Below are 72089 nucleotides of genomic sequence, written 5' to 3'. Positions count from 1 at the left end.
GTCCTTCCTTATCTTTTTTGATGAGTTTTGGTTGAATATCGATTTTATTCGATATTAGAATGGCTACTCCAGCTTGCTTCTTCTGACCATTTGAGTGGAAAATTCTTTTTCAGCTTTTTACTCTGAGGTAGTGTCTGTCTTTGTCTCTGAGGTATGTATCCTGTAGGCAGCAATATGCTGGGTCCTCATTAAGTATCCAGTTTGTTATTCTGTGTCTTTTTATTGGGGTATTTTGTCCATTAATGTTGAGAGATATTAAGGAATAGTGATTGTTGCTTCCTGTTATATTCATATGTGGATGTGAGACGATGTTTGTGTGCTTGTCTTCTCTGTGTTTTGTTGCAAAACGATTAGTTTCGTGCTTTTTCTAGGGTGTAGCTTGCCTCCTTGTATTGGGCTTTACCATTTATTATCATTTGTAGGGCTGGTTTGTAGAAAGGTATTGTGTAAATTTGGTTTTGTCGTGGAATATCTTGGTTTCTCAATCTATGTTAATTGAGAATTTTGCTGGATACCTTATCCTGGGCTGGCATTTGTGTTCTCTTAGGGTCTATATGACATCTGTCCACGATATTCTGGCTTTCATAGTCTCTGGTGTGATTCTGATAGGTCTGCCTTTATATGTTACTTGACCTTTTTCCCTTACTGCTTTTAATATTCTTTCTTTATTTTGTGCATTTGGCGTTTTGACTATTATATGATGGGAGGAGTTTCTTTTCTGGTCCAATCTATTTGGAGTTCTGTAGGCATCTTGTTTGCTTATGGGCATCTCTTTCTTTAGGTTAGGGAAGTTTTCTTCTATGATTTTGTGGTAGATATTTACTGGTCCTTTGAGCTGGGAGTCTTCACTCTATTCTATACCTATTATCCTTAGGTTTGATCTTCTCATTGAGTCCTGGATTTCCTGTATGTTATGGGCCAGTAGCTTTTTCCATTTTCCATTATCTTTGACAGGTGTGTCGATGATTTCTATGGAATCTTCTGCTCCTGAGTTTCTCTCTTCTATCTCTTGTATTCTGTTGGTGATGCTTTTATCTACGCTCCTTGTCTCGTCCTTTCATTTTCTATATCCAGGGTTGTTTCCCTGTGTTCGTTACCACCAGTGTCTCCTCTGTGAGGCCTCCTATCTAGCTATAAAATACAACCATGGTGAATATGGAACTTCAAGTGCCCCTTACTGATTACAAATCTCCAAAGGATTCCCCAAGTGTGATACACTTCCCCCCTGCCTCGGTGTCCCAAGAGTCCCTCAAATGCTCACTTTTCTGGGACTTCCTATCCCTTGGGAGCACTGCGGGACTGACTTAGGTGTATAAATTGCCAGGGACTACCGGATATTCTTACTTAACCTCACACTTGGCATGTGGAGGTTTACCTCACATGATGCTTCCAACATTCCTCCCTATTGTTAACAGGGATCCCATTAGGTTCCATTGTGATCATATTATGTACAATCGAGATTCATGTGGCCCCTCTAATTGTCTGGATTTACAACCTCTTACTCTCCTAAAAGGCAACCATCTCTTTAATAGGACATATTTCCTTATAAACAGGTCAGGAAAAATGTGCACTGCAGCTACCCACCAATGTGCCCATATTGAGTCAGACTGAATGGAAAGCCATCTCATTCTATGTTTCATTTCCCTTCTTCTTTATGGTCATTAATACCTCAATTGTCAGAGATAGCTTTAATTGCTTTAATGAGAAATGTCTCCTGACCACCTACAACAATGGCTATCCTGATGAGGAAACCAACTGTCATTTGAATGATTGTTCTAAATACGCCCCACTTTCATCCTGGCACTCTGATGACCCAGACTCACTTACAATGCTTACACTGGGGAAAGAGGGATTTTAGTATTACAGCTACCATCATTTCAGGTATGCGAACTCATGTTTCACTTAATCTGCCTAATCCCTTGCCAGGTACATAATGCTACCTAAGCCCAACAACAGTTGACTCAATATCGTGAAGGTACTTTGTCAGACAAATTCCTTAACTATTCTATGCTCTTAAGGGAGAATATAGTCAAGCTCAATGCACCCAGGTTTTCTGGGCATTCCTTAGGTGGGGGATTCTTGGGGAAAGTGTGGGACAATATTAAGAGGCTGTTTGAGACCTCATAACCTATTAAGCTATGATGAGAGGAATTGGCATTTTAATAAAATTTTTGTTTAAATGTCTCACATAGCATATCTCTAGGGAGGGCTCCATTAATTAGTCAACCCTCAAGGGGCAGATAGCTCTCAAAAATCCTGATTTCAGCCTGAGTAAGTGATCAAAGCATGGATGGCAGTGGTCCATGAGAGCATCATGTAGGCTTTCCACATCGCCCCTTGTGTGACATGTCTCTAGAATGATACCTAGTTGAGGGCTGGTAGTCAGTGACAGGTAAGATGCTGGAAGGCAGGAGAACCAAAGACAGACACAGTCCAGTATACTGGGAATCCTCAAAGGTAGGGTCACCAATTTTGAAGCAATGGCACCATGGCTCCCATTAGATTGTCAAAAATCTTAAAAAAAAAGGGTGGGTTTTCAATGTGGCATGATTTAAATAGGGTCACCTCTATTTACAGGCTGGAAGCAGTGCAGCTGTAAAAAGCATCCCCTGCAGGTGTACCTAACTGAGGACTGCCTGAGGGACCAAGGATTGCTCTCCCAGAAAAAGTCTGCAAATTTCAAATTCCTGGTTAGAAGAAACACATTCTAGGGACCAATAGGGCACTGTGGGAGTTTAATAAAGAAGCTTGCAGCAGCCTTCAGAAGAGCTTGCTTCAGAATTTCTCAGTGTCTGTGTTGTTGATTCTGGGCCACCTCACCTTCAACCCCCTAGGGGAGGTAAGGTTCAGCAAGCAGTCCAGGACACAGGCAGCACAAAAAGACATGAAAAACACCACTAGTTTTGCTGGCTTCAAGACCCTCCAGATCAGTACTTCTGTGTGTAATGGGGAACTTCCTGTCCAGTGAAGTAAAATGTACTGCCAGGAAAGTGTTAATGATCCATAAAAACAAAAACAACAAACAAAACAAAACAAAAGTCACACAGAAAACAATCTGCTTTAATTCACAACTCACAGCAGGGTCTTTATTCTGTTCAAGATAACTCCCCACCCCCTTCTAATCATACTGCTGTCATGAAGGACAGTTTTAGTGGTGGAGAGCCTGGAATATCTATTAAACCAAGGCTTTCTAGTAAGCAGTAAGGAGAGGGTAAGTGTGTAAGCATCTAATTGGAAACTACTGTGTCTGGTGCTGGGAGTCTTATCAGAAACTTATTTTCTGCTCCCCTCTGCATTGGTGGTTGTTAGGCAGGGGGTGATCTTGTAACCTGGGGGTGAAGGTTTGTTGGGGAATAAACTGGAGATTCTGGTCTTGTTGAGCATGTAACATGAAAATGCTGGCCGTGTTGCTGATTAACCTAGACAGTGGACCTAGGCTCGGGTTTTGGTGGTGGTAGTGGTGGGGCTGCAATTTGGAAATTATGTTAGGTAATAGCCTGTTAGTTTTCCTGAGTTCAAACTTAGGTTACATTCTCTAAAATGGAGTCTCTGTATTTGGCATCTCAAGCAACAATGGATGAGGTTAAACTCCTGGATCTTGTCATTGTCACGATGTCCAAGAGAACCATGTTTTCAAACAATAGAGACAGCAAATCCTCTACTACATGATGCACATATAAAACTGAGATCCAGTAAACAAGTATCACAGCTGACATGGTTTCCATAACTGTCACATGAATGTCACTGCAGAACTAATTCCATGGAAGCTGTGCCTGCATACAAAAACACTATATAAGATTAACTCAGTTCAAAACCCAGCATGAAGAAAGGGATCATCACACAACTACATGGGGTATTATAAGCAGCTGTTGGCCTTGGAACAAGGAGAGGAAGTTCTCTTCAGAGATGTGCTCATGTACATACAGCTAGCATGAAATGGATTCAGTACTTTAAAAATTTTGAATATGGAAATATGAAGAAACATTATGGGAGTGGTTATTTGGAGCTGAGGAAAATGCAGTGAATTTGATCAAAGACAGGATATATACATAAATGATTCCATAGACCATAAAAAGCAATACTTATCAAAGACTTGACATTTATTTCTTTAGTTAGGCCATTTGAAATCACTTATCCAGACTTCACACTTACCCTCACACTAGCAGAGATATCTTCAAATTCTTCCTTGTTCTTTTACCTTGAATCATTACGTATCCCTCCAATTCTGCCTTAGTCTGCTCTCAATCCTCTCTGTACAGTCTCCCTATGGAGTGTTTGCCAGTGTAGACCAGAAAGACATTGAGAGGGTGCTGTAACCTGGTGTATGACCCCCACCCTGGGTGCTAAACCCTTCAAATAAATGTTATCCAGCTTGTACTTTCACATTGGTATACCAGTGCCCCTCCTCCCTTGCCTGCTTGCACTCTCCCCTTCCCTGGGCTAAAAACACACAGAAAAGAACAAATAGCTTAAAATCTGATGCTCAGAACTCATCTGTAGAAACAAACGAAACAAAAAAACCTCTAAAACTAACATAAAATTATTTATCTTACAGAACAAACTTCACTCGAATCTCCTAAGGAGAGCAATTTAAGTAATTCTCAATATACAGAATTGAAAAACCAGAGACATACTAATGAAGGGCAAAGTGTGTATAGCATGTGAATTGATTCAAGAAAGATAGAAATGAGATAAATTGTGGACAAAAAATTACCAAATACCTGACAGAAATGGGACAATGTAAGATATGGAAGTTAAATTATGTGAACAGAAACAGATAAAACAATGAAATGAATAGAAAAAAGACAATAAAAACACAATAAGCCTAATAATAGTATCTCTCAGAGTTTAGATAGTAAACAGAATATCAGGGTGGAAGACACAGTAGAGGAGTTAGATAGCTCAGTCAAAGAAAATGATGAGTGAGTATAAATTCATTATATTCACATTTTTCATATTACAAATTCTAACTAGAATAAATTACTCCATGCAAGTAGCTCTTAATGTAAAAGTGAAATTTGAACTGTGCTTTCTATACTTAAATACAATATTTTGCATTTCAACACTGTAACTAATCCTGGAGAACATTTTTTGAAAGCCTGATAACCATATCTGTCACTGTGCAAATGGAATAACAATAAAAGTTCATATATACCCTTCCCTAGGAGATATTCACTACTGCCCAGGAAATACTCTGACATTACAATATCAGAAATATTGACTTGGGGAAGACATTTCAGCAACTCAGAATTTTGAAAGGAAATTAATTTTTCAGAAAGTCAGTGGTTAGTGGACTCATAGGCTACAGCTACTATCATTCCTAACTCTTCAAATATTACTATGAAGTGCCAGTAATCCAGTCACACAGCCAGGCTCTACATTTACTCTCACAGTAGCAAGGAGACCTCTATATTCATTCCAGCACTGCCTCTGTATTTTTCCTTTACTATTATCCTGAATCCTTATGCAATACCTCCAGATCATTTACAGTGGTGTTTTAAAAGAATTTTTCTGATTTTAATTTTATTTGGAGGGGTATCTTCGCCTATATATAGGCTTGTGCATTTCATCCATGCATATCTGATATGCATGGAAATCGTTTAACAGATTCAATAAAGGGCAAAAGATTCTCTGAACCCCGAGTTCTGGGAGGATGTAAAGTCCCAAGGCATGTACAGGAAACTGAGCCTGTAAACTGCAAGAACAGTGAGTCCCCCTAACAGCTAAGCAAAATGTGCTACCCTTTAATTGTTCCTTAACAAATTACTGTGGACACTTAAATCAATAATCAGTGAGACAGAATTCATGGAGCACCAAGGACACTTTCTTACAGTGTCCGGGTGAGTGCCAGATCAGGAAAGACAGTAAAACAGAAGTGGAGTAACAACATTTGGAAGCAGGAGACACTGGACTTGAAAGACAGTTGCTAGCTGACTGCTTACTGCAGTGCCTTAAATGGTAAATCAATATCACCACATCTGTTATTCTCAGGGAAATCTTTCAGAATCATCATTGAAAGAGAGCCTGGCAAAACCAATTCCTTGTCCTCTTTCTACTGTCACTTCAGTGCCTCCTCGTTCCTCGTTCAATCCCTCAAACAACAAGTCTGAATCCTTTGTTATAATCACCTGTCTTTGCGGTGTAGGACTCTTGAAAGGAGTGAATTGGCTTGAGAAAGGCTGACTCCATGACTGGCTGCAAATCAGCAGTTCAAGATACCAGGCCTGATGTTCTACTTTCCAGAAGTGGGCAAGCCATTCCAAACTGCAGGATTATGTAAGAGAGACCCCTCCTCAGCTTGTTAGACAAATTTCTCAACAGCTTGCAAAAGAACAGATAGCCAAACTTGCCATCAAGATGTCAAGAGCTACCACTCCTTGGCAGGAAGGCAGAATGGTTAGTCTGAATTATACTACCTTACCCATTTTCCCTCAAGGTGTAGCTCACCTACAACTCCCTAATGTTCCTCTGTGTGGCTTTAAAACAGAATCAGTGAATTCAGTTGGGGTCTTTTCAACATTTTGGAATTGGACCTCTGCGTGCAGGAATTCGTTCAATAAACACTCTTTGCTTTTGTGTATTGTTTGAGTCTGGGGTATCATTCTTCAGCGATTCATGGACCCTAAGACCCTTAGTTCTGATTCACAGGTGAGCAGATCTGGTGATCAGTAGCAGACTTACATGTGGGAAAAAGATTCTTCATAAGGGGACAAAAATGAATGATGCTCACACTTGCCAAAAGGATAAACATGAAGGAAAGAGAAAATATCATGACAAATACCTCTTTTTCTCCGAGGATTTCACTTTACTCTAGGAGACTTGAAATACATTCACATGCAGTTCACACACACATGCATAGTTGTTTTCCCAGGATCCCTAAGAAGGAGCAAGGAAGACTGCAAGGAAACTATTCTGACCCAACGAATCCATGCTACTCCAGCAGGGTGTTTTTATAAAATAAAATCACTGTCTGCAGGGTATAGGTATTCTGACCCCTGCAAGAAGTCTACAGTCACAGAAACTACTAACAACAAACTACCGAACAAAAACCGACAGACACAGTGCTTTTCTGGAACAACGGAGACATTTTCTGATGTAAGTCTGCAATTATTCCAAAGGTGAGTTCCTATTTTGTTAAAATATATACTGAGATTTCTATCTATGAAAGGGTCTGGTCTGCTATCTTCCTGTCACAGCATGCATACTGTGTTGGTCTACAAATTGTTAAGACTCAGAGAAACTCAAGAGGAAGGACTGAGGTGCCTATTAACATAACAAACTTGACATCTTTGGTTAGGTGCTTTCCTGGCTCCTGCTTTCTATCTTGGCCCTTCTCCTCTCCTCCCTATTCTTCCTTTCTCATCACCCATGCTTCCTCAAATGTCTCAGTTCAACCCTGCCCTCTACAGGTGCTTCTGGTTGTTTTCTCCCTCATACCCTAAAGCCCCAACTTACCCTATAAGCAATCACCACCAGCCCAAGAGCCAGGTGCATTCCTGGAATGCTGAGAGTTCTAGGGCTTGAGAAAATATCAATGCCTCATGAGAAAATATAGTGATCTATAGGTTTGTCTTTATAAACTCCTGTAGCATGTGACCAAAGTCCATCTCTTGGTCAGTATTTAACATTTAATAGCCCTTGCTCAAATGGTGGAATTGGCTTTTATCCAGCAAACCTGAACAGTACCAAGACCTACAATAAGCCTTCTCCTCAGCCACACCTTTTCATTTTTACGCAGCCCTAAAGTAATCTTAATAACTAAGCATTTGAAGACACTTGTGTGAATGCTGAATTTGCATCAAAGAGAGCATGAGTCTAAGATGGAAATCTAATTGAGAGTAAAACTTTGTTCAGTAAAAGTTAATGTTCACAGCCACAACTGTGGTGCTTTATGATGTATATATTGTGATTCAGTCAAATGTGCACTGGTTCCTCATGACTAATATCTACAAAGCTCTCTGGAGATGCCTATGCCTCAGGCCATTGGCCACTGTCGAATAGGCAAATGGTGAGACAGCGGAGTTAAGAGAGCATGGATGCATTAAGTTTCAGGAGCTTTGTGACTGCTGTAGCAAGTAGAACCTCGTGTGCAAATTACACATACTGCAGATGTTCTACATCTTTATTTTAGGAAAATATGTTGGTAACCATTAGTCAAAAAAGTACATTAAATAATAGAATCTTCCTACAATAATACATATCCACAACAGAACTGTGAGAGCAGCATCCTTAAAGCTATCTGAGTCTAACCCATCTCCCAGCCCTGTGACTCCTCTGACCTGGGAGATTCTAGAGTCACTAGACTGGGGTTCTGACCACCGAGAACATATCACTGACTCTCCCAAGCTGCAGGCAGAAACTACCTCTTAAAATTGTTTTCAGATACCTAGAGAACCAGGCATGGGTTTGGTGAGAAAGGTAAGGTTGACCCCTACCCTAACAATGGGGAAACACAAAAGTGGAGTAGGTCCCCAAAACTCCATTAAGACTGAGTAAATGGCCCCAGAGTCCAAGAGAAAGTAGATGAATCGGCTGCCCATGATCTTACCCAAGGCTCCCTGCTGGTGATGGTAGTGTTCAAGGCCAGGAAACTCAGGCCCCTTCAGTCATCCACAGCCAAACCTAGGAGATCAGCTGGAGGGTTATCTGGACATAATGTCCTTCTTTCACACTGTGCACAACATGAGACCAATTTACAGCCCAGTGTCCCTCTTAATGGCTCCGAGGACATGAGCCCCTGGATTGTGGAAGTTAGGGCAACAAACCCTAACCCAATGACCTTATTGACCACATTTGTAGCAAGAGCCTGGTGGACCCTTAATCTTAGAAGACCAAGAGTCTGGAGCAGTGGTTTAGACTGTTCTGACATCCTTTGCCAGCTTTTGGTATTTTTATGTGAGAGCCTTCTCATCTCTTCCATGGTACACTTTAAGGCCAACACCAAAACTTCTGCCTGTGGATTTAGTGGCCCCCTCTCTAGCTTTTTAAGTTTGTCCTTTATGTCGGGGTAGCTCGGGGAAAAGAAATAGGTCAGCAGGAGGTGTTTACCTTCTGGATTTTCAGAGTCCAGATGAGTATATTATAATAAAGCCTTTGCAAGGCGTTCTAAAAATTGGGATGGGTTTTGCTGTTTTCTATGGATGACTTCTGGTAGTTTTTTTCAAAATTCACTGGTTTTAAGGCTGCCCTGTGGAGACTGTCCAGAAGATGGGCTATGAATCTTTCTCTGGGTAAAATACCACCTGTGGAATTATAATTCCATCGGGGATCTTTGTCACACACTGCCTCGGATCCAAAAGGGTATGTTCTATCTGTTTGATGGATCTTGTCTGCATGTATTTTGGCCTTCTCCCCTATCCACCAGGCCAAAGGCTCCCTTCCTGGAACTGGATGGCAACTTGACTTCACCCACAAGCTCACTGTCGAATGTGCCAAGTACCTCCTGGTCTTGGTAGACACATTCTCAGAGTGGGTAGAAGCATTTCCCACAAATAACAAAAGGGATCAGACAGTCTCTGATATCCTCCTCCAAGACTTCATCCCCCAATTTGATGTCCCAGACTCCATCCAGTCAAACAATGTTCCTGAGTTTACCTCCCAAATATTTCCTATTCTAAGGCCCAGATATCCTGTGGCATTTTCATATTCCCTACCACCCTCAATCATCAGGAAATGTAGAAAGAACTAGCTGTTCTTTAAAAATTACTCTTGGCACACTGTCACAGGAACTTTGTCTAGAACTTCCTTCTTTTTATGATAAGTAAAAGGGAGGTATGTCGCTATCAGGAGTTGCTATTTCCTCCAGCAGCAAGACCTGATGACTTTTGCCCTCATATTGGCCCTACATTCCCAGCATACCTTAGGCTTAGTTCCCACCTTCACCTGAGAGCGGTTATGTCATATTCCAAATAAAAGGCAGACATTTTCTGTCCTCTTTCTCTTTCTCTTCTTCTCTCATCCTTTCCCATTGTCTCATTCTCCCATTAAAACCTCTCCACTTGGAACCATTTTGGCATGGTGTGCTTTGTCCAAATGAGAGCTGAGATTTAAACCCCAACAAGGGTAACTTGCCTGCAGTTGAGGACCACTTGGCTCCTCAGGTACAGAAGTAATGGTGGATTTTCCTGTCACTCTAGTCTGTACCTTTGGAGCAGCTCCTAGTCTCACCCACTATACCGCTGTTCCTGAACCATATTAGTTGTAAACTTTTTCAACCCAGGCACTTTCTCCTCCTTAATTACTTTGGAGAGTCTACCCATGTACTTTCTTTTCCACTTCTCTCTCCTGGTCCTGTGAGAATCCTTCCTAAGCAGAGACCAGTCTCTCCACTCACCCTCAGGTGAGAAAAAACCCAGGGATAGAACATGTTAGTTTAGAATTCTACCAAACTTTCAAAGACAAGTTAATATGAATATTCTCAAAATAGTTTTAAAAATTCTATGAGGCCACAATCACCTTGATAACTAAACCACACAAAGACTCAAAAACAAAGAGATTTTCAGACCAATTTACCTTATGAATATTGATACAAAAATACTCAGTATAATACTTGCAAACAAAATCCAAGAACATATCAAATGTATCATCCATATGACAAAGTAAACTTCATCTCAGGGATGCAGAGATGATTCAACATGAGAAAATCCATCAATGTATTCTACCATGTAAACAAAGTGAAAGAAAAAGAGCACAAGATCATCAATAGATACTGAAAGGCTTTGAAAATCTTATACCTCCCTCATGATAAAGGTCTCAGAAAGGTCAGTGATTCAAGGTCCACACCAAAAAACAATAGGGGCAATATACTGGAAACTAATAGGCAACATCAAATTCACTGGAGAGAGACTTAAAACAATTCTACTAAAATCATGATGAGACAAAGATGCCCATTCTATCCTTATCTATTCAAGAAAGTAATAGAAGTTTTAACTAGTGCACTATGACAAGTAAAGTAGATCAAGAGAATACAAATTGTGGAGAAGTCAAAGTATCACTATTAGCAGAGGATATAGTACTATACATAAGCAACCTCAGAACTCCTTCCGAAATGTGGTAGTATACAAAATCAACTCCAGAAAAAATCAGTAGCATTTCTTTATACAAATTTTAATCCGGTTGAGTAAGAAATGAGGGAAAAAGCTGTCGGGCGCCCAACGTCTCGCCAGCAAGAACAGGATTCTTCTGCGAACAAGCCTTTATTGTACAACTCTCTTGAACAGGGACCCCGAGGGAGGAAAGGCACTGCTTATATATGCTTAGGAGACTCGTGTCACTACCCGATTGGTGCAAGCGCCAATGCCCAATTTGCATGCCCCGAGAGCGGGCTGTGACGTGCTTGGCTCATGGGCACTGCGTCCTTGGGGGTGGACAACAGCTGTGCCCTGTTGACTCACTCACAGGAAATTGGCCCCACGTTGGGCGAGGTACGGTCGGCTACCAACAAAAAGCAATATTCACAATAGCTGCAGATAACCTTCAGGATAAAATGCTGAGAGCTCAGGTACTAAGAGGAAAAATTAATAAATGGGACCTCCTGAATCTTAAAAAGCTTCTGTAAGGCAAAGGATGCTGTGAATAAAACAGAATCGCCGGCAAAAAAAAAAAAAAAAAAAAAAAAAGGAAAAATCAACACCTACCCTCCATCTGACAGATGGCTAATATTCAAACTATATAAAGAACTCAAGAAATTAAACACCAAGAAAACCAATAACCAAATTTAAAAAATGAGTATAGAGCTAAACAGAGAAATTCTCAGTAAAGGAATGTAATGGCCTAGAACCACTTAAAGAATTGATTGTTGTCAGAGAAATGCAAATCAGAATGACCTGAGGCTCCATCTTACACGAATCGAAACAGCTAAGATCAAAAACTCAAGTGACAGCCTATGCTGGCGAGGATGTGGAGCAAAGCTAACTCTCCGCCATTGAAGGTAGAAGGGCAGAGTTGTACAACCACTTTGGAAATCAATTTGGTGGTTTCTCAGATAACTTGGAATAGTTCTTAGTAAGACATAGTTGCTCTGGGTATATATCCAAAGGATGCTGTGCTGTATCATAAGGATATTTGCACAACTACACTCACAATAGCTGTAGTTGTAATAGATACTGAAAACAAGTCAGATTGGATAAAGAAAATGTATTTCATTTACACAGTGATATATGTTTGAGCTGCTAAAAACAAGAATATCATGAAATTTGCAGGCAAATGGATGGAACTAGAAAATATCACCCTGAATGAGGTTTCCAAGACCCAGAAAGACAAACAGGTATGTATTCACTTATAAGTGGATATTAGCCATAAAGTATAGAATAACCAAGCTACCATCCACAGAACCAAGACGCTAAGTTAAAGGAGGACCCAAGGGAGGATGCTTGCATCTCACTAAACAGAGGAAAGAAAATAGGTCTGGGAAATGGATTGGAAGAGGGAACTGGTGGTAGAGGTGGTGGGGAGGAAACTGGTAATAGAGGAGGAAGGATACTTAGACTGGAATGTAAAGTGAATAAAGAAAGAAGTTAGTGAAGAAAAATAATATGTCCCATGCCAGTAGTACTAGTTAAAGGAAAATGCTATTAATTCCTTTTGCATGGTATATACTTATATGTAATATTTCAAATTTCTGACAGGGTAAGTCTTTCTGGAGAGATTTAGTGGAAAGTTGAATTAAGCCATTTTCTACACTATGAAAATTAAATGACATCTTTATCCTTTCCTTATAGACGTCTACTATTACAAGTCAAATATGTAGAATTACTCTCTTAGAAATATTGACTTAATGAAATTAATTCAGAAACTTATGATTTTGAAAAGATTTAGCTGCCTCATGATGCCAGTTTTCGGTCAGTCCATTTCTGCCATCCTAGTGCAGTGCACATCCTGCCCTGTTTTGCTTTCACTGCTAGAATGAGATATTGTGGTTTTCCTAATTCAGAAACAAGTTCGTCTTCTGGGAAGAATGCCAAAGGAGCTCAAATATGAAGAAAGAAGATTCCTGTTGAAAACCCATTGGTTTAAGGAGAAGCTCGTGGCAATCAAGCAGTGTGTTTTGGGCAGCATTAAAGAATTCATTCACATCATGCTCACAAATACATGGAATGTGAACACCTCTATATTGAAATAAAACTGGGTCAAAGTAAAACTGAGGAGATGACACACTAGTAACTGATTAGGACTACTGAAAACTACCACTCAGGTAAAGTGTAATCACACCCCAAAGAAGGCTCATAATAACAGACAGTGAGAAAAGCCAGAGACACAAAATAATTACTTTAAAAACCTCTACTCCAACAAATTGGAAAAATAAAAAGGAAGAGGATGATTTTATAGGGTGACAACCCATTCCAAAACGAAATCAACATTGGATAAACAAATAGACCTCTTTAACCAATAGTGAAATAAAAACAGTCATCAAATTGAAGCTAGCACTGCTGTCCAGGGCTCTGGCTGTGCCTGGCCTGGCTGGCACCATGTGTGAATCCCGCGATGATTGGTGCTGTGCGCGCTCCATGCACGAATTCGGAGCCAAGGACATCGACGGGCACATGGTTTGCCTGGACAAGTACAGGGGTTTCGTGTGCATCGTCACCAACGTGGCCTCGCAATGAAGCAAAACCGAGGTAAACTACACTCAGCTAGTCGATCTGCATGCCCGATAAGCCGAGTGTGGTTTACAAATCCTGGCCTTCCCCTGCAACCAGTTCGGGAGCCAGGAGCCAGGAGCCAGGAGCCAGGAGCCAGGAGCCAGGAGCCAGGAGCCAGGAGCCAGGAGCCAGGAGCCAGGAGCCAGGAGCCAGGAGCCAGGAGCCAGGAGCCAGGAGCCAGGAGCCAGGAGCCAGGAGCCAGGAGCCAGGAGCCAGGAGCCAGGAAGTAAACAAGAAATCAAGGAGTTTGCCCGCTGCAATGTCAAGTTTGACATGTAGAGCAAGATCTGTGTAAATGGGGACGATGTCCACCCACTGTGGAAATGGATGAAAGTCCAGCCCAAGGGCAGGGGCATGCTGGGAAATGCCATCAAATGAAACTTTACCAAGTTTCTCATTGATAAGAACGGTTGCCTGATGAAGCGATATGGTCCCATGGAGGAGCTCCAGGTGATAGATGCTATCTCTAGCCCTACAAGTGTGTGCCACTGCACCGAGCCCTCCCTGCCCTGTGACCCCTGGAGCCTTCCACCACTGCACTCATGGCGGTCTGCCTGAAAACCACCCCGTTGGTGGGGCAGTCCCAACCTGGCGTGCATCCCCTCCGGAGGAAGGTCCAGAGACCGGTGGCCCCGGGTTCGAGCTTCACCTTGGCTGCCTTGTGGAAATAAATGTGGGAAAAAAAAGTCATCAAAAGTCTTCCAACCAGAAAATCCTTTGACCACATAGATTTAGTAGAGAATTCTACAACTTTCAAAAAACACATAAAATTAATATTCCTGAAATTGTTCCACAAAACAGGAACAGAAATAACATTACCCACTTCATTTTATGAGAATCCAGTTACCAACAATCCAAACCACACAAAGCTGCTATAGGAATTACAGAACCTTATGAATATACATGCAAAAATACTCATAAAATACTTCCAAGAACACATCAAACAACTAGAAGTCAGACTGTACAAGAATGCAAGTTGAAATGCCAAGCAACCAGAGCTTCCAGGAACTAAGCCATTATCCAAAGACTATACCCTGGGCTCCAAACTCATGGGTAGCAATGAATAGCCTAGTAAGAGCACCAGTGGAAGGGGAAGCCCTTGGTCCTGCCAAGACTGAATCCCCAGTGAACGTGATTGTTGGGGGGAGGGTGGCAATGGGGGGAGAATGGGGAGGGGAATACCTATAGAGAAGGGGAGGGGGGGTAGAGGGATGTTGGCCTGGAAACCGGGAAAGGGAATAACAATTGAAATGTAAATAAGAAATACTCAAGTTAATAAAGAAAAAAAATAGAGCAAGGCCTGAGCACTACAGGCAGTGGCTGCCAGCGTTTTCATGAGCTTCATAGAAACTAACTTTAGGAGGCACTGGATTTTATCCGTGTCAGCCAGTAATGTAGAAAAAGCTCAACTTGCCTGTGATGCTTCTGGAATACAAGAAATGTGTCGGTTGGGGATTTAGTTCAGTGGTAGAGCTCTTGCCTAGCAAGCACAAGGCCCTGGGTTCGGTCCTCAGCTCCGGAAATGTGTCTGCTTTCAAGTATGCGTGCAGCATAGGAAAAGATACGTGAACAAATCAACTTCATGAAGGGAAAACAAAATTGTTCACAGTCACCTTGGATAGAATGGATAGGTCTGTTGGCAAACTGGAGAACATAGTATATAAATAGAAAGATGAGATAGAGATCAGCCCAATTTCAGTGCAAGATTTAAAGTGTGCTAAGTACCAGTTTAACATTACAGGAATGACAATTTCACCCTGTTAGTATATGTCTTAAAACTTGTAAAAAACTATTTTTGGATGATTTGGAAAAAATCTTAATACTTTTTGCTTCATCTATATTTGACACACAGAAATCTTACTCTACATCTGAATAATTATCCTTGGCATATATAGATTGGATTGCCTTAAGTGTGAAGACAGTCTCCTCCTTTTTAGGATCTGGGAATCGTCCTACAAGTAGACATGGGACCACCACACACAATCTCATCTGCTAAGGTTTGTTGCGCTGAAGGAATGTTCTTGCAATCAAAGAAGTTTCCTAAGTGGGGCCTGTGGTAGCAAACCCATGATTTTATCTTCACAGGCATACTTAGGAAGACCATCGCCTGTTTTTGCAACATTATTTATGATTCTGTGTGATGTTCACACTTCTTTTCCACAGTAAATAGGGAAGTATAACATTAGAGACCTGTTTGTTAGAAGATAGGTTCCTGTTAACTTCATCCATGGCAAAAGCAATGGTCTGAGCAAACTGACTGAATTGAATTGGAATGCTGTAAAGAGTGTATAGTATTTATAACAGATAATGATCTATGGGTGATCGTTTTGTAATAACTGTGTGAAATCTGGAACTGTGCTAATGCTGGAAGTAATTGACTTATCTTTGTGGTCCCTGGCCTCAATACCATTCCTCATGAGGATCCTGGCCCTGTCTCACTGCCATATAGTCTATATTCTATGGCTGAGGTCAGATATGTACCTGGTTAAAGACTATAAATTTACTCACTTTCTTCCTTTTAGTAGATGTGTTTCTAAGTGTAGTTATAAGGCACTTGCTTGGAATTGTTCAATTTAATCTTATTTTAGTTAATTTAATATCAATTTATTAACTCTAGATTTATTTTATTGGTTAGGAATTAATGTATCTCTGATCCTTTTACAAAGCCTTTGGATTTTACTTTTCTTAAAGATATCTCTGAGAGGAAGCATCCCCCACCCCAAACCAGGTGTCTCCTGTTCCTAGAGCTTCAAGTCTTTTGAGGATTAGGCACATCTTTCTCTCTGAGGCCAGACCAAGCAGTCTTCTGCTATATGTACGTCTAGGGCCTCAGACCAGGCAGTGTATGCTGTCTGGTTGTTAGCTCAGTTTCTGAGAGATCTTAGGTGTCTGGATTAGTTGAGACTGCTGTTCTTCCTATTGGGTTGCCCCCTTCCTCAGCTTCTTTCAACCTTTCCCTAACTCAACCACAGCCACCCCTGACTTCAGTCCATTCGTTGGGTATAGTATTTGCATCTGTTTCAGTCAGCTGATGTTTAGGCCATTCAGAGGACAGCAAGCTAGACTCCTGTCTGCAAGCACAACATAGCATTTTTAATAGTGTCAGGCCTTCATGAGATGTATCCCAAGATGGGATGGTCACTGGACCAACTTTCCTCAGTCTCTTCCTCATTTTTGTTCATGCAGTTCTTTTAGACAGCAATAATTCTGAGTCAGAAATTTGATTGTGGATTGGAAACACCTCGAGGCCCTGTCTCTCTACTGGAGGTGAACTCTTCAACTTCCCTCTCTTCACTGTTGGGCATTTCATCTAGGATCACTTCCACTGAGTCTTGAGAATCTCTCACCTCTCAGGTCTCCGGTACTTTCTAGAGTATCCCCCCACCTCCCACCCACCTGAGGCTACATATTTACATTTATTCTGCTAGCTGTGTGGGCTTCACTCATGCCCCCACATTATACCCAATCCTTCTCTATTCCCCTCTCCCTCCAAGATCCGTCCCTCCCTCTGCCTACCATAATTATTTTCTTCCCCTTCTAAGTGGGATTGAATCATCCTTGCTTGGTCTTTCTGCTTGTTAAACTTCTGAAGTTCTGTAGGTTGTACACTACAGATTATTTTTTAGCTAAGATCCACTTATTAGCAAATATGTATTGTGCATGTCTACTGGGTCTGGGTTACCTTACTCAGGATGTTATACTCTAGTTTCATCCATTTGCCTGCAAAACTAATGAGATCCTCGTTCTTAATAGCTGAATATTATTCTATTGTATAATTAAACCACATTTTCTGAATCCATTCTTCATTTGAGGGACATCTGGGTTGTTTCCAGCTTCTTGTTACTGATAAGGGTTTTGTAAACAAAGTTAAACCCGTGTTTGGGGAACCCATGTATGGTGGGGAACCTTTTTGTATATGCCCAAGAGTGATACAGTTGGGTCTTCAGGTAGATCTATTTCAAGTTTTCTGAGAAACACCCAGATTTATTTCTAGAGTGATTGTACCAGTTTGCAATCCAGAGGTCAGTGGAGGAGTGTTCCTTTTTCTCCACATCCTCACCAGAATGTGCTATCACCTGAGTGTTTGATCTTTACCATTCGAATTGATGTGAGGTGGAATCTTAGAGTTGTTTTCATTTGCATTTCCCTGATGACTAATGAGTTTTAACATTTCATTAAGTACTGCTCACACATTCAAGATTCCTCTGTTGTGAATTCTCTGTTTAGATCTGTACCCCATTTTTAATTGTGTTATTTGATTTTAGGGAGGTAGGCTAATTTCTTGAGTTCTTTATATGTTTTAGATATTAGCCCTGTATCTGATGTGGGGTGTGAAGATTTTTCTCCCGATCTGTAGGTTCCCATTTGTCCTATTGACTGTATCTTCTACCTTACAGAACCTTTTCAGTTTTATAAGGTCCCATTTATCAATTGTTAATCTTATAATTTGAGCCATTGGAATTCCATTTAGGAAGTTTCCCCCTATGCCAATGAGTTTGAGGCTATTTTTCACTTTCTCTTCTATTAGATTCATTGTATCTGGTTTTATGTCAAGGTCCTCAATCCACTTGAGTGTGAGCTTTGTACAGGCCAATAAGAATTGATCAATTTGCATTCTTTTACACACAGATCACCAGTTGAACCAGCACCATTATTTGAAAATGCTGCCTGTTTTCCACTGTATCATTTTAGCTCCTTTGTCAAACATCGAGTGACCACAGGTATGGGGTCATTTCTGGGTCTTTAATTCTATTCAACTGAAATACCTGCCTGTCTCTACACTAATACTATGAGGTTTTGTGTTTTTTTTTGTTGTTGTTTTTTTTAATTCAATATTACTCTATAGTGCAGTTTGAGGTCAGTGATGGTAATTCTTCCATAATTTCTTTCTTCTTAAGAATTATTTTGGCTATCCTGGATTTTGTTTGTGTTGTTGTTGTTGTTGTTGTTGTTGTTGTTGCTGTAGTTGTTGTTTTTCCATGTGAAATTTAGAGTTGCTCTTTCCATGTTGCAAAGAGCTGTGTTGGAATCTTGATAGGGATTGTATTCAATCTGTTGATAGTTTTTGGTAGGTTGGCCAATTTTACTATGTTAACCCTACCAATCCATGAGGATGGAAGTTCTTTCCATCTTCTAAGTTCTTCAATTTCTTTCTTGAAGACTTGAAGTTATTGCTTACAGATCTTTTACTTGTTTGGCTAAATTTACACCAAGATACTTCATACTATTTGTGACTATTGTGAATAGTGTTATATATGTATATTTCCTCTCAGCCTATTTATCATTTGTAAAATGGAAGGCTGCGAATTTGTTTGTGTTATGGTTATATCTATCTACATTGCTGAAGTTGTTTATCAGCTGTAGAAGTTCTGTGGTAGAATATTTTGGGGTCACTTACGTATACTGTCATGTTATGCACCAATAGTGATACCTTGATTTCTTTTCCAATTTGTATCACTTTGATCTCTTTTTATTGCCTTATTTCTGTAGGAAGAACTTTGAGTACGGTACTGAATAGTTATGGAAAGAATTGACATCCTTCTCTTGTCCCTGATTTTAGTGGGATTGCTTCAAGTATCTCTCCACTTACTTTGATATTTTCTGATTGTTTTCTGTATATTGCCTTTATTATGTTTAGGTATGTGCCTTGAATTCTTCATCTCTCAAATACTTTTAACATGGAGGAGTGTTTTATGTTGTCAATTGCTTTTTCAGCACCTAGACATCTGACAGCTTTTTGCCCAATGAAAAGGCTCTTTTGTCTCAGATATAAATTGAGCACAACCATTACAATTATGCAAATTATAAAATATAAGGTACACTTAACATTCAGTCCATCATATTCATTAATTTAAATAAAACACTCTACCATCTATCCTAACTTTAAAAGCTTATAATTTTATACCTAAATAATGTTCTGATTTTAGCTTGTATTCTCATCTGAAAGCCATCCTCTGAAATCTATGTCATCTCTCTCAATGCTAAAAAAGGTGAGTTTGACTATGAAACTACAACTAGTTTTAAACCTTGTCAGAAATTGGTTCCCAGAGCTAAGCCTGTCCCACAGCCCTCCAGACCCAAAACCTGCCCAGAAAAAATTGGTCTCCCAGAAGTGTTCTCACTTTTAAGCCCACAGTGCAGACACCAATTTCACTGCACTGTTTAAAGAGGAACCTACCAGGACCACACAGGGCACAGAAATTATGGAGCAGCCTGGGACAGGATACTTCTGCTTTGCATCTGTGCCCAGAGCTGAGGCTATCCCACAGCCCTCTGGACCAAAATCCTGCCCAAACAGAGCTGGTTTTCCAGGAGTGCTCTGAATCCTAAGATCACAGGCTCAGAAGCCCACAGGAGCTACAAGATCCAGTCATAGACTGCAAACCAACTAACATGAGAGATTACCAAATGGGGAGAGGCAAGCATAAAAACCTAAATAATGGAAACCAAGACTACTTGGCATTATGAAAATCCAGTTCTGCCACCCCAGCAAGTGCTAGATACCTCAACAGACTGAAAAAGAAGATTTGAATTTAAAATCACATCTCATGATGATGATAGAGGACTTTAAGGAGGATAAATAACATTCTCAAAGAAATACAGGAAAACAAGTAGAAGTCCTTAAAGAGGAAACACAAAAATCCCTTAAATAGTTACAGGAAAGCACAACCAAACAGGTAAAGGAATGGAACAAACCATACAGGACCTAAAAATGAAAATAGAAACAATAGGGAAATTACAAATAGAGACAATCCTGGAGATAGAAAACCTAGGAAAGAGATTAGGAGTCCTAGATACAAACAACACCAACAGAATAGAAGAGATTGAAGAGAGACTCTCAGGTACATAAGATACCATAGAAAAAACATTGACACAACAGGCAGAGAAAATGCAAAATGCAAAAGCTCCTAATGCAAAATTATCCAGAACTTTCAAAGTGGCTGGATATAAAATTAACTCAAACAAATCAGTAGCCTTTCTCTACTCAAAGGATAAACAGGCTGAGGAAGAAAATAGGGAAATGACACCCTTCACAATAGTCCCAGATAACATAAAATGCCTTGGTGTTACTCTAACCAAAAAAGTGGAAGATCTGCATGACAAGAACTTCAAGTATCTGTAGAAATAATTTGAAGATCAGTGGAATAGGATTGAAGACCCAGAAATGAACCTGCACACCTATGGTCACTTAATCTATGACAAAGGAGCTAAAACCATCCAGTGGCAGAACATAGCATATTCAAGAAATGGTGCTGGTTTAACTGAAGGTCAGCATACAGAAGAATGCAAATTGACCCATTCTTATTACCTTGTGCAAAGTCCAAGTGGATCAAGGACCTCCACATAAAACCAGATGCACTCAAACTAATAGAAGAAAATTTGAGGAAGATCCTCAAACATATGGGCACTGGGGAAAATTTCCTGAACAGAACATACATGCTCCATATGTTCATAACAGCATTATCTAGTATACCCAGAAGCTGTAAAGGAACCCGAGGAATGTATACAGAAAAAGTGGTACATCTACAAAATGGAGTACTACTCATCTATCATAATAAATGACTTCATGAAATTCATAGGCAAATGGATGAAAGTAGAAAATATCATCCTGAGTGAGGTAATGAAATCACACACACACACACACAAAAACCCCACATGGTATGCACTTACTGATAGGTGGATATTAGCCCCAAAGCTCCAATTACCCAAGATACAATCTGCAGACCATATGAAGCTCAAGAAGAAGGACAACCAAAGTGCAGTGTCTTTCTAAAAAACGGAAATAAAAGTAACCCTAGGAGGATATATGGACACAAAATTTGGAGAAGAGACTTAAGGATTGGCTATTCAGAGCCTGCTCCAACTGAGGATCCCGCCCATATATATGTACAGTCACCAAACCTAGACAATATTGATGAAACCAAGAGTGCAGGCTGACAGGAGCCTGATATATCTGACTCCTGAGAGGCTCAGGCAGAGTGTGACGAATACAGAGGCAAATGCTAGCAGCAAGCCATTGAATTGAGAACAGGGTCCCCATTAGAGGAGTTAGAGAAAGGATTGAAGAAGCTGAAGGGGCTTGCACCTCCATAAGAACAACACTACCGACCAACTGGAACCCCCAGAGATTAAACCACTCCCCATGGACAAAACCATGGCTACAGCTGCATATGTAGCAGATGATGGCCTTGTTTGGGCACCAATGGGAGAAGTCATTTGTCCTGACAGTGCTGGTGCCCAATGTAGAGGAATATCAGGTTGTGACTGGACAGGTGATTGGGGAGGAGGAACACCCACTTAGAAGATGGGGAGAAGGGATGGAATAGAGGGCTTATGGATGGGAAAAGGAATAACATTTGAAATGTAAAGAAAAAATATTCAATAGCAAGAGATATTAAGGAATAGTGATTGAAAGACCCCCGGAGTGGGGAGACCCTCACTCAAGTCTCGGGATGATGCAACCCCTCAAGAACTCACACAAGACCGTCCTTGTTGTAATCACATAAGGTTTATCGATAGCAACCAGTGCACTGGGGTCGAGACTCGTATCCCACACAGGGGCAGTGGAGTTTGACCCCAAGAGGCTGGGAGAAGAGGTATTTAAAGGGAGAAACCACAACTCGAGGGGGCAGGGATGGCATACTCTCTGTCCCCCAAGATTGTTTCCTAGGAGAAGCTGTCTCCTACTTCTCAGATTGTTTAACTTCATGGTCCGCTAGTTCCTAGGAGAAGTTGTTTCCTGCTTCTCAAGATTGTTCTCTAAGATTTATGGTCAACTAGTTTCTGGGAGAAAGCTGTTGAGCTGGTCAATGTAATTATCCATTCTATAGCCCTAGGAGAGGCTTTTTGGAACATACAATTCTGGGGCCTAACCTGTTTTTTTTTTTTTTTTTTCTGCTCTAAACTTTGTGTCTAGGGGGAGCAACTTTAAAACTTTTATCTTTCAGTGATTTTGTTTCCTGCTAATTTTTTCTTAGAGGTGGAATTATCTCTGTGGCTAGCTTCCTTTGCGTTTGTTGCAGGAAGATTCCTTTCTACCTTTTTCTAGAGTGTAGTTTCCCTTCTTGTGTTGGAGATTTCCATCTATTATCCTTTGAAAGTCTTGATTTGTGAAAAGGTATTGTGTTAATTTGGTTTTGTCATGGAATATCTTAACTTCTCCATCTATGTTAATTGAGAGTTTTGTTGATTATGGTAGCCTGGGCTGGGACTTTTGTTTCTTAAGGTCTATATGATATCTGTCCAGAATCTTCTAGCTTTCATAATCTCTGTTGTGATTCTGGTGTAATTTTGATAGGTCTTCAGTTTTATGTTACTTGACATTTGCCCTTATTGCTTTTAATATTATTTTCTTTTTTTCTGTATTTAGTGTTTTGACTATTATGTAATGGGATGAATTTCTTTTCTGATCCAATCCATTTGCAGCTCTGTAGGCCTCTTGTAAGTTTGTGGGCAACTCTTTCATTAGTTTAGGGAATTTTTTTTACTGGCCCTTTAATTTGGGAATATTTGCTCTATTCTACACCTATTATCCTTAGGTTTGATCTTCTCGTTGTGTCCTGGATTTCCTGGATGTTTTGGGTTAGGACCTTTATGCTTTTGCATTTTCTTTGACTAATGAGTCGATGTTTTCTAAACTCTGCCCCTGAGATTCTCTCATCTATCTCTTGTATTCTATTGGTGATGCTTCAGTCTATGACTCCTGATTTCTGTCGTAGGTTTTCTATCTCCAGGGTTGTCACTTTGTGATTTCCCTATTATTTCTATGTCCAGTTTTGGATGGTTTTTTCTATTTCTTCACTTGTTTGGATGTGTTTTCCTGTAAGTCTTTAAAGGATTTTTGTGTTTGCTCTTTAAGGTCTTCTACCTGTGCAGTTCTGTATTTCTTTAAAGGAGTAATTTATACCCTTTTAAAGTTCTCTAACATCACCATGAGTTGTGATTTTAAGTCAAAATCTTGCTTTTCTGAGGTGTTAAGTTATCCAGGGCTTGCTATAGTGGAGGAACTGGGTTCTGCTGATGCCAAGTCATTTTGGTTTCTGTTGCTTAAGTTATTGCCACTGCCTTTCACCATCTGTATATCTCTGGTGTTAGCTGGTCTTGCTGTCTCTGATTTGAGTCCACTGGCTCCCAAGTCCTGAGTTGTCCTGGTGTTCTCCCTTTTGACAGTCAGTGTAGTGAATGTGGGTATCCACTTGTGGACCTAGGAGAGAGACCACTCTTGGAAGATCATCTCTCTGTGGGCAGGTTTTGCATCTGAAGTGCTGGGGGTCAGCCTCAGCTCTGGGCTCAGATGGAGACAGGGTGGGTCTTATCCCAGTCTGCTTTGTGGTTCCTGTTGTCTGTGAGCTCCTGGTGTGTCTCTCCTTGGATAGTCAGTAGAGAGAAAGTGTGGTCCCAACTGTGGGCTGTGTGCTTAGTAGTGAGAGTGCTTATGGCAGACCAGCTCTCTGTGGGTAGGTTTTGAGTCTGAGAGCTGAGGGACAGCCCCAGCTCTGAGCTTAGATGAAGGCTAGTTTCCTCTATTTCTTTAAGGTATTCATGTTCTTTCTTTGGAGATATCATTTGTCCTCATAAAATTAGTTTTTATGTCTTCTTTGTGCTTTAAATGGGATACAATACGAAGAGCTTGTGGTATATATCTGGCTTTAGGCTATGACATTTGGCATATCTATTGTATGTCAAGGCATTTGGGTTTGCAGGTATTATAGGTATAGGTACCAATTTCTGAGTTTATTTTTTATGGGTGTTTTGTTCTTTCCATTCTGTTTTCTTTCTGGACATCTGAATGGTGTGACCTCTTGTTGTTTAGGGGATCTCCAATCTAGTTGGAGGCCAGATTTCTTGGGGCTGGCATGGCCTCTTGTATAGCATAGGGTCTTCACCCAAGTTCAAAACTGGTAAATGCTGACACAGAGATGGAGGTGTTTGGTTGTAGATGTGACAGTGGGGCCACTGAGAAAGAGGAGTAAGAACGTGGGCAGGATTCTTGCCTGGACTTCTGGTGTGCTCCATATTCTCTCTGATAGCCTGGAATCTCCTGCATGTAGACCAGAGAATCTCCCAGAGAGATTTGTAGGTCTGGCAGAATGTGATGGGAAGGGACAGGAGATAGCACTTGTGGGTAGACACAGAGACAGTTTGGTAGGTCCATGGGTTGATAGTCTACTAGAAATTCTGGAGGCCAGTGTGTTCTCTGTTAGTACAGCCAGTCTATGCCACTATTGGAGACTTGCATACTGTGAAGAGAATGTGGATAATTAGGGATAAGTTGGATGAGCACCTAGAAAGTGAAAGAGTAGGGGAGTTAGGATTGTAATGGCATTGCTAGACTTCTGGTTGCTTGCAGGGTCTCTGGTAGAGCCTTGATTCAACAGTGTAGATATAGATAGATTTAATCATTTGTGTTTGTTAGTCACTGGTGCTCTATGTTTTAAATAGTCATTTCTTCACCTCCCAAGGAAATGTTTTCCCAATGCTCAAAACAAATGTATCAACAGTAAACAGTTCTGACTGATAATCACCAAAAAAGTCATTTAAAATAGAACACTTAAAACCTCTATGTTTCTGGAACAGTTTCCAGGTTGCAATGTGTGGCCTTGGTTATGTACATTCATCAAATGTACTTTGCCCAATGTGTCTCAAATTGGCATGTTTGTGGTGAGAGTTACTGTAGATCATTATTTTTCAAAACCTGCAACCAAGCCAACCACACAGTCTCCTCCCAAACTCACCAAGAAATGTCCGGGTATGGCCTCCATTATCTTCCCCTGACCCTGTTGACAGTAGACCATTTAAGTCTGTGCTTGTTATGTTCTCTCCTTACTCATTGTTTTATCAAAGCCTTTAACTCCGCTAGAATTACACTGAGACAAGACAATTCATTCATGCTAAAAAGCATAAATCTTCACTGCAGATGTTCACTTCTCCTTCATTTCCTCCAAAACCAATCCTTTGCTCCTATACCCAGCTCTGTATCAGATCACCAGGATCAGCCACGCATTTCAAATTCTTCAGTTGATGGCACCCGTCTTCCTCTCCAAAATTTCTTCTCCACATTCTTTTCTTCATTCCAAGCAATTAAAAAGTTTAGACACTGCTAGGGAATACTCAGAAATATAACCAGAAAAGCAGGTCCTCATATGACCTCAAAATGATCGACTTTCCTTCCATTTCTCTCAGTCCAACTGCTCATTATCATACTTAGCTTTGCAGCAATCCTTCTGATGTGGACTTTTCATTCTTTGTATGCCCATGCCCAGAAGACTAATACATTCTGCATTCCTCCCTTATTTGAACCATTCAAAATCCCACTTAATGACACAACTTCATTCCTAAATGTCAGCTACTAATAACTACAAAGAAAATTTTTCTTGGATATGTCTGTAGATACTCTTGTTGGTGGTGAGTTTTGAAAAACCCTCAGTCTAAGAAAGAGAATCACTACCTGGTGAATTTAGACTTCTCAGGATCTGGAATGATCAGGATCTGAAGAATAGAACCCTGGACTGCCTCAGTGAACCTCTTTTTATTTTTACACAAAAGTTACCAAGTTAATTCCTGAACACACAAACTTCTATATAAACTAGGGGCTAACTTTTAAGACCCATTACCTAAGCAATTCTCAGCCACAGGATACCTCATATATTGCCAAGTACCCCTCTTGGACTGAGATATGCAATAGCTCTGAGAAATCTCCAAAAGAATAGCCCCATAACATCTCAAATAAGAATCACTGTAAAAAGGCTACTTCAAGCCCAGAACCAGATGAGTTTACTGGGGAATTCTGTCAGACCTTCATATAAGACTTCATACAAATAATGTCCAAATTATCCCACAAAATAGCAACAGAAGGAACAGTATGCAATTCCTTCTATGAAACCACAACTATGCTTATACCTAAACCACAGAAGGACCCAACAAAGAAAAAGAAAATCAGACCAATATCCCTTATGAATACCAACATAAAAATACTCAAAATTTTCACAAACAGAATCCAAGAACACATCAAAATGATCATCCATCAAGATCAAGTAGGCTTCATTCCAGGGATGCAGGGATGGTTCAATATATGGAAATCCATCAACATAATACATTAATTAAACAAATTCAAAGAGAAAAACAACATGATCATTTCATTAAATGCAGAAAAAGCATTTGACAAAATTCAACACCCCTTCATAACAGAAGTCCTGGAAAGATCAGTAATTCAAGACCCATACATAGTAAAAGGAAGATATAGCAAACCAGTGTCTAACTTGAAGCAATACCACTAAAATCAGACACTAGACAAGACTCCCACTCTCTCCCTACTTATTTAGTATACTACTGGAAATCCTAGCCAGAGCAATCCGATAACAAAAGAAGGGCAAAGGGATTCAAATTGGCAAGGAAGAGGTCAAAATATCGCCATTTGCAAATGATATGATAGCGTTTTTAAGTGACCCCAAAAGTTCCACCAGGGAACTACTTAGCAAGGTGGCTGGGTATATACTTAACTCAAACATATCAGTAGCCTTTCTCTACTCAAAGGATAAACAGGCTGAGAAAGAAATTAAGGAAATGACACCCTACACAATAGTCCCAAATAATAAAAAATACCACTATACTTGGGGTTGGGGATTTAGCTCAGTGGTAGAGCACTTGCCTAGCAAGCGCAAGGCCCTGGGTTCGGTCCCCAGCTCCGGAAAAAAGAAAAAGAAAAAAAAAGAAAAAAAAAGAAAAAAAATACCTAGGTGTGACTCTTACCAAGCAAGTGAAAGATCTGGATGACAAGTACTTAATGTCTCTGAAAAAAGAAATTGAAAGTCTCAGAACATGGAAAGAACTCCCATGCTCATGGATTGGCAGGATTAATAAACTAAAATGGCCATTTTGTCAAAAGCAATCTACATATTCAATGTTACCCCCTTTGAAATTCCAACTCAATTCTTCAGAGAGTTAGAAAGAACAATTTGCAAAAAACCCAGGATAGCAAAAACTATGCTCAACAACAAAAGAACTAAGGGAATCACCATCCCTTACCTCAAGCAGTATTACAGAGCAATATTGATTAAAAATCTGTATGATTGGTACAGAGATAGGCAAGGAGATCAGTGGAATAGAACAGAAGACTTAGAAATGAACCCATGCATCTATGGTCACTTGATCTTTGACAAAGAGCTAAAACAATGCAATGGTAAAACGATAGCATTTTCAACAAATGGTTCTGATTCAATATCAACATGGAGAATAATACAAATAGACCCATTCTTACTACCCTGTACAAAGCTTAGGTCCAAGTGGATCACAGACCTCCACATCAAACAAAATACACTCAAACTAATAGAAGAAGTGGAGAAGAGTCTCAAACACTTGGACACTGGGGAAAATTTCCTGAACAAAACACCAACCAATGCCTTATGCTCTAAGATCAAGAATCAACAAATGGGACCTCATAAAACTGCAAAGATTCTGTAAGGCAAAGGACACTATCATTAGGACAAAATGGTAACCAACAGACTGGGAAAAGATCTTTACCAATCCTACATCTGATACAGGGCTAATATTTAAAAAAACACAAAGAACTCAACTGTGAAACTCCAGAGTGACAAATAACCCCATTAAAATAAACAATTCTCAGCTGAGAAATATGGAATGACTGAGAAGTACCTACAGAAATGGTCCACATCCTTGGTCACCAGGTAAATGCAAATCAAAACAACCCTGAGATGTCACCTCACACTAGTCAGAATGGCTAAGATCAAGAACTCAGGTGACAGCAGATGCTGGCAAGGATGTGGAGCAAGAGGAACACTCCTCCATTGTTGGTTGGATTGCAAACTAATACAACCACTCTGCAAATCAGTCTGGAGATATATAAAATTTCACTTGTGTGTGTGTGTGTGTGTGTGTGTGTGTGTGTGTTTGTGTGTGTGTGTTTGTGTGTGTGTGTGTGTGTGTCTGTGTGTGTTTCTTTCATTTGAGATTCTAGATTGCTCTTGGGCAGATGTGCAAGTGCAATTCATCAGGAGCACAGAGCAGATTAATTATCACTACACTCGGCTTTCACTAATAGTCAGGTTATCTAGATCAAAAGTAAACAAAGAAATACTTGAGTTACCAATCTTTGTAAACCAAATGGCCTAACACGTATTTATAGTATACTTTCCCCCGAACATGTATAGTAAACATTGTTCTATACTTCTCATAAAAAATTCTCAAAAATTGACCAAATACTCAAACATAAAGCAAGTTACAACACTTACAAGGAAAATGAAATGCAAATCGAAACCAAAACTCACTGCATCCTGTTAGTAATAATGGATTACATCTGTATATAAACAAAATTAACAACAGAAAGTATACAAACACATGGAAAATGAATAATTCTCTACCAAATAAAATTGGTTCAAGACAGAAATAAATACATGAAAAATATATTTAGAATTCAATGAAAATGATTACACAGCATAACAAACTCAGTGGGCACAATGGTAGCCATTGAGAGATTCAAGTTCAACTTGGTGGTACTGCCACGTGCCTTTAAATTCAGTATGTGGAAGGCAGATCCAGGAGAGGTTAAACTAGTCCATAGAACTTGTTCCAGGATAGACAAGGCTACAGAAAGAAACAACTCTTCATTAAAAAAAGGAAAAAGAAGGAATTATTTCATAGTATTTATTTAACAGCACACCAAAAATCTGAAATTGGAAAGATATGCATATTTTCATCAACACATAACACTTACTAGAATAAAAAAGTCAGCATAACAATTTACACAGAACTATAACCAACAGTGAAATAGAGAACTCACTAAAATTCTCCCAACTGCTGCACCTCCCCAAATTTCTGAAACAAAGAAATTTATGACAGAATCCTTTGAGACTTTCAAATATATAATACATTATTCCCATATTATCCCAAACAGTGGAAACTGAAGAAACCTTGCCCAGTTCAGATTATGAGGCTACAATCACCATGGTATCCTGGCTACATGAAGAACTAACCAAGAAGGAGATTTATAGATTGATTTCTCTTATCAGCCTTGATACAAATATACTCAATAAAATATTTGCAAAGTGAATCCAAGAACAAATAAAAGTATCAGCTACCACGATCATGTAGGCTTTATCCCAGAGAGGCAAGGAAGATTACATATATAAAGGTCAATAAATGTATATATGTTTGTACGTGAGTGTATATGCACACATTTTTACATGAGAAAGTGGGTAACACATTTGGGATGGGGCGCCATGTGAAGCCAGTTTGGAAAAATACACAAGAAAATGTGACATTTGTCTCATAAAATTAACACAAAAGTCATAAAATAAGAGGAAGGCTGTTTGAACTAAGGAATGGTATGAGTAGTAAGATGAGCAAGAGATGTGGGTTTCAATTGGGAAGAAACTGGCAAAGTACATTAAACATACATGTGAATGTGTCATAATAATAAAATATATTAATTTAAAATGAAATAACCATTTCATACAGATGAAACTGAATACAATGCTAAATCTATATGCTTGGCAATTTTATTTGTACACATCAAAGATGAATGTGCTTTTTCCTCTTATGAAAAACTCTCCATCTCACATCTCTCTGTGCCCGTACATTTGCTACCTAGGACAAGGTTTCTGGTTCATGCACATAGAGGACGTTGTTATTTAAATGTACAACAAAGGGGCTGGAGAGATGGCTCAGCGGTTGAGAGCACTGACTGTTCTTCCCGAGGTCCTGAGTTCAAATCCCAGCAACCACATGGTGGCTCACAACCATCTGTGATGAGATCTGATGCCCTCTTCTGGTGTGTCTGAAGACAGTTATAGTATACTTACACATAAAATAAATAAATAAATATTTTAAAAATGTACAACAAAACCTAGAAAGGAAACAAACTCTGTTTGCCTCATCATAAATGCTGAATACTACATATCACAACACACGAGAAAGAATTTCCTATATTTGTGCTGCTTTCTCTGCAATCCATATCCACAGACACACATCAGACCACAATTATCAGTAAACTCTCCCACTTGGCTATGAAAATTGTATAAGAAGATTTTACTTATTAAACAAAAGTTCACTTGACCCTTACTATTTGCTCCTACAATACTAATTGTAAGAATTCTTTATGGTGACTACTGGAATGTAAAATTAGCAAAGTCAAGGTAGAAAAAGTGATAAAGTAGAAGAAACTGGTCAAAACGAGGTATTGTTCTGTGAGAACTGAGGGTAAAATTTGGAAATCATGTTTTAGAACTCAAACATTTAGCTTAGTTTCTCATTAAAAATAATGGGGAATAAGAGTGCTAGGTCTTATGTAGTATTTGAAATGAGGCAAAAATGTTTAACATTTTCTCTGGATTTTCTTAAATATTTTAAAAGCAACACTTAATATTATTCAGGACATTTCTGGATTTGCCATGATGTTTTAATTCTCAAGACAATGTAAGCACAGGTTTTGTTTAGATATTCTGTATGTTTCACTGCTGTATGTTGCCCATAATATATTCTCAATTGATAACAAATGCTCTAAACATGAGGCTGCCTTTCCCTGACATGGGATTTGTGACACAATGGTCAGTGTGTAACCATGATTTCAGACTCTGAGTCCTTCCTGAAGGTGGATCAACTACAAAAATCCACTGATATTATTTCAAGTGTTCACATAAACAGAATTTGAGGCAGTCCTGAGACGAAATTTCACAAAGTAGAATCTTTCCAGGGACCTTAATTTCCACAAACATGTGTGATGCCATTCATGTAGCCACACAACCTTCATCTATATTTATCAACTAAGTTTATCACATGAACAGTGAACATCGGATGAACATCCCCAGGAGATAGTATCAAAGATTCCTCCAGGGTTGAGGAAACAGTTGTAAAAAAAGGAAACAGAAATGCAGATGTAACATCTCCCTTGGCCACAGTGATAATAGGACATGGGGATATATGGGTATCTTTGATTTGCTGATCTGTGTGGCGCTTCAAACCATTCTGCCCAGGCTCAGAGAAGAAAAACTATGTTCACTTTGATTTTATCCTTCTTGCTCCTGAACATTCCACTTCATGTGGCTGGCTTTATTTATCCTACCTGCTCTTGGAGAATAAAGCAAAATAAAGACAAGAATGGATACCGGAGAATAGGCTGTAACTTCTTGATTCGAGCAGTACAATGGCCTGTGGAGAAAGAGTATTTCAGTCATATTTTGAATACACAGTAAGTGCTTTTACATTTTCCATGTAGATGTGATCATGAATATTTCCTGAGTCTATTGAGGTTGTAGAGCAAAGCAATTTAAGGCTCTTTTTTACTGTGTTATTAATCTGCAAAACAAGAAAGAACTACAAGTTCTATTAGAGATTTGATGCTATATTACCACTTTAAATTGACAGTGAGTTTTTTTTCAGTCTGTTTACCACCTACCTGGATGGAAACTGAGTAATAAAACAACTTCCAGCCATTATCAATCATTTATATCCCTCTCCTAGAGGAGATAGCACAGTAGCACAATGATTTCTGATTGAAAGACACAATTGTTATGACTTTATTCTGTGTGTGTTTATGCAAATGACCAGAGTCAGCTGATGATCTTTCCATTAGTGGGCAACTTCTAGTACTTATGCTGGGGCCACCAATGTTGGAGACACACCTAGCTGTGCAGAGCTTACATATAAATGCTTGGTTACTTTCTTAAATTTGCTCCATGTGGTCCCCATTTATGTACTGAAGCTGCATCAAGAATTGATGTAAAAGAACTCTCCTCTGTGATCTTCATATTTTGATCTATATAAGTTCAGTGGCTTTTAGGTCTTACAAAGTCCAATTCTTCACACTCTTTTTAGAATAAGGAAAGAATGTACTGCATATAAAGAATATGTTTGCGTTCTTTGAAAAGTGCTATTATTACTAGTAGTGGTGATTAGTTACTTCCCTTGTTACTATCTGTGGCATATGATAGTTGGCAGTATTAGAGAATAAGGATTGAGGAGTTACCTACTAGCTCATCTTTGCCATTATTTAAGGTGCATATGTCTTTCCTATTCGCCTCTCAGTTACTTAACCTGACCATTTAATATTTAGTACTTTATTTCTCTTTTTCAGTAATCTTAGAAAATATAGTTGTATATTTTACGGTTGTGGGACCTATGAACATTTTGATTTTGTGGACTCCTGAAAATCTTTTTCAGACACAGTACTTTAGATGACAAAGCCACTATGATCACTCGAGTACGTTATGTTCCTTAAGGTTTACCTTGCAGGAGTTAGTGTTTGATATGTACAAATACTACTCTCAAATTCCTGTCACGTGTTAGTGAAATTTTTAAAGACATCTTTTTTGTGTATTCATAAAGAATATTCTAAAAGGGATTGTTTTTATAAAAAACACATGAGAGATGTACTATTTCTAATTGGAATGCAGATATTTAACTCTTAGTAAAAACTAATAATGAAGTAATATATTTGATGTTTATCAGTCAGATGTTTTGAAATAATTCTCTTTTTTTCCATCTTTATTAACTTGAGTATTTCTTATTTACATTTCGATTGTTATTCCCCTTCCATGTTTCCGGGCCAACATCCCCCTAACCCCTCTCCCTCCCCTTCTCTATGTGTGTGCCCCTCCCCACCCTCCCCTCATTACCGCCCTCCCACCAACAATCACATTCACTGGGGATTCAGTCTTGGCAGGACCAAGGGCTTCCTCTTCCACTGGTGCTCTTACTAGGCTATTTATTCCTACCTATGCAGTTGGAGTCCAGGGTCAGTCCATGTATAGTCTTTGGGTAGTGGCTTAGTCCCTGGAAGCTCTGGTTGGTTGGCATTGTTGTTAATATGGGGTCTCAAGCCCCTTCAAGCTCTTTTAGCCCTTTCTAAGATTCCTTCATCAGGGGTCCCGTTCTCAGTTCTGTGGTTTAATGACGGCATTTGCAGGAGAGATCGACATCCGGTTCCTGTCGGCCTGCACTTCTTTGCTTCATCCATCTTATCTAGTTTGGTGGCTATATATGTATGGGCCACATGTGGGACAGGCTCTGTATGGGTCTTCCTTCTGCCTCTGTTCTAAATTTTGCCCCCCTATTCCCTCCCAAGGGTATTCTTGTTCCCCTTTCAAAGGAGTGAAGCATTCGCATTTTGGTCATCCTTCTTGAGTTTCATGTGTTCTGTGCATCTAGGGTAATTCAAGCATTTGTGTTAATAACCACTTATCAATGAGTGCATACCATGTGTGTTTTCTGTGATTGGGTTACCTCACTCAGGACGATATTTTCCAGTTCCATCCATTTGACTATGAATTTCATAAAGTCATTGTTTTTGATAACTGAGTAATATTCCATTGTGTAGATGTTCCACATTTTCTGTATCCATTTCTCTGTTGAAGGGCATCTGGCTATTATAAATAAGGCTGCTATGAACACAGTGGATTATATGTCTTTGGTATATGTTGGGACATCTTTTGGATATATGCCCAAGGGATGTATACTTGGGTCCTCAGGCAGTTCAGTGTCCAATTTTCTGAGGAACCTCCAGACTGATTTCCAGAATGGTTGTCCCAGTCTGCAATCCCACCAACAATGGAGGAGTGTTCCTCTCTCTCCACATCCTGGCCAGCATTTGCTGTCACGTGAGTTTTTGATCTTAACCATTCTCACTGGTGTGAGGTGAAATCTCAGGGTTGTTTTGATTTGCATGAAATAATTCTGAAGGGATATGTGACATTATTCTTCTACGAAACATAAACACAAAGCAGAATTATTCCACTGCAACTGAATTTTAGAAAGAACCTTTAAGGTAAGGATGATTATGTGGGGATGTGATAAATATATTGCCCCCTAATGAAAATGAATTTTAATTACATGAACCAAGTATTGTCACAGAAGACTTTTCTGCCTTAGCCAATACAGACATTTTTATACAAACATACCAAACTCAATGGCACAAACACATCCAATGTTTTTCACATATTTCTCACTAATTTCAAATGAATATGTGACCATTTTCACTGTTTCATCAAAGCATTTGGCTATTTATTTACATTCTTAGCAAACAATCAAAGACAAGACATGAAAAACGCTCAGTGAGAACATGATCATAGTACATCTCATTTACAGGACATGACCTCTCATGAACATGTCAAGATTTTATGAGCTTCCGGCTTTTTTTGTCATCTCAACCTCATTACACAGGTCATTTCAACCTTCAGGGGATGAGAACAATAGAATCCAGTACAGCATTGCCCTTTTACAGACTGAAAATGTTATTTGTAAATTGATGTCTTTATTAACACTGTAACCTTTTACAGAACACACACTGCAATCCACAAGTATGACCTTGTCTTGGCTTTCTCCATGAATGAAATCAACAGGAGCCCTAATCTTTCGCCAAATATGTCTCTAGTATTTACATTTACAGAACAAATTTGTGGTTGGGAATCCAAATTACAAAGTTTCATTCATTTGAGTTTACATAATTCTGAAATTCTCCCTAATTATACCAGGAGTAAATAGGGAAACAACTCTGATACTTTATACATTCCTAAGCAACTTCATATCCAAGCAGGAGAGAGAGAGAGAGAGAGAGAGAGAGAGAGAGAGAGAGAGAGAGAGAGAGAGAGAGACAGAGAGAGACAGAGAGAGACAGAGACAGAGAGACAGAGACAGAGTCAGAGAGACAGAGAGAGACAGAGAGAACTTCTGTATTAGGGGCAGGTTAGGAATTCATGAAATCAGTTATCACTCGGACCCCTTATAATCTTACTAGGCCTGAGCCAATCTATGTAGTTCAAGGGTCCTATTCAGAGTCTTGATGGAGCTTTCAAATGTCCTTGTATGATGCATAGATGAGGGAAGAAATAATAGCTATCTGAGATTTCTAGAAATATCCAAAAAATGTGTTTATAAGTTCTTAGAAATACATTGTATCTCATGCTGCTTCCTGTGTTCTAGTTCCTTCATCTTACTTATGGACCCTATCATCCTGTCCTGAATGATCATGAAAACTTTCCCTATCTATATCAGATGTCCTCTGATGATACATCTCTAGCCCTTGCCCTGGTCTCCTTCATAATACATTTCAGTTGGAACTGGGTAGGGTTGGCCGTCTCAGACAATGATCAAGGTACCCTATTTCTCTCATATTTGAAAAGAGAGATGGAAAGAAATACAGTCTGCTTTGTTTTTGTCAGCATGATCCCAGTCGATATGGATTTATACATGTCAAGAGTTGAAGTGTATTACAACCAAATCATGACATCATCTACAAATGTTTTCATTTATGGCAACACAGACAGTAATTAACTGTGAGCTTTAGATTATGGGAATCCCTATGTATACAGAGATTATGGATCACCACTGCCCAGTGGGATGTCACTCCTAGTAAGAAAGACACCTTATATGGGTTATTTGCTTTTGGACAGCACCATGGAGAAATTTCTGGTTTTATAATTTTTGTGCAGACATTGAACCCTTTCAAATACTCAGATGATGTTCTAAGGCACTGAAGAACTCATTGGAATGGCTAATGGTGCATACTTTTGAAATGACCTTTACTGAAGGAAATTACGATATATACAATGCTGTGTATGCTGTTGCCCATGTACTCCATGAGATGGATTTTCAAAAGTTTCATAATCTGCCCACTGACAGTGGGAAAGAGCAAAATTACTTCTGCACTAAGGTAGTGCTTCTACATTATTTAACATTTCCTGTTATTGATATCTTTAAGAGTCTCTAGATGCCCACACCAAGTGTACTAGGAAATATTTTCCAACATAGAGTGATTTATGAATACTTTTCCTACTGATCATATAAATCTAGATGTTGGTATATGACTATAATGTAAAGAGAATGGAGTAGAAGGCATAATTTGTCAATGTGGCATTGTGGTTTGTTACAGATTACCTGATTATCATCACATGTTCTAATATTGAAAACATATCCAGTCCTTTCTAATGAACCCACTCAGTGATGAATCCTTGTTCATTAATTGTTAAATATGTAGTAATCACTGTAGGGTATTGTTTTAACTAGATATCCCAAATATAGCTGTTTCCACTGTAAGTGAGGGACATCACTTGGTACTCTGGGAGTATTTACAGAGAGAGTAATGCTAGTATTCAATTTACTACATTCATGTGTGCTTATGTGTATGGATGTATATTTCTCACTGTATGTGTGTATGCTTCTGTGTTTCGGAATATCTGTGTGTATATCTATGTCTATGAATTTCTCTATATTCTGTATATGTGTGTGTGTGTGTGTGTGTGTGTGCCTGTATGTATGTCCATCTGAATGTCTGTCCATCTACCCATCAATCTATCCATCCATCCATCATCCATCTATCCATCTATCTATCTATGCTCTTTGTGTATGTACCTATACATGTGGGTTTATGGCATTTAACATAAATCTGTCTGTTTTTCAATTGCTTTCTATACTGTTGATTTTGTATAAGTGTATATCCCTGTATATATTTTTCAGTGCATGTTTCTGCATGTGTCTATGTTTTGTGTGGTTTTATGAATGTTCTTTCATTTACATATAAGTTTTTTGCTTTCCCTGTGTGTCTTTGTATGAGAGCATAAATTTGTCTGTTTGACAATGTCACTCTGTGTGGATGTCAGTATATATGTATGTCTGTGTATATTCTTCTGAACATGTGTTTACATGTGGTTTTATGTGTGCACATGGGTAATTGTTTTTTTGTGTTTCTGCATCTGTTTGGCTACTTTGATGTATATTCTGTTTCAGTGTGTATCTGTATATTCATGTGTATTAGGACATGTATGTGTATGTTGGTGTAAATAACTGTGTCCTCCAGCTATGTGTGCATCTGTGGACATGTGCAAGTCTCTCTCTGTTCTATGTATCTGTATTTTCATATTGCAAACATGTTTAGTGCGACATGCATGTTGTGCTTGTGGGGTAATTTCCTCTTAAAGGACTAAAATAACAGAAACATTATAATTTTATTTATCTCTTTGCTTTCACTGAGATTTTTCACCTGCATACTGTCAATAAAGTTGCCTTTAATATGGAATAAGAATGCATTTTCTTACCTTAAGCAGGAAAGTATAATCTATGGTATGCTGCCTGTCTTTCCGCTGGGTCCCTCTCTGAGTAAGATCCACTTCACTAATCCTGTTGGGGACAGAGTAAATATGAATCAAAGAGACAAACTGCAGGAAGAGTATGACATTTTCTACATTTGGAATTTTCCACAGGGACTTGAATTTAAAGTGAAAATAGGACTATTTAGTCCCTATTTTATAAATGGTCAACTGTTACATTTATCTGGAGATATGATAGAGTGGGCAAGAGGAAGTAAACAGATACTAACTGTACTCATTTAAATTACACTGTCAGGTGCATGTATTCAACGTTCCTTGAATGTGGTGAAATGAGGTTGGCTGTCATGTGGCAGACTACTAAACTATGCTTCTTATTTTCATTTTTTAGATGAGTTTTTAGTAGTTCACTGAGGATTTCTAACATGCATGAAATGTATTTGTATCAGATCAGAACTCATTTCTTTCTTTAACATTAAAGTAAACTGTTTTAGAAAACAGTTTAATGTTATTTCCAGTAAAGTTAGCAATGTACTATTGGTCCTATTCTTACTACTATACAGTGATTTCCACTCTTATGATAAAACTCTTCAAAAGATGTTTAAACACCCTTGTTTATTGTAAGGATAGTGAAAATTCAACATAATCAAGTCATTGTTTTTTATTATGTAATTTTAAGCCTGTTGACCAACTAGTCCTAAATTTCCGACATCTCTAGCTAACCATACAGTAAGATTTTTATGAAAATTTTAGATACTTTATGAACTACATCTTGTTTTTTCAGTTTTAAAAATATGGGTATTATTTTTTCTGCATGTATATCTATGTAACGCCTGCATGCATGGTATATATGTTTGAGTGAAGAGTTATTTCATTCTCAGAGTACATGAAAGAGCTCCAGCCACTCAGTGGATAGTGGAAATCTATATGGGTCCTCATTTCTGGTAGCAATTATCTTGAGAGCTGACCCATGTATGCAGCCCTGACTCAACATGGAATAGTTAATGTTGATTAACAGAAACATTTTGGCCCACTAATTCTTTTTTTTTTCTTTTTTTTTCTTTTTTTGGAGCTGGGGACTGAACCCAGGGCCTTGGACTTGCTAGGCAAGTGCTCTACTACACAACCCGGCCCCACTAATTCTTGCATAAATCATTCAACCAAACAAGGATATGCATAGTTTTCTTATCAATATACGGAGAAATTGGTAGTAATAAAAATTTTCCTTTTGAGGACATTTGAAAATGAAATATTTCATATGCATAATAGGCTTTTTATAGGTATGAATTCTGACATGTTTAGTTTTTTTCTCCACCTTTGTTAACTTGGGTATTTATTTTTTTCTCCATCTTTATTAAATTGGGTATATCTTATTTACATTTCAATTGTTATTCCATTTCCTGATTTCCAAGCCAAAATCCCCCTAACCCTTCCAACTCCTGTTCTACATAGGGTAATTCCAGCATTTGGGCTAATAGTCACTTATCAATGAGTGCATACCATGTGTGTTTTTCTGTGATTGGGTTACCTCACTCAGGATGATATTTTCCAATTCCATCCATTTACCTATTAATTTCATAAAGTCATTGTTTTTGATAGCTGAGTAGTATTCCATTGTGCAGATATACCACATTTTCTGTATCCATTCCTCTGTTGAAGGGCATCTGGATTCTTCCCAGCTTCTGGCTATTATAAATAAGGCTGCTATGAACATAGTGGAGCATGTGTCTTTGGTATATGTTCGGGCATCTTTTGGGTATATGCCCAAGAGAGGTATAGCTGGGTCCTCATGTACTTCAATGTCGAATTTTCTCAGGAACCTCCAGACTGATTTCCAGAATGGTTTTACCAGTCTGCAATCCCACCAACAATGGAGGAGTGTTCCTCTTTCTCCACATCCTGGCCAGCATTTGCTGTCACCTGAGTTTTTGATCTTAGCCATTCTTACTGGTGTGAGGTGAAATCTCAGGGTTGTTCTGATTCTCATTTCCCCTATGATTAAAGATGTTGAACATTTCTTTAGGTGTTTCTCAGCCATTTGGCATTTCTCAGCTGTGAATTCTTTGTTTAGCTCTGAACCCCATTTTTAATAGGGTTCTTTGTCTCCCTCTGGTCTAACTTCGTGAGTTCTTTGTATATTTTGAATATAAGCCCTCGATCTGTTGTAGGATTGATAAAGATCCTATCCTAATCTGTTGGTTGCCGTTTTGTCCTAACAAGGGAGGCAAAATTTAGAACTGAGGCTGAAGGAAAACCCATTCAGAGCCTGCCCCACATGTGGCCCATACATATATAGCCACCAAACTACATAAGATGGATGAAGCAAAGAAATGCAGGTTGACAGGAACTGGATGTAGATCTCCCCTGAGAGACACAGCCAGAATACAGCAAATACATAGGCGAATGCCATCATTAAACCACAGAACTGAGAACGGGACCCCCGTTGAAGGAATCTTAGAAAGAACTGAAAGAGCTTGAAGGGGCTTGAGACCCCATATGAACAGCAGTGCCAACCAACCAGAGCTTCCATAGACTAAGCCATGACCCAAATTCTGTACATGGACTGACCCTGGGCTCTAAATAGATAAGTAGCAATGAATAGCCTAGTAAGGGAACCAGTGGAAGAGGAAGCCCTTGGTCCTGCCAAGACTGAAACCCCAGTGACCGGGATCGTTGTGGGAGGGTGGTAATGGGAGGAGGATGGGGAGGGGAACAGTCATATAGAAGGGGGGGTTATAAATATGATCTACAGATTCGATGCAATCTCATCAAAATACCAATCCAATTCTTCAGAGTTAGACAGAACAATTTGCAAATTCATCTGGAATAACAAAAAACCCAGGATAGCTAAAACTATCCTCAACAATAAAAGCACTTCAGGGGGAATCACTATCCCTGAACTCAAGCAGTATTACAGAGCAATAGTGATAAAAACTGCATGGTATTCGTACAGAGACAGACAGATAGACCAATGGAATAGAATTGAAGACCCAGAAATGAACCCACACACCTATGGGCACCTGATTTTTGACATAGGAGCCAAAACCAGTCAATGGAAAAAAAGATAGCATTTTGAGCAAATGGTGCTGGTTCAACTGGAGGTCAACATGTAGAAGAATGCAGATCAATCCATGCTTATCACCCTGTACAAAGCTTAAGTCCAAGTGGATAAAGGACCTCCACATCTAACCAGATACACTCAAACTAATAGAAGAAAAACTAGGGCAGCATCTTGAACACATGTGCACTGGAAAAAATTTCCTGAAAAAAACACCAGTGACTTATGCTCTAAGTTCAAGAACCGACAAATGGGATCTCATAAAACTGCAAAGTTTCTGTAAGGCAAAGGACACTGTAGTTAGGACAAAACAGCAACCAACAGATTGGGAAAAGATCTTTACCAATCCTACAACAGATAGAGGCCTTATATACAAAATATACAAAGAACTCAAGAAGTTAGACCGCAGGGAGACAAATAACCCTATTAAAAAATGGGGTTCAGAGCTAAACAAAGAATTCACAGCTGAGGAATGCCGAATGGCTGAGAAACACCTAAAGAAATGTTCAACATCTTTAGTCATAAGGGAAATGCAAATCAAAGCAACCCTGAGATTTCACCTCACACCAGTGAGAATGGCCAAGATCAAAAACTCAGGTGACAGCAAATGCTGGCCACGATGTGGAGAAAGAGGAACACTCCTCCATTTTTGGTGGGATTGCAGACTGGTAAAACCATTCTGGAAATCCGACTTGAGGTTCCTCAGAAAATTGGACATTGAACTACCTGAGGATCCAGCTATACCTCTCTTGGGCATATACCCAAAAGATGCCCCAATATATAAAAAAAGACACATGCTCCACTATATTCATAGCAGCCTTATTTATAATAGCCAGAAGCTGGGAAGAATCCAGATGCCCTTCAACAGAGGAATGGATACAGAAAATGTGGTACATCTACACAATGGAATACTACTCAGCTATCAAAAAAATGCCTTTATGAAATTCATAGGCGAATGGTTGGAACTGGAGAATATCACCCTGAATGAGGTAACCCAATCACAGAAAAACACACATGGTATGCACTCATTGATAAGTGGCTATTAGCCCAAATGCTTGAATTACCCTAGATGCATAGAACACATGAAACTCAGGACGGATGATCAAAATGTAAATGCTTCACTCCTTCTTTAAAAGGGGAACAAGAATGTCCTTGGCAGGGAATAGAGAGGCAAAGATCAAAACAGGGACAGATGGAACACCCATTCAGAGCCTGCCCCACATGTGGCACATACATATGCAGCCACCCAATTAGACAAGATGGATGAAGTGAAGAAGTGCAGGCCGACAGGAGCCAGATGTAGATCTCTCCTGAGAGACACACCCAGAATACAGCAAATTCAGAGGGGAATGCCAACAGCAAACAACTGAACTGAGAACGGGACTCCCATTGAAGGAATCAGAGAAAGAACTGGAAGAGCTTGAAGGAGCTCAAGACCCCTTATGAACAACAATGACAAGCAACCAGAGCTTCCAGGGACTAAGCCACTACCTAAAGACTATATACATAGACTGACCCTGGACTCTGACCTCATAGGTAGCAATGAATATTCTAGTAAGATCACCAGTGGAAGGCGAAGCCCTTGGTCCTGCTAAGACTGAACACCCAGTGAACGTGATTGTTGGGGGGAGGGCGGCAATGGGAGGAGGATAGGGAGGGGAACACCCATATAGAAGGGGAGGGACAGGGGTTAGGGGGATGTTGGCCTGTAAACTGGGAAAGGGAATAACACTCGAAATGTAAATAAGAAATACTCAAGTTAATAAAAAAAAAGAAAGAGAGAGGAAGAGGGCTTAATTTTTGGGTGTGAGGGAATAAAAAGGAGAAGAAAGAAGAAAAGAAAGAAAGAAAATCCTAAATTTATATTTTTATCAAATGTTATCACTTTGGTTTATCATGCTTTGAAGAATGGAAAATGTGTGCTTTCTAAAACGAACTATCAAACTTGCCTGCCTGCCCCGCCCTTAGACTACCTGTTCTGCTTGTGACTCTGCCTCTCCTAGAGTAGCATGGTTTGTAAGGAAGGTACAGATTTTCTGTAATGTGGGAGAAGCTGGCTTCTCTGAATTTACCAATGAAGGTGTAGATGCTGACCTGATACCTTAATGAAATGTGTCTGTAGAGAAAAGGTAGGTGACAGGCAGACCCAGCAGAACTGACTGTGGGGTTTTGCTAGTGAAATGTGGAGGAGGAGGCAAGAGACCTTTCTCAGGTCCGCCTGTGGGAAGTGAAGTATAGTGCAGCGCGCTAGATTGTTGAAAGTATGTGGACTCATGTTCATTTGTGTCCATGCAAATTTGTGTACACATGCATATACCCATATAATGGGCCTTTTGCATATCTGTGTTCTGATCCAATAATTGAGGGCAGCTGGAAATCTATAATAGAAATTCAGCCCATTGGAGCATCTCTGGATGCCGCACCCCCTCCATTCCCACCTCTAAAAAGCGCGAGCTCACCTCAGAAGTGAGAAAAATTTTTGAGAGGAAAGCCGTCTTTGTTTCTTCCTAGATACTTTGAAATAAAAGAATGGAAGTTTTCCATGAAAAAGAAGAAGAAGAAGAAGAAGAAGAAGAAGAAGAAGAAGAAGAAGAAGAAGAAGAAGAAGAAGAAGAAGAAGAAGAAGAAGAAGAAGAAGAAGAAGAAGAAGGGGAGTGGTAGGGGGTTAGGGGGATGTTGGCCTGGAAACTGGGAAAGGGAATAACACTCGAAATGTAAATAAGAAATTCTTAAGTTAATAAAAAATTCATAAAAAAAGAAGGGGGGTTATGGGGATGTTGGCCCGGAGACTGGGAAAGAGAATAACAATCAAAATGTAAATAAGAAATACCCAAGTTAATAGAGATAAAAAAAAAAACATGACACAGCACTGCATTCAGTCTTAAACTGCGTTTCTTGCTTTTAGCTAAGATAGCATGGACATTGAACTCTTGGGAAAACTGTGAAATATAGGGCTACACTAAATTTCATATATCAGATAGAAGAAAATGATAATATGTCAGATAAAATTGAAAATGACATGTATCTTGAGTTATGAAAAAGCAGGATATAGAAAGCTTAGGTTCCATTACATATATAGTTATGATGAGCCAGCAAATAGTAGAATTTATGTATTAGTGATATAGATAACAATGTTAAGTTTTAATATCATGGCATTTGTATGTTCTCATGTGTATGTTTTAATGAATAGAATCCTGTAATACTTGATATGTTACTTACCCCGTTGTATATCAATAGATATTGTGTGCTTATCCTTGTTTTGCAGATAGGGTCTGAGTCTTCTGGCCTGGTATATTTTATGTATTCCAGGCTGGCTTTAAACTCACAAAGATCTATCTGACTCTCTTTTCAGAGTCCTGGGATTTAAGTCATGTAAACTAGCCTGGATGATATAAATTTTTAAAATATCACTGTAACTTCTAAATTGTATGTTATTTAAAATAATTTGTTTAGAATTTCATTCAAGGGCTGGAGAGATGGCTCAGAGGTTAAGAGCATTGTCTGTTCTTCCAGAGGTTTTGAGTTCAATTCCCAGCAACCACTAGGTGGCTCACAACCATCTATAATCAAATCTGGTGCCCTCTTCTGGCCTGCAGGAATACATGCAGGCAGAAAGCTGTATGATGTATATGTAATAAATAAAGAGATGTTAAAAAAAGAAATAAAAATATAAAAAATTTTCATTCAAAATATTTTTAAACTATTGACATTCAACTCTAAATCGTGTCTTATCTTCCCAGCACTCTTCCTATACTGGTCCTTCCCTATTTTTAAATTTTAAATAATTTCAAATCCAGTCTCTGTTATCCTCACACTTTTGAGTATGTGTTCATACACAGGAACATGTTGAGCCACATAGAATCTACACCTCTGAAGAAAACAAACTTTTTTCTCCCTGAAACAATCAGCTCTTCAAAGTTCTTCAGATAGGGGTGAGTGCTCATAAAGTGCTTCCCACATCATTTTAGCATGTTCGCTGGCTGGAAATAATATGAACAATCATAGCTGCTGTTAGGTTACATGAAGAATGGTCCGTTCAGATTCAGAAGCCACTGTTTCACTGTGGTTGTGTCTCTTTAATTGTTCTCCCTGACCTCTGGCTTCTGTAGTCTTTCCATCCCCTTTTCAGTCATGATACCCAAGCATTGGGGAGGATGTAATAGAGATGCTCCAAGTGTGGCTGATCACTCCTCAATCTAGTATTCCCACTACTTTTACACTTGTGATTTTCTGCATCAATTGCCATGGAATGACTGAATAGAATTCCTTCTCTGCTAATGTCTGGGAGCTGCCTAAACCTATGGATAGAGATACATGTATATTGAAAAGAATTGTAGAAGGTGTTCATTTCTCCAGAATAGTAATAGGTTCACATTGGGGCCTCTGAGCTACATTCTCTTGGTTTCTTGGCCACATTTTCAGTACTAGGAATGTTTTTTCTCTTGTGTAATTGGCTTTAAGTGTAATCTTACTTCCATAATATCCATGCCACAATTGAACCTATGGATATATCATGCATGCTTTTCATCTTTTAAGTTCTGACTTTTCCCATAAGGGTAAGATGTTTCATGCATGCCAAGGACCAGCCTGAGCTTTGAGAGGTTCATGAGAGACAGGTGTTTGGGAGCCAGTCAAACTCTGGGTCCAAGCTTGTGGCCTATATTCTGCTCTGATGGCTTTCCAAAATTTCTTTGTGTGTTTTGCTCCACCCTAGACAGCTTTTTCTTGTTATTCTAAAATCTCTGAGGTTGAGACATCTAGCTCTCAACTCAAGAGAGGCAGAGAGGACTGAGACCAGCAAACTCCATGACAGGCTTCAAATTGGCAGGTCAGGAATCTAGGCCTAAATTTTTGTAATCCAGAACTGGAAAAACACCAGGTCTCAGGCAGCCAATCAGAAACTGCCTTACCATCAGTTAGGATAAGGAATTCAAGGTACATACCTAAACATGATAAAAACAATATACAGCAAACCAACAACCAGTATCAAGTTAGACAGAGAGATACTTGAAGCAATCCCACTAAATTCAGGGTTAAGAAAAGACTACACTTCTCTCCATATCTATTCAATATAGTACACAAAGTTCTAGGTAGAGCAATAAGACAAGAAAAGGAGAAAAACAGGATAAAATTGGCAAAGAACAAGTCAAACTATCACTATTATCAGATGATATAATAGTATACATAAGCAACCCCAAAAATTCTACCAGAGAACTTCTATAGCTGATAAACAACTTGACCAAAGTGGCTGGACATAAAATTAACTCAAACAAATCAGTAGCCTTCCTATATACAAATGATAAACAGGCTGAGAAAGACAGTGGGGAGACAACATGCTTCACAATAGCCACAAGTAATATAAAATATCTTGTGGTAATATTAACTAAACAAATGAAAGAGTTGTATGACAAGAAGTTCAAGCATGTCAAGAAAGAAATCAAAGAACACCTCAGAAAATGGAGAGATCTCTCATGTTCATGGGGTGGTAGGAGTAACATAGTAAAATGAACCACCCAACCAAAATCAACTACATTCATTACAATCTGCTTCAAAATTCCAACATAATATTTCACATATATAGAAAGGGCAATTCTCAATTTAATATGGGAAAAAAAACAGGATAGCCCAAACAAGAACAAATGGAGGAGTCATCCTCCCTGACCTCAAGCTGTACTACAGAGTAATAGTGATAAAATCTGCATGATATTGGTACAGAAACAGAAATGGTGATCAATGGAGTAGAATTGAATACCCAGAAATAAACTCACACACTTATGGACATTTGATTTTTGACAAAAAAAGCTAAAAATATACAATGGAAAAGAGAAAGTATCTTGAATAAATGGTGCTGGTCTAACTGGTAGTCTGTATGAAGAAAAATGAAAATAGATCCATATTTGTTACCTTGCACAAAGCTTAAGTCCAAGTGGATCAAGGACTTCAACATAAAACCAGATACACTGAATCTAATAGAAGAAAAAGTAGGATAGGACCTCAAACTAATTGGCATAGGGTGAGGTTGGGGGTGGAAAATTTCTTAATAAAACAACAATGGCACAGGCTCTAAGATAAAAAATTCATAAATAGGACCTCATGAGACAGAAAAACTTCTGTAGGGCAAAGGGCATAGTCAAAAGGAGAGATTGGCAACCTACAGACTGGGAAAAATCTTCACACCCTACATCTGATGTAGGGTTAATATCCAGAATTCAAGAACCTAACCTCAAAAATAAAAAGAAAAGAAAAGAAAAAATACCTAATCAAAAAAATGGAGTGAACCAGAGGTCCCGAGTTCAACTCCCAGCAACCATCTGTAATTGGATCTGATGCCTTCTTCTGGTATGTTTGAGGACAGCTACAGTGTACTCATATACGTAAAATAAATAAGCCTTTTTTTAAAATGAGGTATAGAGTTGAACAGAATTCATAACAGAGAAAACTTGAATGGATGGAAATCACTTAAAGAATTGTTCAAAGTCTTTAGCCATCAGGGAAATGCAAATCAAAATGACTGTGAGATTCCACCTTACACAAATCAGAATGCCTAAGATCGAAAGCTGAGGTAATAGCACATGTTTGCGAGGAGGTTGAGAAAGAGGAACAGTCCTCCATTACTGGTGGTATTGCAAACTGGTACAACCACTCTAGAAATCAATCTGGAGGTTTTTCAGAAAATTGAAAATAGATCTACCTAAAGACCCACTTATACTACTCTTGGGCATATAACCAAAAGATGCCCCACCATACTACATAGTTACATGCTTGACTACGTTTATAATGGCCTTATCTGTGATAGCCAGATGTTCCATAATGGAAGAATGGATACAGAAATGTGGTTCATTTATGCAAAGGAATATTATTTAGCTATTAATAATGAGTCCATCATAACTTTTGCAGGCAAATGAGTATACCTAGAAACTATCATCCTGAGTGAGGTAACTTAGACTCAAAAGGACATGCATAGTATATACTCACTAATATGTGGATATTATCCTTATAAGTATAGAATATTTAGGATACAATCCACAGAATTCAAGAAGGTTAACAAGCAAAGGGACCCAAGTGAGGAAGGATGCTTCAATCCCACCTGGGTGGGAGAAGAAAAAAACTATCATGAGAGGCAGAGGGAGGGAGGGACCAGAGTGGGAGACTGAAGAGGGGAAAAGGGGAACATGATAAGGTATGGTGGGTAGAGACAGGAAGAAGCCGTGAGAGCCAGCAGAATAAATGAAAATATGCAACCTTGCGGGGCACCCTCTAGAAAGGTACCAGAGACCTGGGAGGTGAGAGACTCTCAGGACTGAAAGGGAGGAACCTTACACAAAATATCCAACAGTGGGAAGAGGGAACTTGTAGTGTCCACTTCCAGTAGAAGGACAAAACATCAAGTGGAGGGATGGGTAGCCATCCCACAGTCAAAAACTCTAACCCAGAGTTGTTCTTCTCTAGAAGAACTGTGGGGACAAAAATGGAGAAGAGACGGAGTGAAAGGTAGCCCAGTAACCCTCCCCAAACTTGGGATCCATCTCAAGGGGAGGCTCCAAGGTCTCATACTATTACTGATGCTATGGTGTGCTTAGAGAAATGAGCCTAGCATGACTGTCCTCCAAGAAGCCCAACAAGCAGCTAATCAAGACAGAGGCAGATACTTCCACTCAACCATTGGAATGAAATAGGGACCCCTGTGATTGAATTAGAGAGAGGCTGGAAAAGGCTGAGGAAGAGGACCACCCCATAAGAACACCAGCAGTCTAAATTTATCTGGACTCCTGAGATTTCAAAGACACTAAGCCACCAACCAGGCAGTATACATGAGCAGTTCCAAGCCTCTGACACATATACACCAGAGGTCTGCCTGGCCTGTCTGGCCTCCATGGGAGATGTGCCTAACCCACAAGGTTTTTAACATCCCAAGGAATAGGGAGGACTAGTGTGGTTGGGGCACATACTGTTGGAGATGGGGTGAGGAGGAGGAATGGGATGAGGAAGTGTTGGAGGGCAAAGTCACCATGATGGAAAAGATAGGGTCTATGCAAGGATTGCTTGGCTATACCTGTTGCTTAATGTCAGATCTGCCAACAGAAGAGACCAAGACTGAGCCACAGATATGGCATCATTACACAAGGTGACCTGGCAGTAACCTGGTTGTACATTGACTGCATTGGATCATTTCTTCTCTAGAAAGGACAATGCTTTGTCATTACTTTAGTAGGTAATTTTCTAGCTATAGATTTATCTCTCTTGAATGTAATGCTTCTTCTGAAATCACAATCTTACAGAATGTCTTATATGGAATTTCAGAATGTTTGTTGACCACCATGGCATTCTATACAATACTGTATCACAACAACAAACTTACTTCACAGTCAGAGAAGTGTGACAATGGATCCACAATGGAGATTACACATTTCATGTCTGAGGTGCAGGAGATCCTTTGGGAAATTTCTTGGTGCTACCCAGTTTTGATTAAAGTAAAGTGGAAAATGCAACAGGCTCATCCACACAGGATGACAAAGGGCACAGACACATCAGAAATACAAAAATACGGTGTCACTCCTCCATGGAAAGGGTTGGAATTTACTAAGGTGCTAGTAGAGGGTGGAAGAACTACAAAATCAGTAGTAGAGGAAGGATGTTGTAAATGAGCTAAAGCCACATAACCCATTGTGGGAAAAGAGCATTCTGTCATGAGTGTGTTGTTTTGTTAAGAATGCATTTATGCATGTTTGTGTTTTCTTTCCTTAATTTCTTTATCATGTGATTTAAGATCAATATAGAGAGCAACAATGGCAATAATATTTAAGTTCAACATAACAAAAGAATATTCCTTGACAGAAATTGCCACCTATTCTTAATTTATAATGACTTTGCAGTTGTCTGTGTCTTCTCGTGAGTACTGGGATACTATATGACTTGAACCTGTGCAGGTCCTATGAAATGCTGCAAAATTTGCTTTGAGTACATATCAGTCCTTTTCAGTCTTGGTGATATTGTTTCTTTGAACTCAGCCATGACTTCTGCCACTTATAGTCATTGACCTGCTTTTCCATATAGATCTCTGAGTCTTGAGTGGTATTGGTGCTATACAAACTGGTAGTAAGTAGCAATTCCTGAAGAAAAACCTTACTTTTGTCTTCAATATAGAAAAGTTGAACTGGTCCCTAACTACTAGCTTTACCTCTACTGATTAGAACTCAAGATGTTGATATTCTTAACATCTTCATAGCACATTTTAAAGCTATTCCAAAATCCAGTGCCTCTGTGATGGCCATCAACAACAGCAATGCTGTAACTAAGCTCCATACGCTGCTGACATTCATTCTTGTTTCTCTTTTCAAATCAGTTCCTTTTATTGAACCAGTAATCTATGGTATTCCCAATCACAACAGAAGCAACGCACCATTTTGCTTATGTTTATTGTTGTAACAAAACCCCATGGTCAAAAGGAACATGTGAGAAAAGTGTCCATCTACTTATGTACTGTGGTCACAGTTAATTGAATGAAGCCAAGGCATGCACTATGATGCAGGAACTCAATGAGAGTCCATGGAATAATCCTGACTACTGGATTCAAGGTGCCTAAAGTCCTCTTTCTTATAATTCCCAGAACAACTTGCCTAGAGGTGCCACAGTCCACAAGCAGTAGCATCATTTAATATTAATTATTAATTAAGAACATGACTTAAACATATACCTATGGGTCAAAATGATGGTAGCCATTGCTCAGTTGAGATCTTCTGTTCTCAATATGTTTAGGTTTGTGTACTCATAAATGAAATCATTTCTCCTCAAACTTAGTAGATGGTATTACATTAGACAGTACTGTCCTGTGTTGTAAGTACTAACCTGGTACATTATTTAAAAGTTCTATATGAGTTAGTAGTACTTTTAAAAGTTCTATATGAGTTAGTAGTTGAGGCAAAGCAAAAATATATATTGAGTGCCATCTAACACGTTAAAACTGTTAAAGTTTCAATAAAGTAGTTTATCTTTGTACTTCTGAAGAGAATTTAAATCTGGTCTAACTACAATAATGTAAGACTTTGGGACAAAGATACACCCCAGCAACCCTGCAGTAGAAGCCAAGGTGGAAAAGACCTCCACAACCACCATAAACTTCCCTCTGGTGCTATGGTAGACAGGGAGGAAGGTAATCCAAACACTGCAGAACACCAGCATGCTGAAGGTTAGGAACTTGGCTTCATTGAATCTGTCAGGAAGATTCCTGGCCATGAAAGCCACAGTGAAGCTCCCCAGAGCCAAGGAGCCCAAGTATCCCAAGACAAAGTGGAATGCAATAGCTTTACCTTTGTTGCATACAATGATGGTTTTCCCATGCTCAGATTGTGTATCTCTTTCAATAAAGGGAGGGGATGCTACAAGCCAGATTCCACAGAGAACAAGTTGGATTAGAGTACAAATTGGAATGAACAAATTCGGTGTTCCTGATGCCAGCATGCCTCTCATATTTATTCCTGGTACAGTAATCTGAAAGCCATGACCACAGTTATTGTTTTTGCTAACACTGTAGAAACAGCCACTGTGAAAAATACTCCAAACATGGTCTGCTGCAGGATGCAGGTGGCCTTGTTGGGATGTCCAATGAAGAGGAATGAGCAGAGAAAACACAAAATGAGAGAGATGAGCAGGATGTAGCTGAGAATGTGGTTATTGGCTTTCACAATAGGAGTATGCTTGTACTTCACAAAAGTGACTAGGACTAGAACTGTGAGGGCAGAGAAGGAGAGGGCCATGCAGCCTAGAGCTATCCCCACTGGATCTTCATAAGCCAGAAATGACACAGTTCTGTGGAGGCACTGGGTTTGCTCTAAATTGGCATACTTATCATCTGGACATCTCACACATTGGTCCATATCTGGTGGTGAACAACAACAGACCATTATAAGATACCATAATTATGTACTTATAATTTAGAGTTTGTATTATTCAGAGGATACCTCAATAAATAATTTGTTGTTAGGCATCTATTCCACACCTTCATGGTCTAGGGACCACTGACTTAAGCTTGCTCTTTATTAACTTAAGTTTGGTGATGGAAAAAAACACCATAATGGGGAATGGAGCAGAAACAATACTTATTTTTTAAGCCAGCAAGAAAGAAAACACCTTTTTTCAGTGTATTATGAATAATAATGTGCACAAACTCAGATTAGTTAATTCCTCAAACCTTAAACTCACTACTCACAATTCTGTGTGGTGTGCTGACATAGTTTTCAATGCCAACTCATGGAAGCACTTTGTTGGCTTTGAAGTTTGTGCCCTTTGTATATTTACATATGCACAATGGCATACAAGTCCTCATGCAAGTCTTGTTTGCATAAAGCAATATTTCCCTTATTGAAACTGTATGGCTCATACATCTATCCATGTCCCCTTCATTGTTTTAAGGTCTCCTTCTTCCTAACTACACATTCCAAGCTGGATAGTATTAAGATTATGGGTGTTCACATTCATCTCTTTTTTTTTATTATTATTAACGTGAGTATTTCTTATTTACATTTTTAATGTTATTCCCTTTCCCGGTTTCCGGGAAAACATCCCCCTAATCCCTCCCCCTTCCCTTCTTTATGGGTGTTCCCCTCCCCATACTCCCCCCATTGCCGCCCTCCCCCCAACAATCACGTTCACTGGGGGTTCAGTCTTAGCAGGAACAAGGGCTTCCCCTTCCACTGGTGATCTTACTAGGATATTCATTGCTACCTATGAGGTCATAGTCCAGGGTAAGTCCAAGTATAGTCTTTAGGTAGTGGCTTAGTCCCTGGAAGCTCTGGTTGCTTGGCTTTGTTGTTCATAAGGGGTCTCGAGCCCCTTCAAGCTCTTGCAGTCCTTTCTCTGATTCCTTCAAGGGGTCCTATTCTCAGTTCAGTGGTTTGCTGCTGGCATTCGCCTCTGTATTTGCTGTATTCTGGCTGTGTCTCTCAGGAGCGATCTACATCTGGCTCCTGTCTGCCTGCACTTCTTTGCTTGATCCATCTTGTCTAATTGGGTGGCTGTATATGTATGGGCCACATGTGGGGCAGGCTCTGAATGGGTGTTCCTTCTGCCTCTGTTTTAATCTTTGCCTCTCTATTCCCTGTGAAGGGCATTCTTGTTCCCCTTTTAAAGAAGGAGTGAAGCATTCACATTTTGATCATCCGTCCTGAGTTTCATGTGTTCTATGCATCTAGGGTAATTCAAGCATTTGGGCTAATAGCCACTTATCAATAAGTGCATACCATGTGTGTTTTTCTGTGATTTTTACCTCACTCAGGATGATATTTTCCAGTTCCAACCATTTGCCTATGAATTTCATAAAGGCATTTTTTTTGATAGCTGAGTAATATTCCATTGTGTAGATGTACCACATTTTCTGTATCCATTCCTCTGTTGAAGGGCATCTGGATTCTTTCCAGCTTCTGGCTATTATAAATAAGGCTGCTATGAACATTTTGGAGCACATGTCTTTTTATATGTTCGGGCATCCTTTGGGTATATGCCCAAGAGAGGTATAAGTGGGTCCTCAGGTAGTTCAATGTCCAATATTCTGAGGAACCTCCAGACTGATTTCAAGAATGGTTGTATCAGTCTGCAATCGCACCAACAATGGAGGAGTGTTCCTCTTTCTCCACATCGTGGCCAGCATTTGCTGTCACCTGAGTTTTTGATCTTAGCCATTCTCACTGGTGTGAGGTGAAATCTCAGGGTTGTTTTGATTTGCATTTCCCTTATGACTAAAGATGTTGAACATTTCTTTAGGTGTTTCTCAGCCATTCGACATTCCTCAGCTGTGAATTCTTTGTTTAGCTCTGAACCCCATTTTTAATAGGGTTATTTGTCTACCTGTGGTCTAACTTCTTGAGTTCTTTGTATATTTTGGATATAAGGCCTCTATCTGTTGTAGGATTGGTGAAGATCTTTTCACAATCTGTTGGTTGCCGTTTTGTCCTAACCACAGTGTCCTTTGCCGTTTGCAGGTTTATGAGATCCCATTTGTTGATTATTGATCTTAGAGCATAAGCCATTGGTGTTTTGTTCAGGAAATTTTTTCCAGTGCCCATGTGTTCAAGATGCTGCCCTAGTTTTTCTTCTATTAGTTTGGGTGTATCTGGTTTGATGTGGAGGTCCTTGATCCACTTGGACTTAAGCTTTGTACAGGGTGATAAGCATGGATTTATCTGCATTCTTCTACATGTTCATCTCCAGTTGAAACAGCACCATTTGCCGAAAATGCTATCTTTTTTCCATGAATGGTTTTGGCTCCTATGTCAAAAATCAAGTGACCATAGGTGTGTGGGTTCATTTCTGGGTCTTCAATTCTATTCCATTGGTCTATCTGTCTGTCTGTGTACCAATACCATGCAGTTTTTATCACTATTGCTCTGCAATACTGCTTGAGTCCAGGGGTACTGTTTCCCCCTGAAGTCCTTTTATAGTTGAGGATAGTTTTAGCTATCCTGGGTTTTTTGTTATTCCAGATGAATTTGCAAATTGTTCTGTCTAACTCTTTGAAGAAATTGATTGGTATTTTGATGGGGATTGCATTGAATCTGTAGATTGCTTTTGGTATAATGGCCATTTTTACTATATTAATCCTGCCAATCCATGAGCATGGGAGATCTTTCCATCTTCTGAGGTCTTCTTCAATTTCTTTCTCCAGAGTCTTGAAGTTCTTATTGTACAGATCTTTTACTTGCTTGGTTAAAGTCAAACCGAGGTACTTTATATTATTTGGGTCTATCATGAAGGTTGTTGTTTCCCTAATTTCTTTCTCGGCTTCTTTCTCTTTTGTGTAGAGGAAGGCTACTGATTTATTTGAGTTAATTTTATACCCAGCCACTTTGTTGAAGTTGTTTATCAGCTTTAGTAGTTCTCTGGTGGAACTTTTGGGATCACTTAAATATACTATCATATCATCTGCAAATAGTGATATTTTGACTTCTTCTTTTCCAATCTTTATCCCCTTGATCTCCTTTTGTTGTCTGATTGCTCTGGCTAGAACTTCAAGAACTATAGTGAATAAGTAGGGAGAGAATTGGCAGCCTTGTCTCCTTCCTGATTTTAGTGGGATTGCTTCAAGTTTCTCTCCATTTAGTTTAATGTTAGCTACTGGTTTGCTGTATATGGCTTTTACTATGTTTAGGTATGGGCCTTGAATTCCTATTCTTTTCAGGACTTTTATCATGAAGGGGTGTTGAATTTTGTCAAATGTTTCTCAGCGTCTAATGAAATGATCATGTGGTTTTGTTCTTTCAGTTTGTTTATATAATGGATCTCGTTGATGCTTTTCCATATATTAAACCATCCCTGCATGCCTGGGATGAAGCCTACTTGATCATGGTGGTGATTGTTTTGATGTGCTCTTGGATTCGGTTTGCCAGAATTTTATTGAGTATTTTTGCGTGGGTATTCATAAGGAAACTTGGTCTGAAGTTTTCATTCTTTGTTGGGTCTTTGTGTGGTTTAGGTATAAGGGTAATCGTGGCTTCATAGAAGGAATTCGGTAGTGCTCCATCTGTTTCAATTTTGTGGAATAGTTTGGATAGTATTGGTATGAGGTCTTCTATGAAGGTCTGATAGAATTCTGCACTAAACCCGTCTGGACCTGGGCCCTTTTTGGTTGAGAGAACAATAATGACTGCTTCTATTTCCTTAGGAGTTATGGGGTTGTTTAACTGGTTTATCTGTTCCTGATTTAACTTCGGTACCTGGTATCTGTCTAGGAAGTTGTCCATTTCCTGCAGAATTTCAAGTTTTGTTGAATATAGGCTTTTATAGTAAGATCTGATGATTTTTTGAATTTCCTCTGATTCTGTAGTTATGTCTCCCTTTTCATTTCTGATTTTGTTAATTCGGAAACACTCTCTGTGTCCTCTTGTTAGTCTGGCTAAGGGTTTATCTATCTTGTTGATTTTCTCAAAGAACCTACCTTTGGTTCTGTTGATTTTTTCTATAGTCCTTTTTGTTTCTACTTGGCTGATTTCAGCTCTGAGTTTGATTATTTCCTGTCTTCTACTCCTTCTGGGTGTATTCGCTTCTTTTTGATTTAGAGCTTTTAGGTGTGCTGTCAAGCTGCCGATATATGCTCTCTCCTGTTTGTTTCTGCAGGCACTCAGAGCTATGAGTTTTCCTCTTAGCACAGCTTTCATTGTGTCCCATAAGTTTGGGTATGTTGTACCTTCATTTTCATTAAATTCTAGGAAGTCTTTAATTTCTTTCTTTATTTCTTCCTTGACTAGGTTATCGTTGAGTAGAGCATTGTTCAACTTCCATATATATGTGGGCGTTCTTCCCTTATTGTTATTGAAGACCAGCTTTAGGCCGTGGTGGTCTGATAGCACGCATGGGATTATTTCTATCTTTCTGTACCTGTTGAGACCCATTTTTTACCAATTATATGGTCAATTTTGGAGAAAGTACCATGAGGATCTGAGAAGAATGTATATACATTTGCTTTAGGATAGAATGTTCTATAAATATCTGTTAAGTCCATTTGGTTCATGACTTCTCTTAGTCTGTCTATGTCTCTGTTTAATTTCTGTTTCCATGATATGTCCATTGATGAGAGTGGGGTGTTGAAATCTCCTACTATTATTGTGTGAGGTGCAATGTGTGTTTTGAGCTTTAGTAAGGTTTCTTTTACATATGTAGGTACCCTTGTATTTGGGGCATAGATATTTAGGATTGAGAGTTCATCTTGGTGGATTTTTCCTTTGATGAATATGACGTGTCCTTCCTTATCTTTTTTGATGACTTTTAGTTGAAAATTGATTTTATTTGATATTAGAATGGCTACTCCAGTTTGCTTCTTATGACCATTTGCTTGGAAAGTTGATTTCCAGCCTTTCACTCTGAGGTAGTGTCTGTCTTTGTCTCTGAGGTATGTTTCCTGTAGGCAGCAGAATGCAGGGTCCTCATTGTGTATCCAGTTTGTTACTCTATGTCTTTTTATTGGGGAGCTGAGACCATTGATGTTGAGAGATATTAAGGAATAATGATTATTGCTTCCTGTTATATTCATATTTGGATGTGAGATTATGTTTGTGTGTTTTTCTTCTCTTTGTTTTGTTGCAAAGACGATTAGTTTCTTGTTTTTTCTAGGGTGTAGCTTGCCTCCTTATGTTGGGCTTTACAATTTATTATCCTTTGTAGTTCTGGATTTGTAGAAAGATATTGTGTAAATTTGGTTTTGTCATGGAATATCTTGGTTTCTCCATCTATATTAATTGAGAGTTTTGCCGGGTACAGTAACCTGGGCTGGCATTTGTGTTCTCTTAGGGTCTGTATGACATCTGTCCAGGATCTTCTGGCTTTCATAGTCTCTGGCGAAAAGTCTGGTGTGATTCTGATAGGTCTGTCTTTATATGTTACTTGACCTTTTCCCCTTACTGCTTTTAATATTCATTCCTTATTTTGTGCATTTGGTGTTTTGACTATTGTGTGTCGGGAGGTATTTCTTTTCTGGTCCAATCTATTTGGAGTTCTGTAGGCTTCTTGTATGCCTATTTGTATCTCTTTTTTTAGGTTAGGGAAGTTTTCTTCTATAATTTTGTTGAAGATATTTACTGGTCCTTTGAGCTAGGAGTCTTCACTCTCTTCTATATGTATTATCCTTAGGTTTGATCTTCTCATTGAGTCCTGGATTTCCTGTATGTTTTGGAACAGTAGCTTTTTCTGCTATACATTATCTTTGACTGTTGTGTCGATGATTTCTATGGAATCTTTTGTTCCTGAGATTCTCTCTTCTATCTCTTGTATTCTGTTGGTGATGCTTGTATCTGCGGCTCCTTGTCTCTTCCTTTGATTTTCTATATCCAGGGTTGTTTCCATGTGTTCTTTCTTGATTGCTTCTATTTCCATTTTTAATTCCTTCAATTGTTTGATTGTGTTTTCCTGGAATTCTTTCAGGGATTTTTGTGATTCCTCTCTATAGGCTTCTACTTGTTTATTTACCTTTTCCTGGAATTCTTTCATGGATTTTTCTGATTCCTCTCTGTCGGCTTCTACTTGTTTATTTATGTTTTCCTGTGTTTCTCTAAGGGAGTTCTTCATGTCTTTCTTGAAGTCCTCCAGCATCATGATCAAATATGTTTTGAAACTAGATCTCGCTTTTCTGGTGGGTTTGGATATTCCGTGTTTGCTTTGGTGAGAGAATTGGGCTCCGATGATGCCATGTAGTCTTGATTTCTGTTGCTTGGGTTCCTGCACTTGTCTCATCATCAGATTTTCTCTAGTGTTACTTTGTTCTGCTATTTCTGACAGTGGCTAGACTGTCCTATAAGCCTGTGTGTCAGGAGTGCTGTAGACCCGTTTTCCCGTTTTCCTTTAGCCAGTTATGGGGACAGAGTGTTTTGCTTTCAGGCGTGTAGTTTGTCCTATCTACACGTCTTCAGCTGTTCCTGTGGGCCCGTATCTTGAGATCACCAGGCAGGTCGCTTACAGCAGAAAAGGTGGTCTTATCTGCGGTCCCTCAGCTCAAGTTTGCTCGTGGGGTGTTGCTTATGAGCTCTCCGTGGCGGCAGCAACCAGGAAGATCTGCGCTGCCCTTTCCGGGAGCTTCCGTGCACCAGGGTTCCAGATGGCGTTTGGTGTTTTCCTCTGGATTCAGAGATGTGGGCAGAGTGTAGACTCTTCTAGTTTCCCAGGCATGTCTGCCTTTCTGAAGGTTTAGCTCTCCCTCCCACGGGATTTGGGTGCAGAGAACTGTTTATCTGGTCTGTCTCTTCAGGTTCCGGTGGTGTCTCAGACACAGTGGACCTGCTGCTCCTGGGCCCTCTTATACGGAAACCCAGAGGCTGTATACAGTTTCCTCTTGGGCCAGGGATGTGAGCAGGGGTGCGCAGTGTTGGTGGTCTCTTCCGCTCTGCAGTCTCAGGAATGCCCACCTGACCAGGCGGTGAGGGCTCTCTCCCACAGGGTTTGGAGGCAGAGAGCTGCTGAGGGCAGGGATCCTCAGGTTTGGGACTCTTGGTAAATACCGGAAGTGTCCGGTCCTAGAGGAATTTTGCCTCTGTGTGTCCTGAGTTCACCAGGCAGGTCGCTTGCAGCAGAAAAGTTGTTCTTACCTGTGGTCCCGAGGCTCAAGTTTGCTCGAGGGGTGTTGCTTATGAGCTCTCCACGGCAGCAGCAACCAGGAAGATCTGCGCTGCCCTTTCCGGGAGTTTCCATGCACCAGGGTTCCAGATGGCAATTGGTGTTTTCCTCTGGAATCAGTAATGTGTGCTGAGTGTAGTCTCTTCTGGTTTCCCAGGTGTGTCTGCCTCTCTGAAGGTTTAGCTCTCCCTCCCATGGGATTTGGGTGCAGAGAACTGTTTATCCGGTTGGTCCCTTCAGGTTCTGGCAGTGTCTCAGAAGCAGTGGACCTGCTGCTCCTGGGCCCTCCTCTATGGGAACCCAGAGGCTGTATACAGTTTCCTCTTGGGCAAGGGATGTGGGCAGGGGTGGGCAGTGTTGGTGGTCTCTTCCGCTCTGCAGTCTCCAGAATTCCTTCCTGTCTTGGCGGTGAACTCTCTCTCCCATAGTGTTTGGGAGCAGTGAGCTGGAGGCAGGGAGGGTGAAATTGGGACTCCTGCTAAAAACCGGAAGTGTCATCTCTGTTTTTTAAAATAGGCTGTGATTACTTATGAGCACTATCACATCTTTGTAGGCATTCTTGATATTTTCACTGTTGTTCTAATTCTTTGAAAGCAAATTCTTCATCCTTTAAGCCATCGAAGCTCCTAAAACATATTTCCTTAAATAGCAACTGTTGCCTCGATCATCTGGTCTTTGTCAAGGACCAGCGTGGCTGATAGGAGGGAAAGATATTGGACCAATCCTATAGCCACGTTGCTTTGTTCAAAGAATCAAGGAAGATTAAACATATGCATAGATTACGCTTAAATTTTTTGTTAAAAATTGTTACAGATCCCCCTAAATACCTTCTATGAAATATAAAATTAGTAACTAGTATATTTTGAGAGAAATGATTGTTTGTAGAACATATTTCAGTTATTAGCATGGTCCAAAAAATTTTGATACTATTCAAAGGATTAAATTCTGAAACAGAAATTTTAGGTTTTCAGTTTCCATCTAGGCCATTTTACATTTCTAGATTGGAAAGGGAAGATATTCAAAATCAGAATTTATTTCCTGCATGCAAGCATGTACCTGTTTCATTGGAAATCTAATTTTCTGGGCACTGAGCACAATCAAAGCAGCAGTCTGCTGTTTGTTCCTGATGAATTTTCCTGAATCCAATCATGCATGTCACACTACACATGGAGGTGGGAATCTGAGGCAATATAGATATATTATATCATACATAATATACATCATGTACATAAGCACAAATATACACATACTTAACTATATACATATACATGGTCATTAACAGATATGATTATACATATTCCACTGCTAACCAGCATCACATATTAATTTCAGGTACTTTTTTATTTTATATAAGCTTACAATGCCATCAGTGTTACACATTATTTACTACATCATCTGATATTATATGTATAATGTTTGGGTTGTAGTGATGGCAAAAAATTCCTTTCTAAAATGATTAAATCTAAACGGAATATTTATGTGGCAACAGTTTCTTTCACATAATTTATAAATAAAAAAATTAGGATACAGACTTTACTTGGGAGGGACGATAGGGTAAATCAGGAAAACTTTGTTTGATGACTATGAACAAAGTATGTTGTATAACATTCTCACAGAATTAATAAAGTTTTCCTAAGCTTAAAAGCATATCTTGGATGTGGGGAAATATTTCTGTTAATGGGTATAAGCTCTTCTTCTTTAGGCTATCAAGATGTTTACACAGAATAACAAAATTTTACGGTTTATATGCAGTTTCACAATTTTAATTATATGTATAACTTTATATTTCATACATGTGTTTCTGTAGTGTAGTGTGAATACTCGTAAGTCTGCAGTTGACCATGTAAACCAGAGGCCTTTGATCTCTGTGACCTTGATTTGTAAGAGGTTGTGTGCTACCAAATATTGATGCTGGTGACTGAAGTTAGGCCTTTTGCAAGAGCAGCAATTGATCTTAACCACAGAGCTAAGACTTCTTTGCCATATATTTTTAAATTTAGCTATACTGAAAAGAATGAAAATTGTGACATACACACCGATGTTATTCCTGTGGCCCACTCCAAGTCTTCAGATATATGAAGTTCTGGCTATGTGGGAAATAAGAAAAATAGGTTCCTATTTTCACTTTTAATCCAAGACCTTGTGGAAAATTCCAAATGTCAAAAATGTCCTATACTGCACACTGACTTTCTCTATGATTCATCTTCACCAATTCTCCTAGAGGGTTAGTAAATACTCTGGTCTTCAGCACAGAAGTCACCTGATGCATCATTAGATGATTACATATGCATATCAATGTGAAATTGAGATTGTCCCCTAATATTTAAATGGCTTCCAGAAAAGACAGGTGTATCAAAGTTATTCCATGTAATAAAATGTAATCTCTCTCATGGGTAATTAAAAATTAATTTATTTCACATTTAAGTTTCAGGGTAAAAAGTGCTAGAACAACTTACCAAATAACAAAGCTTACCAAATAACAACTGTAGTAGGAAATATTAAAGGAAGGGGAATAGCAATCGAAATGTAAATAAGAAATAGTCAAGTTAATAAAGATGAAAAAAAATAAAAAAAAAATATGATTCCCATGCTGTCTGCTACTCTCTGGCCCCAGCCATCTCACCGCGTCCTTGGCCTCCAAGCACCCACACTACCACTAGCAAGGCACTGGAGGTCAGGTCAGCCTGGCCTGTTCTCAGCCCTACAGACTCTCTGACCCCAGACTTCTGAAATCTCTTTGCCTGGCTCACCAATTTCCCATGGTGGGTAGCTGCCAGGACAGCCACACGTTTCCAAAATTTTATGTCTGGCTGGGGTGCCCCACCAACATGTCTTTCTCTGTAACTTAGTTGAGTTGCAGCGTGAAGGAAAACACCACACAAACTTAGTTTAGAATCGACAGGTAACTCAATCACTGAGCACAGCAATTAGCATCCTAATTTTATAAGCTATTGTAAATATAACTCCTCCAGTAGCAAATTCAGGCCATCTAAACTGGAGGCCTCTTGCTAGCTACATTTTGTCCTGAAAGCTCTCCCTGTCCAAAAACTAGTCCTTTATCCTGCCTCTCCTCTTCCCATCTCTGACCCGGAAGTCCCACCTACTCCTTGTCCAGTGATTGGTTCCAAGAAATCTTTATTTATTAAAGCAAGGTTTTCAGGAAGTCACTTGAGTACAGGCATCACTCTTCTTCCCAGGCATCCCTTCCTGGGGAAGTGGAATTAGCACCAAAATACAAACAGCACCAGGCTATCGACAGCAAGAAGTGTGTGTGTGTGTGTGTGTGTGTGTGTGTGTGTGTGTGTGTGTGTGTGTGTGGACATTGTGGAAAAAAAGATTGGCAGTTGGGCACTTGGTCAATCATGAACATATACTATACATATGTGAAATAAACATAAACTTAATAAAATTTACAGTCTTCACCATTTATGTTTCTATAAATGTTACTTTAAATGGATAACTATTAATCACAGTGCATATATCGGTTCTTGAGAAAATTATTCTAGTCTAGTCATCATTTAAGGCTTTTATGATAAATCTCTTAGCTCCTACTTTAATATTAAACTCCTTTGTTAAAATGTTGAGACAAAATTTTACAAAAGTCACTGATAATTCATTCAAAAAATAGTCTTCCCTATTAAATATTATCCTTGTAAAAGATTCATTAAGGAGTTTTGTAGAACAGAAATGTTTTTATTGAGAGACTAATCTCTAACAAATGTATGTGAGTTTGTCCGGGGCCATTTAAAATATCACATTACTAAATCTAAACATAATGAAATATAAGAAACGTTACCTGCAGACAGTCTAAAAACAATCCTTTGTGTTTTGTCATTTTCTGAGAGTCTACTTCTTGAAAAATGAGTTTATGGTAGGTATGGGCTACAGCATACACAGCATTATACAAATTGTAACCTTCTTCACTCAGGTCCATGTGAAATCTCTGCTCTGCTATCCATTCCCGAGTGTTGTTGAATATAAAATGATCAATTTTGCTATTTTTGTTTTTAAAGGTTGAACAATTAAAATAATTCCACCCCAGTTTAGTTTGAAAAGGTCTATTGGGTATATGGAAGTGTCCACCATTTGCATAAAATCCCAAAATCTAGAAATCTTATCATGTTGGTGTGCAAAAGTGACAGTCCCGTGGAAGAAATCAAGGCTGAAATCTCTTTTATTTGGGATGACATCCCATTGTGAAGTTGTAATCCAGATTCTCTGTACTCCTAAATCTCCCCATCTTCTAGAGGTGACTTCTAGAGTAGAATTCATTTCACCATAAATAATAACAACCTTTGCTGATGATGTCATAATTTGTTTATCATATATCATAGCCCTTGCCATGTATATCTGCATGGTTTCTGGTATCACATTCACAAAAGCTAAACAGATCTCATGTCTTTGCATTTCTTCTCTCAAGTCTGAGAGAAACTGTATACCCTGGTCATCATTTGGAATGACTACTCCTATCCAAGTCCATTTAAAATGAAGCATCAAAGACACCATGGCATGGGACAAACATGTATCTTTGGTTGCTATCTGACAGACGTAGGGAAATTGGTCATTGTCACTCAAGTTAGATTAAATGGTCCAAAGAAAACCTAAAGGATAAGGAAGAGAGGATGAAACATCCATATGAGGAATATGATTTTTAGGCAGTTTGGTCTTCTATGTGAGTAATGTTATACACCTTTCAGAATTCCTATTAAGGATAATAATATTCCCTAATGAATATCATGTATTATTCCTATTAAATTCCAGAATATTCCTGACAAGTCTGAATATTCTAAGAAATAGTTTTTCCTGTTTCCCCATTGCCTCTATGATCTGAGAATCTAATTTTTAAAGTATATGTATAACAACAGCACACTCACAAATGCATGCTAAACAAGTTTTCTTCCTAGACACATATGAATGGAATAAAAAAGGTGTTAATTCGTCCAGTGTCACATATTCTCACCTTTGGTCTCTTATTACTAATTGCCAGTTTTAAGGCTATTGTCCATGATGGTCCTGTTATTTGTATATCACATCTCTGCTGTACTCCACAGGCATAATTAATAAAACTCAAAGTATTTTTTGTGGTGAATATTTATCTTCCAAGAATCTCAATGTATCATCACATATTCCCACAATGTTGGAGAATATCAAAGACATGTTGGGTAAAAGATGAGGATTTTTGTTGATCTCATTGGTAGCAAAAAACAATACCAAAAAAAACCCCTCATATCTTCTTGCTGGTATTCTAAAGGAAGCCACAGGGATGTTAAAGGAGAATGTACAAAACATGAAAGTTTCTATTCAAATTGCAGTTAATGTGCTACAAGACATGATAAATTTCTGTGAAAATTCTGCCTTTTCTGAAATAAGCCTGGAAAATTAGACATAGGATGCTCTGATATAATAATTTATTGTATTTGTAAAAATCCATAAAGAGATTGTTTTATGTCTGAATGTCATCCATGAGCTAGATTACAGTCCTAGAGAGTAAGACTCTGTATTATACAATAGAATTAGAGTTCTAATTGCACAGAAACAAAAACCCATGACTTGAACCACATATGTAATCCATAACACGTTCTCCTTAAATTTTATTATTTAAAAAAGTTTAAAGATTTATTTTGTTTATTTCATGTATATGAGTACATTGTAGCTGTCTTCAGACACACCAGAAGGGGACATCAGATAGTTGTGAGCCATCATGTGGTTGCTGGGAATTGAACATAGGACCTCTGAAAGAACAGGCAATGTTTGTTACTGTTGAGCCATCTCTCCAGCCCTATTTAAAAAATTTTAAGTACCCAATATCTTAATCATATTGCATATTTTAAGAATCAAATAATACATCAAGATATTACATTCACCTTTTATATTTATACTTTTAGTACCATAAAATATCAGCACATAATTAGCAATATCCATAACTTAGGATCCTATTTGTTTTTTTAAAGATTTATTTATTTTATATATGTGAGTATACTGTCACTATCTTCTGACATACCAGAAGAAGGCATCAGAGCCAATTACAGATATTTGTGAACCTCCATGTGGTTGCTGGAGATTGAACTCAGGACATCTGGAAGAACAGTTAGCGCTCTTAACCACTGAGCCATCAGGATCCTATTTCTAATTCTAAAGTACTAAATTATGTTTCAAAACATACAAGATATTGTTTGGAATTGAAACATAGTAAATAACAAAGTATTAAAGAGTAAATTATTAAGAAATATATTCAAAGCCATTATATGATACTATCTGACATAGAATATTCAAAATGCAATATATATATAGTCTAACAGTTTCCTTAAAAGTTTATTCATGAGAGAATGTCTTTATTCAGTAAGAAAATTATACACAGAGTAGGAGAAGAAAAACTCTTTCAAGTAACTATTAAGAAAATGCTCACTTCATGCACAGTGAGAAAAATTACCAGTAACGATATTTCAATGATAGTTTTAGAATATGCTTTTAGTATTTTCAAATGTTAATGTTCATTAAACATAATAATTATTTTATGATACATGCCACTTAGATTTATATATCCATATGAAAATATGTAAAGTGATTCAATATACCACATACCCAGATTATTGTCCTTTAGGGCTCATTCACATATCAATTTGATGTTACCTTTTAGTATCAATGTTACTATGTAAATTTACTAAAAATCGTATCAGGTTTCTCTTAGCACCTCAATCTTACTAATTCTCTGCCATCCTTTACATGATGTCTGAGCACTGAGATCTTTTCTCCATATGAAATGCGTTTGTCTGTTCCACACAGTTTCCAAGTACTTGTTTTACTATTTGCAATTTCCTCTTATCAGGAGTAAAAACACAAAACATACTCTTTTGCTCAAATTTGCATTTTTCAATTGAGTGTTTAGAGCTTTTTTCATTTTAAACCATGAAAGTGTATTGATATGCTTGATATACTTTCAGTATAATTCCTATTATTGCTTATAAAAGTGTCATTAATGAGAATTTCCATTATTTTACCAATTAGGTGTGGGATAACATAGGATAAAACAGAAATGAAATCCCTAGTGAACTGACATCCAAAAATACTAATATTAAGCAACTATCAGTATCAAAGTATGCACAATGTATTGTGGCTAACAATTGGAAAATGTATTCTTAAAATCCTAAAGAGTTGTAAATTAAGTAAAAGATGGGATGAGATTCAGAGACAGAAAAGCACAGGAAACCTCAGTTCATAAAAGAAAGAAGCCCCAAACAGAGTGAATAGGTGAGGTATTCCAAGACTTCTTCATTCATATTTATGATGTGCAGCCAACACTGATTTCTCACACTTGAGATCTGAGAACGATGTAGACATATTGAGAACAGATTCTTATCCACAAGAAGTAAAATAATCCTTCTAAAAATTTCTAATGTTGTATTTATTCACTAATGAATAGCAATATATACAGAAGTAGAGAGTAACAGAATCTCAAACTTGGCAGGTTTTCCACATGTATATTCACAATTATATATATATATATATATCACAATTATACATGTATATATAATATACACTACACACATACATATTTAAATGTATGAATGTATGTCTAGCTGCTAGAGACCAAAATTAAGTAAATATTTTATGAAAGCCTTTAGAATGCACACGGATATATGAATCTTTGGCAGACAATAAAATATAGACAGTGATGCAGCCTCTTCATATTGAGCTCTTGTCAGTGGTGTGGACTGTGAATTCAAGCAGTTAAAGACACCTTGCACGATGGCATCTTTCAACCTATGAAATCCACGAGGAGGCAAAATATAAAATCTACTTTCTCTCACTGTCCAACCTTGTGATTTGGAGCTCAATGTTCTAGAACCAAACTAAACTGTGACACATTTGAAAGTACCCAAATAAGAAGAAACATGAGAGTTAATTTTCAGTAGTTACTGGTGTTACAGTGGGAAGAACAGGAAAGAAAATCACATTTCATCTACATAGCTACATATTTCTAATACATGATATTGAAGAAGTAAATTAAGTTGAAAATTTACCTAAAATAGATGAGGTCCTTATAATATCTTTCTATTGTGGTTTCCTCATTTGCTACAAGAACAAAACCACAGTCATTTCGCAATTCTCCATCATCATCTTCATTATTCTTTATCCTCCAAAAGCAACCAGTTTCAGTCAAGCTGCAAAAGATGAGAGAAAACTTCAGTACCAAGAAGGAAAGAGTGAAAGCACACAGCTTCTTCATGTCTGCTAGGATATAAGATGGGACAGTTGTGAAATCTCCTTCTTATGTGAACAAACATAACACACATATACACTTATGTGTCTGTTTTAATACTGTTGCTGTCTGGAGATCAATTTAATTATATTCCCCATTTCCTTCCTACTGATCCAGGGACTTACTCCCTGGATTCATCTGAAAAATTAGAGCCTCAGGCTCTGCATCTGAGGTCTTCAAAATTTGATCAACACGTGTCTCAGAACATGTTGTGAAGACCATGTTTCCCATACTCAGGTGCCATGATTTCATTCTTATCCATGGCATAAGTCCCAGTGATAATCTTTCCCTTAGCCACTTAGGCTAGACCATATGTCATCAGCTATATGTATGTGTATTTCATCAGAACTTTTCTAGTAAGGCAAGAGTTGAGACGGTAATAAAGTTCCAATGTCATTCAGACTTTGATTAGAATCATGGGACATTATGCTTTCCATTGTCTAGTGTCTGGAAGGGCAGTCTCATATGCAACATTGAGGCAGGAGTTGAGCATGCTTTTCATTGTTCATATACTATTGTACGCTAGCCATGTTTGTAAAATGTCCTAAAACTTGTTATGATTCTTGTTATCTGGACAAACCGTCATCATGTAAAAAACCAAAAGCACCTGGAATTATACAGGTTCAATACTCATCCTGTCCACTATCGGTACCTGGCATACATTCATTATCAATCTGTGTTATAAAACTGGTCTCTAGGTGACTGTCTTTTGATGAAACATTTCTTGGGTTGATGCTTATTCACACCTCGTTAAGGTGATTGAGAACAATTTCATACATTTTTACTCAAATGAAATGAGAGAACTTTATTCCTGTTAGTATATACTAATATTTTTATTCATATCTAGTTGTTATTTGTTTTCATATAGTACTGACTTATAGTACATCGAAACATCACAAATGTATGTCTAATATACTAATTTATGTAACTTGGTTAGATTACAATGAGTAAGAAATATGGGCATTGAATTTGATTTATAAGTTTTAAACTACCTTGTTCTAATGTCATAATGGCTACAGTGAGTTATATTTCCACTAGAAAACAAGTGAAGTCCTTAACCACATCTATCCATCAAAACTGGATACATTTTCTCAATGGTCGGTACTTCACTGGGCTATAATAGAATGTTGATATGGAGTTTACTAAATTTTCTTAGTTGCTGTGAATTAGAATTTGTTTTATACATTGGTTGAATTATGTCTTTATCAGTTTAATTTTTTGTACTTTTGTATATTTACTGATTAGATGAGTTAATTGGCTTGATATTTTTAATTTTCTGTCCTTTTGTATTCTGGAAGGTGATGTCATATCAAATGAATTGAGAATTTGCATGCTATCTATTATGATGGTTGACTCTTCACTCCTTTGTGACAGCATCATCTCATGTAGTAGCTATTAAAATGACATCCTGAGCTTTGGCAGAATTTTGGGATGTCATTTGGTGTATATGAACACTGGATTGGGATTCATAAAGTACTCATATCAAGTCTATAGGCCAAATATTGAGGTCTTTCAATAATGTTGGATTTGTTTTTGCCCAGACTGAAAAGTGAGCCTCCATTTTGTTTTCTACAGAGACATATACCAGGTTGCTTGGAATACTAGTAGTGTTACTTGCACATTCTATTTTTTTTTTTTTGCCTAAGCTCATTTTATTGACGTGACTTGGTGAATAGAATATACACCACACACCACAGCATCCTTACTGATTGTCAAGGAAAAGCTTTGATTTCTTTTTTCCTTGTAGGTTATTCTTTTGGCAGATAATCTCAAGATATTCACTATAATACTTGATGAATATTTAAAATAAAAATTTGCTTCCATGTTAAATAGATAATTATTTTAGGGATTCCTTCTGATTTATTGTATCTTTATTTCTTTTTGTATTAAATATCTGATGCAATATTGGGCTGTATAGAACATGTGATAGTTTCTATCCCCTTAGTAATTAATATACAATATTAAAAAATTGGTGTAATATTTTCATTAAATGTTTGATATCATTCATTAGTTAAAAATTCTTGCCCTGTTTTCCCATTAGTTGGATGTTGTTTATTGTTTCTCCAATCACTTGAAACTGAATATACACATAGGCTTTTTCACAAAATGGGTCATAATAGGCATGATATGTTACTTCAGTAACATGCAAAGTACATAGCCAAATAGGTTTGTTGGTAACAATTCTTCCAAGTTTTTCCCATAAAACCTTCAAACCATGAAGCCCAGTTTGTATTGATGAGTCCTTTATCCCCATCCAGGCTTTATCATCTCATATCCTGAAATATTCTGCTATGGAATGCAAGAAAGGAATCTCAATATTCTATATAAATTTTATACTTGATGGACCTACAGTGTTCATAATTACTGGCAAGAACATTTAACCAGCCACTGTAAGTTTTATTTCATAAAACTGTCTTCTTAGTGGTCTGTACAAATATATATATATATATATGTATTTGTGTATATATATTTATGTATATATATATGTATATATGTGTGTGTGTCTTCTAAACTCTTTGATGTTCTTTAATGTTGTTTCTGCAAGAGTATTTTGAAAATAATTACTGTATAAAAGATGTGTAATTATGCCACAATAACCTTTTTAATGCTTTTTACTTTTATTGAAAATAGTTTTTATATAATATATTTGATTGTTTCTCCACCCTCTGTTTCTCCAAGTTCTTCATCACTTTCTCTCCATATCGACTTTGTTTTTGTCACTCATTAGAAATAAAACAGACTTCTAAGGGGGTTATAATAAATATGATATGATATAATATAATATAATATAATATGAATAATTGTAAAATAAAAAGACACAATAAAAACTAACATATTGGCAAGTTTGGATATTTGAAAATGTATAAAAGGAGAAAATTTTAGAGAAATTATGTCATGTTGTAATATAAAAACATATAATGAATTCTAAAAAGTAATCATCGGCTTCTTAATGATTAAATACTGGTGTTGACCTCCATGCTGCTATCTATCAGACTGAAAGGCATTTTAACTCAGTCCATTACAATCACATTTACTGTTTATCCCTTCTAAGCCTGGAACTGAGGACCCTTAAAATGTTAGAAAATTATGTTTTTTATGCTCCCAAGGGATTAATTTTTGTAGGTGCGCAGATACCTTAAAGATGCTAGGCAGCTCCTACCTCTCTCCAGATCAATCTCTCCAGACAGATAGATATGATTCCCAGTCATACTAAAGAAAGTCCATACCTAAATCCTGGGAAGAAAGATTGATTGCCGACCCTAGCAACATTGGTCCTAATGATAAATTTTCAGGGTGCAAAGATGGAAATATAAGTTTGAACTCCAGAAAATGAGGAGGTACCTGATGACATTAAAGAAGTGATAACAAAGTAGAACATAAAGGCCAGCACACAGAGACAATGCTCTAAATATCCCTTGCCAAATACCTTTGCTACATTCACAGTACAAACAATGCAGTTAGCAATAATAGGGAATGAAATAAATGGCATTGGTAAACAAAGCTGCTGAGGATAGCACACTGCTCTATATGAACTTCATCGATAGATGCAAAATACCATCTTTTCTATATGAGTTACAGACTCTGAATCGTGGTTCCTTTAGCAATCTTGAAATATTACTAAGAGTCTGTACTGGAAAGTACCTCAGATGCCTTCCCACTTACAGATATTACTGTGGGTTTACCTTTTTTTCTTTTTGTTATTAATCATTTTATTCATTTGCACTTCAAATGATATCCTTCTTCCCACTTACTCCTCCACAAACCCCTCTCCTTTTCCACCCATCCTCCCTCCCATTTGCCTCTACAAGGGTGCTCCTTCACCCACTCACCCACTCCTTCCTCACTGCTGGGTTATCATGCCTCCACAGTACCAAAGCCCTCCCCTCCCACTGATGTCAGATACTGCCATACTCTAATATATATGCATCTAGAGCAAGGCTCCCTCCGTGTATATTGTTTGGATGGTGGTTTATTCGCTGGGAGCTCTGGGTGTTGCAGTTAGTTGATATTGTTCTTCCTAAGTGGTTGCAATTCCCTTCAACTCCTTCAATACTTCCCCTATCTCTTCCATTGGAGTCTCTGGGCTCAGTCTGATGGTTGATTGTGAATATCTGCATCTGTATTGGCCAGGTGCTGATATAACCTCTCATGAAATAGCCATACCAGGTTCCAATCAGCAAGCACTTCTTGGTTTCAGTAATAGTGTGGGACTTTGGTGTCTGCAGAGGGGATTTATCCCTAGGTGGGGCAATCTCTGGTTGGCCTTTCATTTTCATCAATATCAGAGATCCCAGCTAATCCAAATCTTCCTACCTCATTCAAGCAGAATACAGTGCTTCATGCATCTGTCATCACACTGTCATTGAGACTGCCTGTGTTTGCTTTGTGTTTTTTGCATATTCTGGAATTTCAGTTCCATCTGTTCCTTTTTATTGGATATTATTAAATTTACATTTCAAATGCCATCCCTTTCCCCCATCCAACCAATCCCTTCCCACCTCCCCACCATGATATTCTCCTACACTGGGGGGTTCAGCCTTAGCAGGACCAAGGGATTCCCCTCCCTCTGGGGCCCATAAAAGCCAACCTCTACTATATATGCAGTTGGAGCCATGGGTGGTATAGCCGTGGGAGCTCTGGTTGGATGGTATTGTTGTTCTTATAGGATTACAAGCCCTGTCATCTCCTTCAATCCTTTCTCTAATTCCTCCAATGGCGACCCCATTCTCAGTTCAATGGTTGGCTGCAAGAGTCTGCCTCTGTATTTGTCACGCACTGGCAGTGTCTCTCGGGAGAAAGATATATCAGGCTCCTGTCAGCATGCACTTCTTGGAATCAGCAATATTGTCTGGGTTTGGTTGCTGTACATATATGGACTGGATTCAAAAACACATCAAAACAATCATCTATCATGTTCAAGTAGGCTTCATCCCAGGGATGCAGGGATGGTTTAATATACAGAAATCCATCAACGTAATCTAATATATAAA

General features: G+C 38.6%; 2 pseudogenes; one reads left to right on the top strand and one right to left on the bottom strand.

Moving 5' to 3' along the window:
* The first annotated feature begins 11342 nt into the window (after positions 1-11342).
* Positions 11343-14228, top strand: Gpx4-ps4 (glutathione peroxidase 4, pseudogene 4; annotated as a pseudogene).
* Vom2r-ps26 (vomeronasal 2 receptor, pseudogene 26) lies at positions 50733-67065 on the bottom strand (annotated as a pseudogene).

The sequence above is a fragment of the Rattus norvegicus genome, chromosome 1, assembly GCF_021556685.1.
Source record: "Rattus norvegicus strain SHRSP/BbbUtx chromosome 1, alternate assembly SHRSP_T2T, whole genome shotgun sequence".
In the NCBI taxonomy this organism is placed as follows: domain Eukaryota; kingdom Metazoa; phylum Chordata; class Mammalia; order Rodentia; family Muridae; genus Rattus; species Rattus norvegicus.
This window is presented reverse-complemented; position numbering and strand designations above follow the sequence as displayed.